Below are 72,089 nucleotides of genomic sequence, written 5' to 3'. Positions count from 1 at the left end.
CCAACACAACAGTGTGTGTGCCTCTTCCATAACAAGCTGAGGTAACTCTGAGAACAAAATGGCTGCTCTGCTGAAGAAAGGCAGAGTTCTTAGACATTTTAAGGTTCAATACCCAGGAAAAAATGGCATCACAGGTTCATGGCTAAATGTACCACAGTTTGGGCTAGTGAGAGCGCAGTGAGGGTGCTCTGATTGGCTGTTCACCAGTCCAAATGAAGTTGCTGTTGCTCATTCTGAGTACCTAAGTCCTTCTTGCAACTAATCAACATTTTCTGTGATTGCAACAAAATATTTGAAAATTACTATAAATGGCAATTACAATAAATGTGATATATTAGGCCAGGGCCAGGAATTAATCCAAGGGTTATCTTTGTGTTTAGGAATCAGGATACACCAGGAAATGATTTTCATGGTTTTTCATGCTTCCTCTGACAGTGCAGTGGGCTCTGGGTGACCAGCTTTCTTCTCACAAATACAGGGGTTTGGCTTGTCACAAGAATTGGACTTGGCTCCTCTACTGAGGAAAAGTACACAGTGCTGTAGAGTACCATGTTGGGTGACCGTAAACCTAGGAAGGAAATGCACAGTTTACTGCCTGCCAGTGACATGTACGAATCCCCGGCAGTGATACTCATTGTGCGGTTAGTAGTGCAGCAGGTGGGAGAGATGGGCACAGTTTCTGAAACGATTTGGGAATGAATCTAATGATCATGAAAGTCAGGAGGAAAAAGCACTGGAAAAAATTGCACTGGGCATAGACAGCTTCCTATCACAGCTCTGCCAATGCCCCTGACTCCGGAGCTGCAGCACGCCCTGCTATTCCAGCCCAAGGCTCCCCCGCCCCACAACTTTACCAATGCACCTCATCCCCCTCTCTTGCATAACAGAGATCTCATTTTCATCCGGTTGTCCCATAGGTATAATAAGATGAGGAAAAATGCTAAAGGCTTCACAGTGAAGAGGGGCAGGCATGCCGGGGGTGCGATGAATGAACCTAATGAATAAAACAAATTGTGCCTCCCCAAATCTCTCTCTGTGTGTGGAGGAGCCCTGGATAAAAACTGCTCACCTGAGGCACCATCTCTCCAATGCTTCTCAGTAGCCGTGCAGCTGCATTTGATGAGCAAGTTATTTCAAACTATGTGCATATATGATTCATGGCTATTAAAGCCTCTAATATTCAAGATATTTGCTTGAATATAGGCTAGTTTTTCTCACTTTCTCAATGCCTGTCTAGAGATTACCAGTCTTTTTTCTGGTAAATTCTCTCTTTCCCTTTTGCACATATAGCTTATTGTCACTCTGTGTGTCCGAGGTGATTACTAGAGATTACGTAGTGGTCCTGGGGGAGGCAGAGGATAGAAAAGCGAACGCGAAGAGAGATGTCTGCCTAGAAAAAAGAGTGGGATTTTCTGCTCGGCCGGTTTGGAGCGCACAAGGTTATATTTTATTCTAGGTAGTATGCTATGTAAAAATTCTTATATAGACTTATAAATCACTATCCTATGCACAATACATTGTATTTTTATAGTGTGGCAAAAGAAAAATCCCAACAATTCATTGTTTCATAAAGAAAATTAAATCAGAATAAACATTTGTAAATATATTTTTATATAGTCTGGATAAAATTTGTATTTCCCTAACAAAATTAATCAAACATTTTTTCCTTTATTCATATGAAAAGTATAATTGTCCTTATTCATGGTGTAAAAAAAAATTATATATCCTCTCTTGTTTTCTTGTGAGAACATAGACAAAATAGCACTAACTTTCACAGAAATATCCTAGTAAAATAACACAGGTTTTTGGCATATATATATTAATAAAAATAAGTTGTTGCATAGATATATAAATCTCCATATTTATAATATAAAATTAATTTTTAATGATTTGAATAAAAACTTTCTGCTACTAATTTTAGTGCCAATATTAGGTAATTCAACGTAACCTTCTATAAAAAGAAAACAAATCAATTTATTGGAAAAATACAACCCACATTCAATTTTCTGATGGTTTGCTTATTACCTGGGTGCAATTCATATCAATATAAGTAATAGTTGAGCTTTAAGCTCGTGGGTTATCCGCATCCTATATCCTTTATTGCCTCTTGTGTCCTCTATTGCCATCTTATATCCTCTAAGAGTCTCATTGCATAGTCAGACAAGGAATTCCACAATTTAGATGCCCCAACAGAGAAGAAAAATTTACTGAAAACTCTTCTAGTAAATTGTATTATTTACTTTAATTTTTTTTATTTTGTATTTTTTATATTGTGTTGTTTACTTCTACTTTACTTACGTACGCAATTAGTTCAAAGAGTTTGTCTAAAATTTATTTCTGTCATGATGTTATTGTTACAGAGAGGGCTGCTGAAAATGAACATTATTGTTTTATTTTTACAACTTCAGCTTTGTATATATGCAAAAGTAAAGCTTTCCTATTTAGATATTCAATGTCCTTTCTGTGAAAATAATAAATTCACTTATGTTTATGGTATGGGGCCTTTTACACTTGACATAGCTTAGGGCCTCAGAATGTCATCTGCCCTGCCCTACTGGGGGGTCAGGATCCAGCAAGCATGAACAGTGGGCATATTCTGGGAAAGTGCAGCAGGAGATTAATTTAGATCTTTTTCACAGACCCATGGAGCAAGAACTTCGTAGCTGGAAGCTTGGAGAGAACCATTCAATAGGACAGCTGCACAGCTGTTAAAAATGACCTTGCAAAATACATGCATAGGGGACACACACACCCATACACACACACACACACATTAATTAGTGAGATTCAGTGCCAAAATAGGACACACACACACACACACACACATTAATCAGTGAGATTCAGTGCCAAAATAGGAGGAAGAAAAACTCAAAACCTGAGGGTAAGATAGAAGCAGCTTCATGGCACATGGCAGGAGTGACTGAATCTGAAATGGACAGTCAGACAATAGATAAATGGTGTAAAACTCCACTTACTTCATTATCACAGTCACAGCTTGCCATAGACACAGCTAATCATGTTAAATTTGGTAACACCTGGTTGCCCCAGACAGGCAGTTTTGGGGATTGTGATAAAAGTGGCAGCACTGGGAGCCTCTTCCTCAGAGAGAAATGATCTCTTTACTCATTAGAGAAAATCAAGAGGGTAAAGTCAGAATAGACAGGGGTGGAATGACAGAGAGTGCATAGTCTAGTGGTCTGTGGAGTGTACGGGGAAGCCTAAGACCTGGATTGTATTCCTCCCTCTAGCCACTTCAAGGAAGTAATTTACCTTACGTGTCCATCAATTGCCACCTGTAAAATGGGATTCATAATAATACTAACTTATCAACAAGGTAATTTGCAGCTTTATTAACTAATGTTTTTAATGTGTTTTGAGGTCTTCGGATGGAAGGTGCTAGGGAGGCATTATATCATTATTGTCATAAAACCATTGGAAACAATTCTAGAGTCCTTCGGTCTCCTAAGCTGATCAGTCTTTAACCGTTTGTTTCAAAGGGAATGTTGTGTGTTTCATACACTAAGGCTATGTCTACACTACAAAATTAGGTCAAATTTATAGAAGTCGATTTTTTAGAAATCGATTTAAACAGTCGATTGTGTGTGTCCCCACTTAAGACCATTAAGACCATTAAGTCGGCGGAGTGCGTCCACAGTACCAAGGCTAGTGTCGACTTCCGGAGTGTTGCACTGTGGGTAGCTATCCCACAGTCTCCGCCGCCCATTGGAATTCTGGGTTGAGATCCCAATGCCTGATGAGGCAAAAACATTGTCGCAGGTGGTTCTGGGTACATGTCGTCAGGCCTCCCCTTCCTCCCTCCCTCCGTGAAAGCAACGGCAGACAATTGTTTTGTGCCTTTTTTCCTGGGTTACCTGTGCAGGCTCCATACCACGGCAAGCATGGAGCGCGCTCAGCTAACCGTCACTGTACATCTCCTGGGTGCTGGCAGACACGGGACTGCATTGCTACACAGCAGCAGCTCATTGACTTGTGGCAGCAGATGGTGAATTACAACTGGTACTTGTCCTCGTCGTCTCTTGGGTGCTCTTGGCCGGCCTTGGTGAGGTTGGTTCGGGCACCTAGGGAGACATGGGTGCTCCTGGCAGATCTCGGTGAGGTCTGTCAGGGGCGCCTGGACATGAATGGGAGTGACTCTGGTCATTCTCTTCTCAGGTCAGTCTAATGGAGATTCAGTCCTACCTGGAATAGCAGCAGAGGGATAGCTCAGTGGTTTGAGCATTGGCCTGCTAAACCCAGGGTTGTGAATTCAATCCTTGAGGGGGCCATTCTGCCTCAGGCTGCTCTCCCAGCCAGCAGCACCGTGAGCACTCAGGAGATGATGACAGCTAGCAGTTGTACTGCATAGTCTGTTGCCAAGCACCCAGGAGATGATGACAGCTAGCAGTCGTACTGCACCATATGCTGCCAGCTTGCTCCTCCCTCTGTGAAACCAATGGATGACAATCATTTTGCACCTTTTTCCGTGCGGGTGCCATATTGCTGTCAGCATCGTCATCCACCCGCCACTTCTGCTGCCACTCTGCTCACCTGCCGACTCCATACCACGGCAAGCATAGAGCCCGCTCGGATCACCGTGGCAGTTATGACCATTCTAAACACCATGCGCATTATCCAGCAGTATATGTAGAACCAAAACCAGAACCTGCAAAAGCAGGTTAGTAGGCGACGGCAGCACAGTGAGGAGAGTGATGAGGACATGGACACAGATTTCTCTCAAAGTACGGGTCCTGGCAATGTGGACATCATGGTGGCAATGGGGCAGGTTCATGCCATGGAACACTGATTCTGGGCCTGGGAAACAAGCACAGACTGGTGGGACCGCATAGTGTGGCAGGTCTGGGATGATTCCCAATGGCTGCGAAACATTCGCATGCGTAAGGGCACTTTCGTGGAACTTTGTGACTTGCTCTCCCCTGCCCTGAAGCACCAGAATACCAAGATGAGAGCAGCCCTCACAGTTCACAAGCGAGTGGTGATAGCCCTGTGGAAGCTTGCAACGCCAGACAGCTACTGGTCAGTCGGGAATCAATTAGGAGTGCGCAAATCTACTTTGGGGGCTGCTGTGATCCAAGTAGCCCATGCAATCACTGAACTGCTGCTACCAAGGGTAGTGACTCTGGGAAATGTGCAGGTCATAGTGATGGCTTTGCTGCAATGGGATTCCCTAACTGTGGTGGGGCTATAGACGGAACCCATATCCCTGTCGTGGCACCGGAGCACCAAGCCAGTGAGTACATAAACTGCAAGGGGTACTTTTCAATGGTGCTGCAAGCACTGGTGGATTACAAGGGATGTTTCACCAACATCAACGTGGGATGGCCGGGAAAGGTACATGATGCTCGCATCTTCAGGAACTCTGGTCTGTTTCAACAGCTGCAGCAAGGTACTTTCTTCCCAGACCAGAAAATAACTGTTGGGGATGTTGAAATGCCAATAGTTATCCTTGGGCCCCAGCCTACCCCTTAATGCCGTGGCTCATGAAGCCATACACAGGCAGCCTGGACAGTAGTCAGGAGCAATTCAACTATAGGCTGAACAAGTGCAGAATGGTGGTAGAATGTGCATTTGGACATTTAAAAGCACACTGGCGCAGTTTACTGACTCAGTTAGACCTCAGCAAAACCAATATTCCCATTGTTATTACTGCTTGCTGTGCGCTCCACAATATCTGTGAGAGTAAGAGGGAGACGTTTATGGCGGGGTGGGAGGTTGAGGCAAATCGCCTGGTGGCTTATTACACACAGCCAGACACCAGGGCGGTTAGAAGAGTACAGCAGGGAGCGCTGTGCATCAGAGAAGCTTTGAAAACCAGTTTCATGACTGGCCAGGCTACGGTGTGAAAGTTCTGTTTGCTTCTCCTTGATGAAAACGCCCGCCCCTTGGTTCACTCTACTTCCCTGTAAGCTAACCACCCTCCCCTCCCCCCTTCGATCACCGCTTGCAGAGGCAATAAAGTCATTGTTGTTTCAAATTCATGCATTCTTTATTAATTCGTCACACAAATAGGGGGATAACTGCGAAGGTAGCCTGGGATGGGTGGGGAAGGAGGAAAGGACAAGACCACACTGCACTTTAAAACTTATTGAATGCCATCTTTCTGTTGTTTGGGCAGTCCTCTGGGGTGGAGTGGTTGGGTGCCCGGAGGCCCCCCAAACACGTTCTTGGGTGTCTGGGTGAGGAGGCTATGGAACTTGGGGAGGAGGGTGGGCGGTTACACAGGGGCTGTAGTGGGGGTCTGTGCTCATGCTGCCTTTCCTGCACCTCAACCATACGCTGGAGCATATCAGTTTGATCCTCCAGTAGCCTCAGCATTGACTTCTGCCTTCTCTCAGCAAGCTGACGCCACCTATCATCTTCAACCCACCACTTATTATCTTCAACCCACCACCTGTCCTCATGTTCACATTGTGCTTTCCTGGACTCTAGCATTGTCTGCCTCCATGCATTCTGCTGGGCTCTTTGACTGTGGGAGGACTGCATGAGCTCAGAGAATGTTTCATCTCGAGTGCATTTTTTTCAACTTTTAATCTTCACTAGCCTCTGGGACAGTGACGACAGGGAGAGCATTGAAACATTTGCAGCTGCGGGAGGGGGAAAAAAAGGAGAGTAGTAGTTAAAAAGACACATTTTAGAGAACAATGTATAGACTGTTTCAGGGTGAACCTTGCTGTTAACATTACATAGCACATGTGCATTTGCTACAAGGTCGTATTTTGCCTCTTATATTGAGGGTCTGCCAGTTTGGTGTGAGAGATCACACACGCAGGGCCGGCGGGCAATAGAATTTGACTTGCAGGCAGCCATGGTAAGCCACAGTCTTCTTTGGCTTCTTTAACCTTAATAACATGTGGGAACGGTTTCAAACAGCAGCGCCCTCATTTCCCATACCAAACAGCCACTGGGTTGGCCATTTAAAAGGAGGGGCTAGGGTTTTTGGGCTAACGTGCAGCACAAACCCAACTAATCCTCCCAACGCACACCCAATTTTCTGGGATGATCATTTCACCCCTCCCCCCACCTCATGGCTAAGAGCGAGGAAGATTTCTGTTCAGCCACAGGCAAACAGCTCAGTAGGAACGGCCACCTCTGAATGTCCCCTTAATTAAATTCCCCTATTTCAACCAGGTGACCATGAACAATATCACTCTCCTGAGGATAACACAGAGAGATAAAGAACGGATGTTGCTTGAATGCCAGCAAACACCGGGACCATATGCTGCCATGCTTTGTTATGCAATGAATCCAGTCTACGTGCTACTGGCCTGCTGTGGTAAAGTGTCCTACCATGGAGGATGGAATAAAGCTGCCCTCCCCAGAAACCTTTTGCAAAGGCTTTGGGGGTACATCCAGGAGAGCTTTATGGAGATGTCCCTGGAGGATTTCTGCTCCATCCCCAGACACATTAACAGACTTTTCCAGTAGCTGTACTGGCCGCAAATTAATCATTAAACAAGTCTGCTTTTAAACCATGCATTATATTTACAAAGGTACACTCACCAGAGGTCCCTTCTCCACCTGGCAGGTCTGGGAGCCTGCCTTGGCTGGGTTCGGGGGGTACTGGCTCCAGGTCCAGGGTGAGAAACAGTTCCTTGCTCTCGGGGAAAACTGTTTCTCCGCTTGCTTGCTGTGTGCTATCTTCAACCTCCTCCTCCTCATCATCATCTTCCTCGTCCCCAAAATGTGCATCCCTGTTGCATGATAATCCATTGACGGAGTCAAAGCACAGGGGTGAGGTAGTGGTGGCTGCACCCCCTAGAATGGCATACAGCTCATCATAGAAGCGGCATGTCCGGGGATCTGACCCCAAGCGGCTGTTTGCCTCTCTGTTTTTTTGGTAGCCTTCCTTGAACTCCTTAAGTTTCACGTGGCACTGCTGTGGGTCCTTATTATAGACTCTGTCCTTCATGCCCTTGGAGATTTTTTCAAATGTTTGGGCATTTCGTCTTTTGGAACGGAGTTCTGATAGCACGGATTTGTCTCCCCATACAGCAATCAGATCCCGTACCTCCCGTTGGGTCCATGCTGGAGCTCTTTTGCAATTCTGGGACTCCATCATGGTCATCTCTGCTGATGAGATCTGCACTCACCTGCAGCTTGCCAAGCTGGCCAAACAGGAAATGAGATTCAAAAGTTTGTGGGCCTTTTCCTGTCTACCTGGCCAGTGCATCTGAGTTGAGAGCGCTGTCCAGAGCAGTCACAATGGAGCACTCCGGGATAGCTCCCGGAGGCCAATACTGTCAAATTGCGACCACAGTACCCCAAATTCGACCCGGCAAGGTCGATTTCAGCACTAATCCCCTCGTTGGGGGAGGAGTACAGAAATAGATTTTAAGAGCCCTTTAAGTTAAAGTAAATGGTTTCGTCGTGTGGATGGGTGCAGGGTTAAATCGATCTAACACTGCTAAATTTGACCTAAACTCGTCATGTAGACCAGGGCTGAGAATCTAAACACCTGACCCATTTTGTTTTGAAACCACAAATAATCCAAAATGAGCTAATGTCAAACTCACTTTATAGCATTGACTCCTGAGCCATCTTCCCAGGGCTTCCCTATTCTTTTGACCCTCTCTGATAATTTTAGCCTGTTTAATAGTTCAGTGAATGCTGAGGCTTGTGGGCTAGACCGGTGAGGACCCAGGAATTTGGAGACAGGTTGCAACCCCTGTTGTGATGAAAGGGAGAGAAGTCCTCACATATCCGGCTGGAATTCCAATTTTTTTTTGTTCTTGAGAAAATGAATACAGAGAATGCTCACTCATTCACTGTAACACAGCTACTCTTGGGAAGCCGAAGAGACTTGACTCTTGTGGCCTGTGTATATCCACATATCTCTCTACAGTCACATTCCATAAAGGACTTTTTAAAATGCCCCCATCCTCCACAATGGAAACAGATGACATCAAGGGCTGGTGGGCATCTCAGGGTACTGGATGAGGATTCTTGTCCATTTTCCCCTTCCCCTAGAATTCAGTGTACTTTCTTTCTTCTCTTCAGTGGTCCATCTTTAACCCATCTGTACGACTGCCTTCCAGTGTTAGGGGGTGGTCAAGATCACGATGTTTTATGGGTCTACTCTGCTTTCAGATAGTCTCCCATTTTTTGTACAACTTCAGTTAATGTGCAGGGCTGGTGCCAGTGCACCCAAGTCTGCACTTTCACTGGGAAACTATTCAAATCAGTACAAATCTGATTCCAGTACCATCTGGGTCTCAGCTTTGTACCAATCTAACACCTGCTGGACAAAGGCATGTGGCTGCGCTCCCAAGGAGAATGGCTCATTTCAGAACCCGTGTCAGCACTTTTCTGCAGACACCCCAATCTGTTCACAATAGCAGCCTGTACAGCCTTGTCATAACATCCTAATCCAAGGCCCAAGGCACAGTTAGCACTTCTAACAAAAAAAGATTCAATCATATAGCTAAGGATTCACAGGACTACAGTAATCACCTGCTCAAAAATAACGAGGTGGATAATCTTCCAATTACATTTTGGACAAGGAAGGGCGAGGATTTACTGGCAGACTCATCAATGCAACCTAGTTAACGACTCCTGTGACTTTGAAGTAGATTCTCTTGGAATTGTTGAGGCTGTTTCTGTTCTTCCTCCATAAATCACTATAAAACTCCACCCTGGGCTTGTTGCTGTTTCACTGGCCACTTCTGGATCTTTTCCCTAGTTTATCTTAGTTCAGTGTGCATTGAAATCCTGCTCCAGACATGACCTGTAATTGGGTGGGCACCCAACACAGCAAACACACCGTGTGTCAACATCCAGACTCACAGCAACACTTATCGGGGTTTTCACAGGCCACCAGGAGAAGCTGTTTGTACATTTCCCATTGATGTTCTCTTCCCCTCCCTTGCACACCCATGCTAGGGCCAGGGAAAATCAGGATGATATGTGCATATACGCATCTCAGTAAAAGAGAATTAAGTGCACTGTTAAGAAGAATATTTACTTGAAATTATTTCTAATTATTCAGAGCAGATTCCTAAGGCCAGATCCCACTCTCAGTCACAACTGTAAAAGTACAAAGAAAAGGAGGACTTGCAGCACCTTAGAGACTAACCAATTTATTTGAGCATAAGCTTTCGTGAGCTACAGCTCACTTCATCGGAGCTGTAGCTCACGAAAGCTTATGCTCAAATAAATTGGTTAGTCTCTAAGGTGCCGCAAGTACTCCTTTTCTTTTTGCGAATACAGACTAACACGGCTGCTACTCTGAAACCTGTAAAAGTACAGTAAGCCCCTTATTTTCAGTGGTGTCAGTCTGTATTTAGACCAGTGACATTAATATCAGAATTTGGCCCCTAATGTTTTTTCTGAAAATACTTACCCTTGGCAACCAAGACCCTTACTATTCCTAGTGACACCAGGCAGAGGATCTCCAGAATCACTGGACTGATCTGCCAGGGAGGAGCTGGAGCTGAAGAGGAAAGAAACAGGAAGAAAATGAACATAAAGATGGGCAGAGTGAGTCCCTGTCTGGAGCATCTGGGGTCAGACTATAGTTTACCTGGGCAGCACCCAGATCTCAAAACCAGAACCCACCTGACCATGTCTGAAAACCATCCCCAATATAACTGCAGTGGATTAGAACTCAGACCCCAGTCCTCAGTGTTATTTTGGCACCTAACTCCCAGGTGTTCAATGTTTCAGTGGGACCTGGGAACTCCCAGGTGTTCAATGTTTCAGTGGGAACTGGGCACCTAAATACCTGTGGGGATCTGGGCCTTATAACTCTGGCAGCCAATCAGAATTATTGGAGGAATTAGCTACTTGTCATGCCTACCAGTGCTGTGAGCTCCCATCTTGAAACCCCATGAACATCAACCCTATTTGTTCCTAGGTGCTGTCACCCACCTACCTGCCCCCATAACATGGTGCTGCATGACATACAGAGGGACATTTTTACTCTACTATTCCAAGTATCTAATGTCAGGGCAGTGAAAGGAAGAAGAGGCTTGACTATGGCCAGTAAAAGAAATGAAATATTATTCCCCCTGTGCAATAACTGCAGTTCTTCAAGATGTGTGTCCCTGTGGGTGTTCCACTTCAGGTGTGCATGTGCCTCTTGAGCCCTTGATCAGACATTTCAAGCTAGCAGTGCCCATTTGGACATGCACATGCATATGCCCAAGGCTATCTAGGGGTGCACGGGCAAACAACCCTCAGTTCCTTCTCTACCCAGTCATCTCCTAAGAAACAAACAAAGAAGAGGGGGAGGAGAGCAGGTAGTGGTGCACCCATAGGGACATACATCTTAAAGAACTGCAGTTACTGCACAGGATTGGTAACATTTCCTTCTTCTTTGAACAGTGGCCCTACAGGTGCTCCACTTCAGGTGACTTCTAAGCAGTATCCCTAAAAGGAGGAGGGAGCTTCAGAACAGGATCCAGAAATGGAGATAGTACTGCAAAGCCAAGAACTGTATCAGATCTAACAGCATGGAGCAAGATGTAATGCTTTAAAAATGTATGTATTGAAGACCAAATAGTGGCTCTACATATCTCAAGTACTGGGACTTACTTCAAAAATGCAGTAGATGTTGCTTGCAATCTAGTGTGCTCTCAACGCCAGTGGGAGGGCTGAGAACTTGCAGGCTCATAACAGGTATAGACACAACCCAATATCCATTTAAAAGGTCTTTGAATAGAAATGAGAGCCCCCTTAGATCTATCCACAAAGGATATGAATAGTCTAGGCCAATGCTACTCAAAGTGGTGGTCCGCGGACTGGTGCCGGTCCATGAGCCATCGGCTGCCGGTCTGCGCGCACATTGGAAAAAAAAATTGCCGATCCCCCACATCAGATAGCTTGAGAAGCACTGGTCTAGGCGATCTGCTAAACCACTTAGGCCTATCCAGGTAGAAGGTTTAGGCCCTTCTAACGTCCAGAGAATGGAAATGGATTCCCCCTGGGAACTGTGAGGTTTTGGAGAAAATTAATGGTAGATGGATAGACCAATTAAGATGAAAATCCAATGTAACCTTGGGTAGGAACCTAAGATGTGGATGTAAAGAGACCTTATCATGAAATAACATGGTAAAGTGGGGGATCTGCCATCAAGGCTCCAATCTCCTTAAGCCTACTAGCTGACATGATAGCCACTAGGAAGGCCCTATCCGTAGATAAATGAAGTAGGGAGCAGATCGCTATTGGTTCAAATGGAGGTCTAATGGTGTGGTTGAAAACCAGGTTGAGGTCCCAGTGGAGAAGTGGAGTGGGGTGTCTTATGTTTGGGAAGAGATTATCCAGAGCTTTAATAAATCTGGACAGTACTGGGTGAGTAAAAATGGAGAATCCCTCAACAGGGGTATGAAAGACTGATATGGTGGCCATGGGTACCTTGACTGAACTGATGAATAAACCAGATGTCTTCAGATCCAACAAGTAATCTAGGATGAGGGAAAGGGGAATCAATTCAGGTTGGAGGTAGTGACAACTGCACCAATGGATAAATCTCATCCATTTTTGCAAATAAGTAGTGCAGATTGATATTTTTCTACTGCTTAATAAAACCTGCTGCACCTCTATAGAGCAGGAAATCTCTCTTCCCGAGAACCATCCAGAAGCCATGCTCAGAGACATAGAACCAGCAGATCAGGGTGAAGCACGTGACCCGCATCCTGAGACAGGAGCTGAGGAATGGTCTGGAGTTCATTGGTGGTTGGACACAGCGGAAGCAGGTAAGGGTACCAAGTTTTTCTCAGCCAGGTAGTTACTATGAAAATAACTCTGAACTTGTCCTGCCTGATGTTGTTCACCACCAGCAGAATTAGGGTAATCAGAGGAAAGTCATAGAACAGACTCCTCCTCCACAGTGGCATCCTCCAGGGAGTGATGACCCAGACACCCCCTTGAACAGATGTGAGAACACATCATGTTCTCAGAGGTGCCAAAAAGATCGATCTTTTCCATTCCCATGTTGAGAATATGTCTTGAAGGACCTGCCTGTCCAGCTCCACTTTGTAGCCATGGAAGAAGTGTCTGCTGAGGGCATCGACAGTAGTGTTCTGGATGCCTGGAAGGTAGGCTGCTGAAATCTGAATATGATTGTTTATGCATCAGTTCCAGAGCTGTATGGTTTCAGCAGACAACGAGAGGGATGTTGCTCCTCCCTGCATGTTGATGTAAAATATGCCGGACTTTTTCCCCGAGGAAGGACAGGAAATGGAGGCAAGTGTTCCTGACTGCCCTGACCTCCAACAGGTTGATGTGGAGACGGTTTTGTGGGTTGTCCATCTGCCCTGAAGCAGGAGGGTGCTAAGGTGGGCTCCCCACCCAAACAGAGATATGTTGGTTGTTAGAGGCACTGATGTGGTTAGGCAGAACAAAGGGACACCCGCACAGATGTGGAGTTGCTCCTTCCATCAGTTTAGGGAGTTCTTTACATGCAAGACAACTGTCATCTGCCTGTCCAAGGCATCATTAGTCAGAGAATAGGCAGTTCTCAATGAATCTAGGAAACAACAGAGCCACAGCCTTGCATGACTGATCACAAAGGCACATGCTGCCATATGGACAAGGAGTTGAAGAAGTTCCTTACTGGTGTCTGAGGGCTTCCTGGAACGTCCCTATCAGGCCCAATAGTCGCAAATCTGTCTAAAGGGAGGTACTTTCTGACTGTCACTGAATCCAAGTATGCCCCTATAAACAGTATCCTTTGCACCAATAGTAACATGGATTTCTTTGCATTCAGCTGAAGTCCCAATGTCCAGAACAGAGCAAGGGCCTTCTGGGTGGGTGACAACACTGCCTCAAAAATGGCCTTTGAGGAGCCAGTCGTCAAGATATGGTTGGGTGGCCCTCTTCTTCTGAAACCTGTGTTTCTTTCGGGGGGTTCTGCTGGTTTTTGGTACCCTGAAAACTGAGCAGGGCATGATCTCTGGGAACTTTGTGTCCTCCTGGAACATTTTTTGCATGTAGGTGTGTAAATGCCACAGAACACAGGGTAGACCTGGTGTCCTTGAGCGTGTGCAGAGACTCAGTTGTGGTCTCCCAGAAGAGCCTGTGTCCATCAAAAGGGAGGTCTTCTACAGGACTTTGGATTTCTCTTAGAAACCCTGAAAGCTGGAGCCAGGATGCCCTGCGCATAACTGTCACTGTGGAAATGGATCTTACAGCAGTGTCCGGAGTGGCCTGGGGATGCCTGGAGAGGTGTTCTGGCTAACAGCTAGCCCTCTGCAGCAATTGACATGAACTGTTCCCTGAAGTCATGTGGCAAATGTTCAATAAAGGCCATGAGTTTCTTGTAATTGATAACACTATATTTGGCCATGGCCTCCTGGTAGTTCATGATCCGAAACAAATAAGATTTTCATCCAAAGAGATCCAATTGCTCTGGTCCTTTTCACAGGGGGTTGATCTCAAAAAGTGCTCCCTACCCCGTTCATTCACATCATCCACCTCAAGAGAGTTAGGTGGGCGATGGGAAAACAAAATATCAGAGTTCTGAGGAGGACGTAGTACTTCTTGTCCACCCCTTTGCACACTAGTGGAATAGTGGCTGGTGTGTGCCATGCTGTCTTCGCCGGATCCAGGAAAGCCTCCTTAATAGGTAGAGTCACTCTGGAGGGTTTTGACGACTGCAAAGTATTGGGCAGCTTGCGTTGCTTATCATTGACTTCCTCCAGAGGGATCTGCAGAATGTCAGCTACCCTTCTAATGAGGTCTTGGAATTATCTGAAGTCATTGGCAATGGAAGGAGTGGGAGGCATAACTGCCTCATCTGCGACGATGACAAAATGGGTGTGCCAGATGTGACTTCATCATCTGCCCTGGCCTTCATCTTCTCAAATGTCTCCTCCTGCTGTGAAAGGGTAGAAAGAGGATGTGTAACCCTGGACTGTCTAAGGGATGGTTCCTATGGTTGGTTGAATTGTTGCTTGTAGGATTCATACAAGGTTTATGCGGTTGGCAACATTCAGGGCACACCCAGAGTGTTGTGCTGGACTTGTGCACACACAGCTCCTTTCAAGGGCATCAACCTTGGAATCTCGCCAAGATGACATGAACCGTGGGAAGCCTCTCAGGACTGGGCTCAAGGCCCGAGAGCAAGGAATGCGGTAGATAGAAATTGGTAAATAAGACTGTTAAACAAAGCCAGTGTATTCCTTTTATCTGTTGGAGAATGTAACGCGCGGGGGGAGAGAGAGAATAAAGGGGAAGGTGGAAAGCTGACAGGCAGAAGCCTGTTAGCAGAGACAGCCTGCTTGCTTGCTAAAAGTTGTGTTCTGTCTTGTCATTGAACCGCCACAGTTGCTGATTGCCAGCCCAGGAGACCAACTATGGCCATTGTAGGGGTCCATAAGGACGTAGGGGAGGCATACAGGGTTGGTTCCACCATCCTTGACAAGCCACAAAGTTTTCCCTGCATTAGGACAGATTCCCAAAGTGGTATGTGGGTGAACCCATAACAGAAATTGGGGAGGCCAACTGGGAGCTGTACAGGCACCACAAGCTGAGCTACTTGCATCAGTTCTGACGGTTGGCACAATGGCACCAACGACTGAATGGGATGCTTTGGTGCTGATGACAGGGCCGAGCTCAATGATGACCTATGCTGACTGTCCTTGCTAGTGGAGAGTACGGGCACCCTGGTGGAGCCATGATTCCTCTTTTTGGAGTTCCAGGGCTTTGCAGGCCTGGTGGTACCAAAGGACACCTTGATCTCAATGGTACTCTCAGAGACCAAGGCCCTTGATGGGGACTTGGTCTTTTAGGCGCTGGCTCCTTAGGTATAGAATCAGTGCTCCTCTTTTTGGGAGTCCTCCCAGACTGCTCTAAAGGCTTCTCTTTCTTAGGTGAAGCATTCTCCGAGGTTGAAGGGGCACTGAGTCTGTTTGGGGACAGATGTACGGGGATGAGGGTGGTGGGGGCAGCATCTCCTGGCATGGCTCAGAGGGGGGTTGCAGGGAAAGTTCCATCACCAACAGTCTGAGCTTTATTTCCCTGTTCTTGCTAGGCTGGGCTTAAGGTCTAAACAATAGGAGCACTTCTGGGAGATGTGGGACTCCCCAAGGCAACAGACAAACATGGAGTGCCCGTCGCTCACCATTATAGCCTCCCAGCATGAGAGGAGTGTTTGAAGTCCTGAAAACATGGGCGGCGGGTGAAACCTCCCTTTGGGGAGGCTAGCCCCCTGGCCCCATCCCTTCTGCCCAAGTCCCCATGCCTACCACACCCCTTTCACCCCCTCAGTCTGCCAGAATCTTGAGTTCCCCCACTGCAGCTGGAGAAGCCCCAGCCAGACCACTCTGACTCTTAGGCTGCTGGCCGTCCAGAGACCCATCCAACCCCCATGCTCAGGTCACCCTGGGCCGCTGGCCCAAGTGCTGGCCTGAGCTGCCAGCCCAAGGCCTGGGCCAGGCCGCACCACTGAGCTGCCAACCCGAGCCGCCTCCTCAGGCCATCGGCCCAACCACTGGCCTGAGCTGCAGGCCAGCCTGAGCCCCTTGCTCCAGGCCACCGGCTGGAGCTGAGGCCCCGCCAGCCTCCAGGGGCAGAGGGGTGAGCAGGGATGCAGGGGGGGATCTCAAGGAAAGAGGGGTGGAGGAGAGGAGGGACACGGAGGGTGGGGGGGACCTCCGGAGAGAGGGGAATGGAGCGGAGGAGGAGAGGAGGGACTCATCAGGCAGTGGCTGTGGCAGGCGGTGGGGGCCTTGGGGAAGGGGCGGAGCAAGGAGGGGGAACAGGTGGAGCTTAGGCAGGGCCAACACATCCTAGGCATTTACCGCTGGATCAGTGGCAGCTGCACCAGGGGAGGCTTGGCCTGCCTGGGCCTATTATACCCACTGCTCATGTTGGTAAGCCAAGCATACACCACCAGGAGAAGACAAGTCTCCTGGGTGAAAGGAGCAGGAAAACAGTCCTCTCACCTATACTAGCTAACTATGCTAATACTAACAACAACTCTAAATAGCTTTGATAGGAAAAGTTATAAAGAGAAGGCCAAGTATGCTCTAGGTGGACATGCTAGTGTTCCGTCTTGGACCGAGTGGTAGAGAAGGAACTGAGAGCAGTTCTCCCATGCACCCCTCTATAGCCTCAGTGTCTGCCACAAGGAGGCGTAGGGCACATGAACAGGCCTAATGGGCACTGCTATCTAGAACTCTCCGATCCAAGGCTCGAGAGCCACATGCACATCAGAACTGGAACATCCAGAGGGACAGTTCTCAAAAAAGTATGAAGTCAGCTGCTTACAAACACAGTACCCTTGCTCTTAGAATATCAGGGTTGGAAGGGACCTCAAGAGATCATCTAGTCCAAGCCCCTGCTCAAAGCAGGACCAATCCCCAATTTTTGGCCCAGATCCCTAAATGGCCCCTTCAAGGATTGATCTCACAACCCTGTGTTTAACAGGCCAATGCTCAACCACTGAGCTATCCCTCCCCCCAAGGTGTCTGCAGGTCTTTGTTTCTTTTGTTTCTTGGAAGGCATGTGCTATGCTAGATTTGTGTTACTCAGCTCCTGATACCTCATTTCTGGTGGGTTATAATGATGGAAATTTTAGACTCTGCCCAAGTGGAGTTTAGAGTTGTGGTTAGCTACAAAGTCTGGATTGGAGCTGAACTCCCCAAAGTTCAATGGATTCTGCATCCAAGTTTTTTGGTTTGGCACCTTTTCTAAAGACAAAGTATAATTCACGAGAGCAAAATGACACACAAAGCTTCAAGGAGGGAACTGTGTGCTCCGTGAACTGCCTGAAATAACAAATCCTTTAATATGCCTTTCCTTATGCTTGGGCCAAACTTCACCCCAGAAGAATTTACACGTCTGTATAATCTCTTTTACTGTAAGTACTGTCATTTATTCCTGAATTATACAGCACAAGTAACTTTTATTTATACCAATGAACAACTGCTCTAAAAATAAAGATCCTATAACCATTTGATCATACAACCATTTATTTTACCTGTAGATCCTTGGAAAGAAGCTTAGCTCTTAGGCATATTAAGTGGCAATCTTTTCCCTGGTCCTGTAGGTGAATTCCCAGGGAAGAGCAAGTCTGATAGCACCATCAGGCTGTCCTGATAGAAATAAAACAGTCAAGAGAGGAAGAACTGTTTGCTGTGTGATGTTCCAGCTGAAACCGCACAGGAATTTTACCCTCCACTACCCCAACCCAAAGAGAACTCTGGTGAACCCATACTTTGTTCAGAGAGAGTTCACAGTCAGGGGGTCTTGTTGGGTCCATCATTGTTCCTATATTCCTACCTATCTAGTGATATTTCCCAAGTGTCTAACATCAGAGTGTCTAGGCTGTATACAGGAAATTAAAAAAAAAACAGTCAAATCTTTCCAGGACGGATAGTCAATTCTACATTCAGTTTTTTTATTTAGATTCTGGTTTCATCTATCTTTGAGTTCACTGACAGGTTTTTCTTCTGCCTTGGTTCTCGGGGGAACACTGGCAGTGAAAAGGTTCATCACAGCATGATCTGATGATGGGAAGAGTTTGACTTTTCCTGAATTTCTTTGGAAGTATATTAAAGAGCAATGACAGTTCATTATTATTAGAGCTGGGCAAAAAAATTCATGGAAACCATTTTTTTAACAGAAAATGCATTCAGGTTGACTGATACAATTAGTGAACTTAGAGTCAATTTCAACTAATTGTTTTGATTGAATAAAAAATAAATTTCGGAAACTTTAAATGGTTCGTTTTGACATTTCTGAAATGAAATGATACATACGAATATAAGAACAGCTATACTGGATCAGACCTATGGTCCACCTAGCACAGTATCCTGTCTGCTGATAGTGGACTGTGCCAGATACTTCATAGGGAACGAACAGAACAGGGCGATCACAAAATGATCCACACAGTGTCGTCCAGTCCCAGCTTCTGGCAGTTAGAAGTTTAAGGATGCACAGAACATGGAATTGCGTCTCTGACATCTTGACCAATAGTCATTGATGGACCTACCCTCCATGAACTTATTCAGTTCTTTTTGAACCCAGTCATACTTTTGGCCTTCACAACATCCCCTGGCAATGAATTCCACAGGTTGACTGTGTTGTTCTGTGTGTTTCCTTATGTTTGTTTCAAAACTCCAGCCAATTAACTTCATTGGGTGACTCCTGGTTCGACCACATGGTTTCACTTTTTCTTTTAGGAAGGCATTTTGTTTAAGAATTTCCTTCAATTTTATTAAAACAAACACAAACAAGAAAACAAAAAAAAATGAAAAGGTTAAAAACTCTCAAAAACAAAATGTTCAATTTTTTAGTTATTGCTAGAAAGATGTGTGTGTGTGTATGTGTGTGTGTGTTCATATTAAGTGAAAGTTGTTTTAAGTAATGGAAAACCTCCACACACTTGAGTGTGGATAGCATTCTGTCCTCTCACACTGAGTACTTTCCTCAGAATTAGAGCTAGGATCTCCCCACTGGCTTTTACCATGCAGGAGGGATGTGGCACTGCATAGGTACTGCTGTGAGTTTGAGAGCTAGAAATACTTCTGTGGGCTTTCTTATGAAACAACATTAAATTCAACCAAGAGAGTCGAGTGTTTACCCCACAACATAGCAATACTGTTGTGAAGGTCAGCACTACACTCTGCAAACTGATCTTTGATGAGACGATTAAACAGAGAAAAATGTCACAGCCTCCTGGTGCGCTGACTGAGCAGGTACCTTGTCATGGGCGTGCATGTGTTAGGGTACCTGTAGCTCCTATGGGGTGCTAGTACCAGGTTAAGAACATAAGAACGGCCACACTGGGTCAGACCAAAGGACCATCTAACCCAGTATCCTGTCTTCTGACAGTGGCCAATGCCAGATGCCCCAGAGGGAATGAACAGAACAGGTAATCATCATTTTTTGTTGACAATAAACCTGTCCACCGAACTGAGCCTGTGGTCTTTCTTATGAATAACATCAAAGTCTGATGAATTAACATGCTGCAGTGTCCGCTAGTGCAGCTGACATCAGAGCTCCAAAAAGAGCAACACTGGCAGTCGTAACAACATTTCACGGCACTAGCAACAACAGGCAGCACATGAAAGCTCCGTTTCAGGTTGCAAACAATTTGGTTACACTTTGGTACCCTTTCCTGTTATGTGAGTCTCTCTGGCTATCTTCATATTAAAGGGTCAATAGCAGGCAACACAGGAAATATGAATGTCTACTGAAGGCACCAGCTTATACCACACAGGAAGCATCAGGCTCACATTGTTAGTGAGAAACCCTGCACCTGACCAGAGAACTCAGAGCATGGAAACATTTAGAGTTAAAGACAAGTCAGCTAAGAAGAGTAAAATTCTAATATTTTTCTTCTAGATTAATTTATGTTTGCAAAGTTAATTTGTGTGAACGTATACAGATGCTAGAAAAGTAAAAAAAGGTCAAAATCCCTCAATTTCTAGGGCCTTTGTGCAGTTTTTTCTCTTCTTCCTTAGATTCTCAGCCTTCATAGAGAAACACACAGCAAACAAACTCATAAGGAACCCCACTAACGTAGTTCATATCTTTTTCCATAGTGCAGCACTTTCACAGAACAAATGACGCTGGTAACCTGTTTATCTCACCTTGCAGGAAACCAGCTGTGGTCAAACATCAACAACTGAGAGTAACAGCTCAGTTATGCATATACAACATCTCACAAACTCCAGGCTATTTTAACTTGCACCAGGCTGTTTCCAGACTAGAGAACTGAACTGTTTGTTACTGAATGACTAGGCTAGGCTGGTTGAAGTGCATCCTCTCTAGACATACTAATTCATGTTAAGAACCATTTCAGATTTGCCCTGCATCCACAATAGCTCTATTATAAACCTTTTCAATTACAATGGTTTCTTGGCACCTCACTCAACAAAACCCAGAAGAAGTGGATTTTGGAGACTTTTGAAATGCCACCGTTGAGGACTGGTTGAATCATTCCAGGTCACACTGACACTAACGCAATTCAAACTAAAATGGGTTAAGGTAACTACTCACTGCTGAAAGCAAGTCTCCTCCAAAAGGTATTTGTCATGCCTTTGCAGTGCTTTTGTGAGTGGACAAAGGGTAGTAAACATACTGGGGGACCACAGGGTTCCTACCATGGTACTTTTCCCCAGTATAGACAAGGTAAGGTGAATGGGTCATGAGCAGCAGGACCATCTTGTAGAGCAAGGAGACCTTTGTCCCAAGCACAGGGTGCTGGAATTAGAGTATCAGACAAATTCCTCACAGTGGATCCTGAGAGCTCAGCCTTAGACCTGGGGGCCTTCCCAGATACTTATGTCAGAGGAACTTTGTCTTCACCACTGGAAAGATGGAATTCTTGCTGGAAGGCAGGTTGTCCTTATTCTTTGTCGTCTTTATGCTTTTTGTCTCAGTGAGGCTGTAGACATGCATAATAAATCAGAGGTGATTATATATTTAAACACTGTAGGTAAAATTTTCAAAAGCACCTAAGAGATTTAGGAACTTAGGCCCAGAACCTCTAAGGTATTTAGATGCTTAACTCTCTGTGAGGATGTGGGCAAGGCTTTTTTAAGGTGTTTGATTTACTACCCCATAACACTGGGATAAAAAACTAGCACTTTATAGTGCCAATGAATTCAGCTTGAATTCTGGAAGAATAAAATAAAAATAGCTGACAAGAAATGTTTTCATCTCTTTTGCTGTCTCACAGGGCCTGAGCTATGAAACAGAAGCAGAGATCCCAAGGGTCAACCTGGGCTAGCCGTAAAAGACATTCAGACCTGACAGATTACTGTAACACTGTCATTGTCACTTTTTAAAACATAGCCTGTAACTTATTTGTGTATATATATTTGCCTGCTTTAACCTTGTAATAACTCTCTCATTTCTTTTCTCGTGTTAATACATTTTTAGTTAGTATATTACAGGATTGGCTACAAATGTTGTCTTTGGTGAGAGATCAAAGGTACAAATTGACCTGGGGTAAGTGACTGCTCTCTTGGAAGGAAGCAACCCGAATCTTTTGTGATCTTTCATATATAGCAACCACCACTAAATCCAGCTTGCCTGGGTGGCAAGATAGACTGGAAAGCCCAAGGGAACTGTCCATAGTAAGACTGTCATAGTACTTTAGGGGTTTGTGTTTGTTACTGGGTTTGTGAAATCTAATTATAGCACACGCATCCAGTTTGGGGTCTCTGCCCTGCTTCTCTTGACAGTCTTTCCTGAGGCTGGCACTCATGATCATGAACCACTCCAGACAGCATGACAGAAGGTCTTATTGCCTACCTCCACAAAAGGAAAGTTTAAGGCAAATTGGTATTTAGTCAAGTTGTTTGCATGAAGAGGTTATTTTAGGATGAACCTTCCCACACGTCATCAGGGTGGGTGTCCTTCCCTCTCAGATTGAGGCATTGAGAACTTTCCTCTGTATTAGAACTGGAAACTCCTACTAGCTTTCACCGTTCAGGAGGGATGCAGATCCACTTCACAGACAACATGCTTCAGACCAGCTTTCCTTTCCTGAATCTTAACAAGAGATACAGCCTGAAGTTCCAAACAGCGCCTGGACGTTCGCCTCATCATACTGCAACACTGTTACAAAGTGGGGACAATGTCGCTTGAGCTAATTTTTGGTGAGAAAATTGAAAAAGGAAAAATGTCAAACTGAACAAACGTCTCTCTCTTGAACAATTCTCTCTTGAATCAAACAATTCTGATTCTGCTCTGCTACTCTTTCCTAGTTTTTAAAGAGGAGAAAGACCAGGGGAGAAAGACCATCTGACTGTCCTCTTTTTGTTGGGTTAGCAGCAGCCAACAGAAGAAATGAGAATGTGATTTGAAGGCTCTGGTTTCTGCCACAGAGGAAGTGTTTGTCAGAAGCCCTGCACCCTAACTAGTACATTCAGATCAAGTTACAAATAAGAAGGTGAATAGGAGTAAAATTCTGCAGTTTTACTTCCACATTAACTCATATTTTTTACTAAATCAATTCGATGTTTTAATGTGTGTGTGTTTGTGTATGAGTGAGACATTAGAAAGCTGCAGGTACAAAAAATCGGTTTGGAGAGCCCTTCTGTAGTGTTTTCTGCATTCCTCAGATTCTGAGTTTTCTTATGCAAGAAAGAAAAAAACCCAACCAACCAAGACTTCTAACACAGTAGTTATAGCTATTTCCACTGTGCAGAGCTTCACAGTGTAACTGATGCTGCTAATCTGGTCACCTTACAGGAAACTGGCAGCAACCCAACAGCAATAACTGAGAGGATCAGCTCCGTTATGCGTACAAAACATTTCATAAACAGTTTAAATACACACTTTTGAACTGAGCCACTAGTTAGCAAATAAGTAATGTAGAAATGGTTTAAACACAAATGGTTCAGTGTCTCCACTCCAGCCAGGCTGCTGATGCTGGTTTGCAGGTTTGCCCTGCATCTTCACAACCACTCTTCTAAATTCTGTAAGTTGCAGTGCCCTGTGGGCACCTATCCCATCATTCACAGCACAAGTGTGAGAAATAGTGGGTTCTGGGAGATTCTGAAAGGCCACTATTGTACAGTTGTTATTACTGGGAGGGCTCCTTGATCCATTTCAGCCAGTCCTGTTCACAGTCGTTCTAAAATGATCCAGACTGAAATGGTTGGGACCCCACAGTATTTACCTCTGTTGGAAGGAAGCCTATTACCAACAGCATTTGACATAAATGTAAATCATTGGGATCACTTTAGTAGGTGGACATGAAGTGTGTATCTAGTGAGCTAGGAAGACCATAGTGTTCTTGGCATGGTACATTTCTCTAATGGGGACAAAAGGAAACTGACTGTGTCATGAGGCACAAGGACAGCTTGTCCCCAAGCACAGTGTACTGGAGTTGAGAAGGTGAAGTGATAGAGAATCACTTTTGACCATGCCCAGTCCAGGGAATACAAAGGTGGGATCACATCTTCCAATTGTGCACTCTGTGTAACATCATCTTTAATTATCCAGTGATGTCAATGAGAACTTCTACCCTGTGACTATAACAGCTCACAGCAGGGTTTCACTGTTGCTATCATCTTGTTCATGATGTACGTGTAGGTTTGCTTACTCCTTTGAGAAGCTGGGGGCGGGGGCAAGTGGGTGGGACAGTTGGTTTTGCCTTTGCTGTTTTGGCCCCAAGGACATGGATATTGATTCCACAGGATATCCATTTCAGTCCATTCCACATACAAAAATTTTAAAGAACACCTTCAAGCTATTTTCTCCAAACGGAATTTTTAGTCTGACCAATGTTATCTTCATATCTGAATGTATTCATCATGGCTTTTTTTTCTGTGATTGAATGAAATACAATAAAGTAAAAAGAAATCATACAAGGTGGCAACTAAATCAGATTTTTTTCAATGTTCAACAATTTATTGAAAAAAAAAACTATTTTAATCAGATAATGGACTAATTACCATATTACAATAAATTATCACTGAACTGGAAAAAGAAAAAAGAGAGCAGCTTTGCCTGTTGGGAGGGCTCTGACTGGCTGTGGGTATCCAAAAGACGAGCGGTTTATCAGACTTATTTTTGTTATGAGAGGCCAGTCCCAGCTCCCTTTGACACAGACTCATGAACAACATATGATCTCAGCAAAGCATATTATAACCTTACAATTTAAACACAGCCTTTGAAGAGGAAAAGATGACAGGGTTAGTATTTATTGAGGGATATTTTTCGCTGGGTTTGGGATGCCCAGATTTTATGATTTTCATGATCTATCTTGTCCGGATACATCAGACTCTGGCACATGAACTGGCAGCTCACAAATGTAGCGCTTTGTATCTTTGCAGTCATCAGAGAAGACTTCTCTGCCTCTGACGACTGCACAGTCACCATCAACGTATCCTTTCTTTACTGCAAACCTATGACAGAAAAAATGTTATTTCCAGCCATTCTAGTTATATCTATGTCACTACCTTATTTTTTCGAGGGCAAAAATGTCTAATCTGAACACTGTGGTAGATGGCATCAACAAATAATTTTAATAATAATGAAACAATTGTGGAGAAGCAGAGGGAACATTATTAAAATCAATTATTAAATTTGGCATTTATGAATGCAATGAATAACTGCATTGAATAGAGTCAGGAGTAGTGCATCACATGCTGTGCAAACTTTTCACTTAACTGCCAGTGCACCTTAGACATGACACATAACCTCTTCTCTACATCTTTTTTTTTTTTGGTCCTACTCCGCTCAGGAGTTCCAATGCACTTTATTCTTTATCTGCAGCACCCCCTTCCCTTCAACTGTTGGTGTTTCATCACCTATGGAGTTTGGGCAATACTTCTCAACTTCACTGGCAACATCTTCTGCTGACTTGGGCCTTCAAAGCATTCTAAAAATATATTTCAGTGATGACATGTTGCTCCTTACTATTTCATTCTGGGTTTTTCTCCCTTATAACACTGTGAATGCACTTCTTGGAAATGAGAAGTTTCTAGCTGTGTCTGGAACTTACTGGTCAGTGGAGAAAGCTGTGCCATTCCCCCACATCCAGGGTCTGTCGGTCTTGTCACGTAATAATCCTATCCAGTGAGAAGTTGCCAGGGGGTTTATGAAATTCTGTAGAAGGACGAAGCCAATTCATGCAATTACATTCCTTTCCCTGCCCATTTCATGGTTGTATGCATATCAGATATCTGCTCATTTCATTAGTGTATGGATATCAGGTAGAGTGATGCTGAGGCAGCCTCATGGTTGAGCAACTCTACTGGCCAGACTGATCACATTCCTCGTCATCTCCAAGAATGTTTGCTATAGATTTTCTAGAAATTGTAAAATAATTCTTTGTGGATTAATCTCTATTGACTCTCTTGTCTGGAGGACGATACCTCCCCTCGATCGCCCGGAGCGATTTATGGGTTTTTTTTTTTTACCACAGGAATAACTGTACCTTGCATATGAGAAGTACAGGGGACATTGGGGTTTTGCCTTCAACAGGGGCATTTTAATTGAATTTAGGGTTCAGATATGGCTCTAATGCTGGGGAGAGAAGAGGAGGAGCAAGGTAATTAGCCTTCAAGAAAAAAAATCTTAAAATGCCAAATGAAGCCTAATCTAATTTTCTGTAATCTTCTTTTCACAGGCAAATCTTTATTGGCAGTTCTGACTATGGCACTCTCCAAAAGAGGAAGATACTCTACCAGCTCTTGTTTGCTTTCTATCTGAAGAAGTCTGGAGCCTTGAGAAGAGCAGGCCTTTTGACTCTCCAGCCATGGTTTGTATTCAGTAGAAAAGTGGTAACATTTCTCTCCATGGGGAAACCAATTTGCTGGGCAAAGAGCAAACTTCCATCCTTAAAAAGAAAATACAGTTTATGTTCCCTCTATCGCTGTTACCCTTGTCTTCCCGCCCCAATTCCCTCTGCTTGACTGTTTCATCCACTTATTGCATTTTGTCTATATTAAGTTTGTCACCTCTCTCATGTAGGAACTGTCTCTTATGGTGTGCTTGTACACCATCTAATATAATGAAGGCCGATACCTGATTGGGGCCTCTAGATGTTCCTTTATTAGAAGTATTAAGTTAAAATTGTAATAATAGATTTTCTGTTGTAATCTGATTTTCAGTCAAGTGCTTCACAAACCATCTGGAGACTCACAAGCACTGACATGGTTGCTGGCATTTTGAAGCTGGCATGAGGATTCTTGTGCCATAGCAAATAGACTAATTGATATTGTACCTGTATCACTTTCCTTTTATACACAAATCATGTTTGTTTGTTTTTTCCCCAGGGGAATTTTTTGGATTCTATACATCAAGTGCATCTGCTATTGTAATTGATTGGCTGTTTCTTTGTCAGTAATGATTGAGCAAGATTCTTGCACAATGGATAAAATTCAGTGATGATATGCACGTGAGGCTTCTTCACACAGAGTTAGACTGCATTTATCACTCAGTTACTGATGTGCAGGTGTTAGGAAATCTAAGATGGTGAAACCTACATGCTGAGAAACACCAGAGATGGAACATGTTAAAGTGGGAAGTTGACTAGTTTATCTTACAGCTTCTTAACAGATGACTACAGTGGCAACAGATGAGGAAGAAAAAACAGCTGGTCTGCGAGGAGAAGACTTGCTGCTGGCCACCTCAGGCAGAAGACAGTGCTCAGTCCCCCAGCCAGGTCCCTCATCCATCATGGTCAAGAACCAATATGAGGTACTGGCAGCAGGAGGTGAAGAGCAGACCCCAATGGCTTAGGAAGAAAAAACACCTGCCCTCAAGGCTGAGAAACTCATGGCCACCACATGCAAAAGGAGGAGGCATTGGATGGTTGTGACCAGTGACTCTCTTCTCATGGGAACAGAGGCATCCATCTGCTGATCTGACATGATGTCCTGGGAAATGTTCTGCCTTCCTAGAGCTTGTGTCCAAGATGTTTCGGAAAGGTTGCCAAGGCTCATCCATCTTTCTGACAACTTCCCCATGCTGCTTCATCCACCTGGGCACTAATGATACTGACAGGTATGACCCTGAGCAGATCTGCAGTGACTACAGGGCTCTGGGAGAAAGGGTGAAGGAGTGAGAGGTCCAGGTTGTGTTCTTGTCCATCCTCCCTGTTGAGGGTAAGGGGACAAGCAGGGATGCATACATCCTGGAGATAAATGAATGGCTGTGAAACTCAATCGGAAGGCTTCGACTTCCTCAACTATGGGATGCTGTTCCACAAAGAATGTCTCCTGGGAAGAGATGGGGTCCACCTGACCAAGAAGGGGAAGAGCATCTTTGTACCGGGACTAGCCAACAAAATGAGGAGGGCTTCAAACTAGGTTCAAAGGGGGCAGGTGACAAAAGCCCACAGGTAGGTATAAAAAAGGGTGACCTTAACATAAGGCTAAATATTTGGAAGGGGAGGGATGGAATGTTACAATAGTATCATCATAGGAGCAATAAAAGGTATAACAATGGGGCAATTGGACCAACATTTTAGATATCTGTACACCAATGTACATGAATGGATGGGCGAGGTTCTGTGGCCTGCAACGTGCAGGAGGTCAGACTAGATGATCATGAAGGTCTCTTCTGACCTCAAAGTCTGTGAGTCTATAAATGTAAGGAGTATGGGAAATAACTAATGAGAACGGGAAATATTAGTATGTATTAGTATTATACCTAAATTGGCATCACAGAGACTTGGTGGGATAAATCTCATGACTGGAATATTGGCATAGAGGGTAACAGCTTGTTCAGGAAAGACAAGCAGGAAAAAAAAAGGAAAGAGGTGTCTCATTATACATCCAGAGTATATACACTGGTTCTGAGGTCCAGAAGAAGGTGAGAGGTAGATAAATTGAAAGTCTCTGAGTGAAGATAAAAGGGGAAAAAACACAAGAATCTCACAGTAGGGGTCTACTATAGACCACCAGGTAAGGAAGAGGAGTGGAGAAGGCATTTCTAGAACAAATAACAGAAATATCCAAAACAAATAATCTGGTGGTAATGAGGAACCTTAACTACTTGGCATCTACTGGAAAAGTAATTTGGCAAAACACAGACTGTCCTTGGAATGTATTAGGGGCAACTTTTTATTTCAGAAGGTGGAAGCAGCCATTTTAGATTTGATTCTGACTAACAAGGAGGAACTGGTTGCAAATGTTACTGGCCCAGTGGATAGGAAGGACGCTATAGAGTTGCTATATCTTGATTTTAGTAAGGCTTTTGACACAGTCTCACAAGACAGTCTCATAAGCAAACTAGAGTAATGTGGTCTATATGAAATTAATATAGGTGGGTGCAAAACTGGCTGCAAGACAGTACTCACACAGGAGTTATCAATGGTTCACTGGCCTGGGTTTAGCATTATTCAATATTTTCATTAGTGAATTAGATAATGGAGTGGAGAGTATGCTTCTAAATTTGTAGATGACTCCAAGCTGGGAAGGGTTGCAAAAATACTGGAGGACAGGATTAGAACTCAAATTGACCTTAACAAATTGGAGACCTAGACTGAAATCAGGAAGATGAAATTCAGTAACGACAAGTGCAAAGTACTACACTTAGGAAGAAAAAAAATCAAATAATCAAATGTGCAAATGCAAAATGGAGAATAACTGACCGGGAAGTAATACTGCTGAAAAGGATCTGGGGGGTTATAGTGGATCACAAATTGAATCAGAGTCAACAGTGTGACACAGTTGCGAAAAAGGGTAATATCATTCTTGGACGTATTAACAGGAGTGTTGTATGTAGGACACAGGAAGTAACTGTGCTGATTTACTTAGCACTGGTGAGCCTTCAGCGAGAGTCCTGAGTCCATTTCGGGGGGCCACACTTTAAAAAAGGATGTGGACATACTGAAGAGAGTCCAGAGAAGAGCAAGAAAAATTATCAAAGGTTTAGAAAAGATTGAAAAGACTGGGCATGTTTAACCTAGAGAAAGGAAAACTGAGTTGGGACCTGATAACAGTCTTGAGATATGCTAAGGGCTGTTATAAAAAGGTTTGTGATCAACCGATTTCCATGTTCACTGAAGATAGGGCAAGGACTCATCAATTTAGTCTGCACTAAGGGAGATTTAGGTTAGACATTAGGAAAAACTTTCCAACTCTAAGGATAGCTCTGGAATATGCTTCCAAGGGAGGTTGTGGAATCCCTGTCTTTGGAGGTTCTTAAGAGCAGGTTGGACAAATGCTTTTCAGGGGGGATGGTCTAAGTTTATTTTATCCAGCCTCAGTGCAGGTGGCTGGACTAAATGACCTCTCAAAGTCCCTTCCAGCTCTACATTTCTATGATTCTATTATTGTTATTGTTCCCTCATGTTAACTATTTTTCTTGCTATACTCCTTTCCGGTTGCCTTTCAACATGTGAGTTAAACCAACTTCGCCTCCTTTACATTTCCTCATGACTCACTTCTGACTTTTGCAGTGAGTGCAAATGTTTGGTAAATAAGAATAAAAAGAATTGGAATCTAGTTAACGCAAAATGTCATAAACTGCTATTCATCAGTCTAGCAACAATGTTAGGGATTTAATTTGAAATGATTTCAGTCTAAAGTTACAGCACATACAAGAAAAAATGTTGCCCTTTTGAAGGCAATCTTTCCTGTTCAAAACCTTTGGCAGGTTTCCGTTCTTACCTGGGATAATTTCCTGAAACTGGTTCAGGTTTTCCTGCTGTCTACATGGTATTTGGGAGATCTGAAAAACTTAAAGCCAAAATAATATAACAATATGATGTACCCCTTAAAAGTAAATTGCAGCACAGTTTAATCAATATTTTGTGCCTTATAGGGACACAAAGGGCCAAGTTCTACCTGCAGTTATGCCATCAGGCAGAATGTCTGTTATATTGTAATAACAACAAATTATAATGTTACATGTAACATGACAGGTATTTTGTCCTTGTTAAAAGTAATCTTAAAAATACAGATTTTGAACTTAGTAGCACCCTCAAAAACTGGGTGGCTAAAAATCTTGACTCTGTAAGGATTCGCTGAAAAGAGCAATTGGAAACATCCTGATTTCCAACATCTATGTTGAACACAGCTAGTGTTTGAAGTGACCACTAAGCAGAAAAATGCCCTTGTGCCCCTTCTGGCTCTTGAGTCAGGTGGCTAATTGGAGCTGTTATTCTAAGGGGTTGTCAGTTGCAGTTGTCCCTGGAAACCCTGCAAAGGGGGTGGTTCCAGAGCACAGAGGACAAGCAGGTGGAAGTGCAGCTATCACCATGTGTTTCGGAGTGTGGGAGAGAGAATATGAAAGAACCCAGCTGGTGCCCCGGCCCTGCCCCCTGAAGCCATAATTAGGCATCTGAATAAGTGGCCTGATTTTCAAAGGTGCTAATCATTTGCAGCTCTTCACTGACTTACACCCCAGGAGATTTACTCTCCAGCAGTTACACAAGGAGTATGCCAGCACAGAGCCTGTCTCTCAGAATCTACTTTGCTCATGCTTACCATTGGCAGCCAAGACACCCACTGCTATCACCAAAGCCAAGCAGACGATCCCCAAAATCCCTGCTACGAGTCCCCATGCAGGAGCTGAACCAGAAGAATCTGGGAGAGAGGAAAGGGAGAAGTACAGAATTATGGGGGGAAATGTTTTTAAACCCTAAACCAGGCATAAGTCCTGGAAGTATTTTTTCTTACTTTTGCAACAATGCTCCTTTTTTGTCTCTGCTCGTATTGTAAAGTCCTATGGAATTTAAGAATGAAGATAACAATAGAGTTGTATAGAATTTGAGTAGGGTTTATTAAAACAATACTTTATAAGTCTATAGAATTTAATAGAGAATGAGATCTTCACTAAAAAATTTTAGCCATCTTATAGCAACAATACAATTCTTTACCAATTACATTCTGTAGAATGGTTTTTAAAAAAATGAACAGCACAAATGTTCTAATTTTCTCTTAAATTGTATCAGGTTTATCCACAAGAGTGGCCTGTTCTGCTTTTCACTCCTATTCTCCTTGTTAATGAAATGCAGCTTGACTACACACCTATCCATTCACCTCCCCCTACCCGCACCCCTATTCAGCTGTGTCAGAACAGGGTCATCAGAACTCTCAAACTATGGAATGAAAACTCTTTCCATGCTCAAGCTTTTACAGGTCAGGATGCCTGAATAGCAGGATCTAGTTTTAAAGAGGCCACAGGAAGGAGGCAGACTGTATTACATAGGACCTGATGGCAACAGAACAGTGTCCTGGAGTCCTAGCAGAACACCACTAAGGTATATTTCTTCCACCTTAGCACTTATATGGAGCTTTTCAACTGTAGCACTTAAAAAAGGTGGGAAAGTTTTATCCTCATTCTACAGATGGAGGAATTGAAACAGAGAGAGGTGAAGTGCTTTGCCCAGGCTTATCAAGGGAGTGAATAAAACCCAATGATCCTGGCTTGCCCAGGCTTATCAAGGGAGTGAATAAAACCCAATGATCCTGGCTGTCAGTTTGAAGCCCTGTGCAGTGGCCCAAGCTGCATCTATGTAGCAATTTGTGAAAGAGAGGAAGCATTATATTCATTCACTGCTAGTACCATGTACACTCATGAAGGTGGGGTAAGGAAAAGGAGGCTCAGAACAAAGAGTTCTAGGAAGAATTTAAAGGGCTCCACCTTTCCTCTTGGAAGTCCCACCATCCAGGGCACCTTAAAACAGCATTAAGGGCTCAGCTGTGCCTTTTAGAAACTGTCCTATGTTCGGCCAGTGTGGAACCTCCCCCTGGATGGGGATTGTCTCTCCTGGGGAACAGTCCCTCCCCAAACTCTCAAGTGTGCAAAGGGAGAGCACACACTACACCATCTTACAGGGTAGTGTAGCTTGTCTCCTGAATTACATAGTACAGGAGGAGGCTAGATAAGGCCACAGCTGTGTCTCCCTCACCATGGGGTGGCCAATGCTTCTGTGTGTTCTATGGGGGAGCAGTCCCTGTACCTAGGAAGAAAATGCCTGGCCACTGCGGTTGGGGGTAGAAGGCAGGGCAGTCCTGGCACGCACCGCTCTCCTCCCCTCAAACATTCATATAGTGGCTGAGAACCATCTGGCCCCAATTCTCCCATACTATATACATTCCGAATTATCTTTATATCTTAATATGAAGAATGTGCAAGAAGGCCAGGTGGATAATGCTTGTGGGCATCTCAGCCATTGAATGTCTTGATGTTGGATATTTAAGACTTGAATCTTTTTGCAGAGTTTTGCTTTTAATGTTCTCATACAGTTCAAGGTAGACTTTAGACAGTTAAACAGCAGTAAATATGGAGTCAGCAGAATGTAGCATACATTGCTCTGGGAGTTCATAGTCCTTTCTCTCCTCTCCTGCTCAGAAGCATTGTTGCATTTCAGTCCTGTATAGGTCACCACCTCCTCGTTTCCTTCTAGTGAGTTATGGCATAGAAATAGTGAATTCCATTCAATGCACTGACAAGGTAGATGGATCTTATTAAAATCCAATGAAGATATGAGACTACCACTGCAGTATGTAGGGCATGACAGGACTTTTGTATAAAAAGGTTTAGTCCTACAGTACAGTGGTCTACAGGAGCCTGTCAGTGTACTGGGATCAACATCTGTGAATCCAGCACATGCATCTTGTCATAAAAATAAAGGGAAGGGTAACCACCTTTCTGTATACAGTGTTATAAAATCCCTCCTGGCCAGAGGCAAAACCCTTTCACCTGTAAAGGGTTAAGAAGCTAAGATAACCTCTCTGGCACCAGACCAAAATGACCAATGAGGAGACAAGATACTTTCAAAGCTGGAGTGGGGGAAACAAAGGGTCTGTCTGTCTGTGTGATGCTTTTTGCTGGGAACAGATCAGGAATGCAGTCTCAGAAACTCTGTTAAGTAAGTTAGTAAGTAATCTAGATAGAAATGCGTTAGATTTCCTTTTGTTTAATGGCTGGTAAAATACACTGTGCTGAATGGAATGTATATTCCTGTTTTTGTGTCTTTTTGTAACTTAAGGTTTTGCCTCTAGGGATTCGCTATTATTTTGAATCTGATTACCCTGTAAGGTACTTACTATCCTGATTTTTACAGAGGTGATTCTTTTACCTTTTCTTTCATTAAAATTCTTCTTTTAAGAACCTGATTGCTTTTTCATTGTTCTTAAGATCCAAGGGTTTGGGTCTGTGTTCACCTATACAAATTGGTGAGGATTTTTATCAAGCTTTCTCCAGGAAAGGTGGTGTAGGGCTTGGGGGGATATTTTGGGGGAAGACGTCTCCAAGTGGGCTCTTTCTCTGTTCTTTGTTTAAATCGCTTGGTGGTGGCAGCATAGGGTTCAAGGCCAAGGCAAAGTTTGTACCTTGGGGAAGTTTTTAAACTAAGTTGGTAAGAATAAGCTTAGGGGGTCTTTCATGCAGGTCCCCACATCTGTACCCTAGAGTTCACAGTAGGGAAGGAAACTTGACACCTTATCACCTTTTTTCCAGTATCAGACTCCTCTTTATAGTCCTACCCAAATTGTTAACTTACACTGAAAGTTGTTCAAGTGACTAATATAATGCTTTGCACATACAATATAAATCACAAAAATTAGAGTTAAAAAGATAAGCATTAAAAGTTATAGAAATCTCCAGCTAAAATAACGTATCTACTCGATTACCCATGTGACTCATGCATTCTGCTAATGAAAAACTTGAAATGTAAAATTTCACTTTACATACTTCAAAACAAATTGAACTGTGATCTACAAAACATATTTATAAACTCATTCAACATAGCCAGGGCTATTTCCTTGATTTAAAGCCTGCACCTGCTCCCATTGAAGTCAATAGCTGTACTCCAACTAACTTCAGTGGAAATAGGCCACTAGGTATTATGCTCTTTTAGATGGAGACCATATTTTATTTCTGTGTTTTTTAAAGAGCATTTTAAAATGACATCTTCTCTGAACTAATTGCTCAACTTCTTGGAAGCTCAGGAAATCCTCTGCTGGACAAAAATTATTTTAAGGCTCTGGGACAGTACATAAATGTGGGCAACTAAGGATCAGCAATGACTTCATGATGTTGACTATTACGATCAGGCAAAGCAGAAAGAAAATGGTATTTTATTTGGGTATAAGTAGGTTTCAGAAGGGAGAGTAGAATTCAGCTGTCACCTCCTTTAATCCTCCCACAACAAGGCATGACAAAGAGACAATGTCTCCTTGAATACGGGGCAAATCAACAACATCCATTGACGAGGAATAGTTTGCGATAACACAACTGTTAGGCACCAGATCTGCAGAAAAGTACCTGGGGTTACAGTGGACAAGAAGCTGGATATGACTCAACAGTGTGCCCTTGTTGCCAAGAAGGCTAACGTCATTTTGGGTTGTATAAGTAGGAGCACTGTCAGCAGATCGAGGGAGATGATCATTCCCCTCTATTCGGCATTGGTGAGGCCTCATCTGGAGTACTGTGTCCAGTTTTGGGCCCCACACTACAAGAAGGATGTGGAAAAATTGGAAAGAGTCCAGCAGAGGGCAACAAAAATTATAAGGGGACTGGAGCACATGACTTATGAGGAGAGGCTGAGAAACGGGAATTATTTAGTCTACAGAAGAGAAGAATGAGGGGGGATTTGATAGCGGCTTTCAACTACCTGAAAGAGGGTTCCAAAGAGGATGGATCTAGGCTGTTCTCAGTGGTAGCAGATGACAGAACAAGGAGTAATGGTCTCAAGTTGCAGTGGGGGAGGTTTAGGTTGGATATCAGGAAAAACTTTTTCACTAGGAGGGTGGTGAAGCACTGGAATGGGTTACCTAGGGAGGTGGTGGAATCTCCTTCTTTTGAGTTTTTTAAGGTCAGGCTTGACAAAGCTCTGGCTGGGATGATTTAGTTGGGGATTAGGTCCTGCTTTGAGCAGGGGGTTGGACTAGATGACCTCCTGAGGTCCCTTCCAACACTGATATTCTATGATTCTATGAATAACAGAAAGCGTTCTAGGGCTCCAGAGATACAATAACTTTTGCTTCCCATGCCTAGAATACTGTGTACCATTGTAGGGGCATTTCAATGCTTGATAGATATTAACAAATTACTAAAATAACTGTGCCTGGCACTGAAGAAAAAGGTAAAAATATAAGTAGATAAAGTCAGATACAATGTGTACAGCTCAAGGAAGAGATTTAACATGGAATATAGAATATCAGTAATAGCAGATATGTTCTCATATGCTTACAAACATACCGCACCTTTGTTCCTGGTGTTCTTAGGTGTCTTTTTCCTCTGCTGCTTGGAAGGAGTTTGAAATTTCAGGTCTGCATAGGTCACTGCCTGCTCACTCATTTCTGGTGCATTCTGGGATAGAAAGGTTGGATTGAGTAGACTGAGATGTACAATGGGATCTGTTGGAAACTGATACTTATGTTAAGGAACTACAGCAACTGTAATGATCTCACAGCAGAATAAACTGTGGGGTATGGGTTGGAAGAACCAAGTCTCCCTCTCACTCCACCTTGAATGTGGCACATAGTTCTAGGTGCGGGACATCCACTTCTACTTCCCCTACCAATTCTTCCCTGTTTGTAAGCAGCAGGTCAAGAGGAGAAAAACCCCTGGTTGGTTCCTCCAGTAGTTCCACCAGGAATTTGTCCCCAACACTTTCCAAAAACTTCTTGGATTGTCTGTGCATTGCTGTATTGCTCTCCCAGCAGATGTCAGGGTGATTGAAGTCCCCCCTTAGTACCAGGGCCTGTGATCTGGAAACTTCAGTTAGTTGTCCCAATAAAGCCTCGTCTACCTCATCCTCCTGGTCTGGTGGTCTATAGCAGACGCCCACCACAACATCACCCTTGTTGCTCTCGCCTCTAAACTTAATCCAAAAACTCTCAACAGGCTTTTCTCCAGTTTCAAACTGGAGCTTTGAGCAATCATACTGCTCTCTTACATACAATACAACTCCTCCACCTTTCCTCCCGTACCTGTCCTTCCTGAACAGTTTATACCCATCCATGACAGTGCTCCAGTCATGTGAACTGCCCCACCAAGTTTCTGTTATTCCAATCATGTCATAGTTCCTTGATTGTGCCAGGACTTCCAATTCTTCCTGCTTGTTTCCCAGGCTTCTTGCGTTCATGTACACGCACCTAAGATAACTAGCCGATTGCCCTACTTTCTCAGTATGAATCAGGAGGCTTCCCATCTTGTACCCTCCTCCTTGTGTTTCCTCCCATCCCACTCCCCCACTTACCTCATGCTTTATCCAGTCTAATTTTAAATGTTTCTTGCAGAGGGATTTCCACCCCTGACCTTGGGAAAATTTTGTTTGTCTTAACTCCCTCCCTGTACACCTAAATCTACAACCTCACACCACCCCAATCACCTATTTCCCTCCTTGATGTTGATACACTTTCACTATTTCTAGACAGTTATCGTGTGTTCCCTTTTAGTCATGGTTTGAACAAAGTTTCTTCCACACTTTTGGATCTTAAATCTTTCTTTATAAATCAATCCCTTCAGTCCCATTAATAAAGTGCATGTCTTTTCTCTGAATTGGTTCCAAACTGCCCACCACTTTCTGCTTTTTTACTTTTTTATAAGTCATGTTTATATAAATCCTTGGGACCGGGTCCATGGTCAAAATATTCAAAAACGGGTGCTAAAAATTAGCTTCTCATTCTAAGCAGCCTGATTTTTAAAAGCACAGAACAGCCAGTAGGTCTTATAGATTTCGGACGGGGCTGAGGGGTGCTCAATATTTTTTAACATAAATCAGTTTTTCAGGTGACTAGATATGGATATAAGAGGCTACGTTTAGGCACCCATTTTTTAAAATCTTGGCCCATCTTCCCTGTGTTCGATACAGCAAGGTACATAGTAGGTGTTCAACAAATAAGTAATAAAATACTAATAATAGTGTATCAAAATGGAAGTGAACAGAACAGAGTGTGCAATTCTAGGTATGCTCTCATCAGTGCCATAGAGAAAGAGACTGTCCTATAACTCAATGCATCTACCTATCCACAAAATGTTATTACCTTTTTTGCTAACTACTGCATTGCAAGCATATATTTAATCTGTTTTCCATTTCTCGCTATCACTGAGTAGCAAAGTTTTGGATTATTACACCAGACGTAATAGTTTTAATTTTATTTTCTGCTCATTTTGCTAAACTTTCCAAATTGCTTCAGGTTATCTATCTGATCTTGTTTGTGTTTGCAACACTCCTCCATTTAGTACCATCTGAGAATTACATTACATTAATTTACATTACATTATCAGGCTATTTAGTCCAGCTTCCAGAATATTTATGAAGATAACAAAGATCCTGCCACTAAACTCAGTCCATTTCTAATTATCATTACCCTTGGTTCACAGTACTTCAACTTCCTGTCTTCTCCAGCTTATGTTGATCTTGCAGATTTGGTGAATACAGTTATAAAGTCTACCTACTAGACCAGAGTTGAATAAAATACAGATATATCAAATTCTAACACTGGGTTTGCCTGAGATAATAAATCCTTTCAGAGTCTCTTACTAAAAATAATGATAAAATAGTATTATATTCCATACTGTCTCTGTTAAATTTTAGTCAGAAGAAAAATATAGTAAAGTTTGCAGATATATGTCCATTTCAGGAGAACTAATCACTCATTTCTTGAATTATACAAAAGCAATAAACTATATACCTCTTACAACAGCTATATACTTTACCAATGACAGCCCCTGAAGAATGTGGAGATTATACCTTTGTAGCTCTTTCACAGGAGGCTGGAGTGCAGGAACTAGACTTTGAAGTGCCACTAATGTCCTTCATGAAAATCCCTTGAGGATGGAAAGAGACAGTCCGGGGTCACCCTGTCACTGCCGTCTAAGGAGATGGACAACAGGAGCTGAGAGGGGAAGAATTATTCACTCTGCAATGCTCCATCTGAAACCGCACAGGAAGTTCTCACTCTGCTAGTTTGAAGTGCGCTGTGCCCGCACAAAGCGCTCACATGATCTTCTCTCTTTGTAGTTTTACGCAAGGCCTAAGGTGTTAAATTTAACCTGCTTGAGGTCAGTTAAATATTGAATTTATTAAACAAGGTTGCCTAAACAACAATTGATGAGCTAGTGTCTAAGCACTTCGTAAACCACAGGTGAGATTTGTCTGTCAGTTACACTGGTGTAAACTCAGAGTAACTCCACTGAAGTGAATACATTCACTCCCTATTTATACTGATGTAACTAAGATCAGAGTCTAGCCCATGGCCTCTGTTCACGTTCCCTACTTGCCTTACGAGGGAGGCAAATTTATTCCAGTGGAGACCTGAGTGCTCTTCCTGGTTCTCCCACAGATTTGCTGACTACAGTCAAGCCACTTCCCCTTTCTGGAACCTGGGGTGGGATGAAGAGGTTTAGGTACAAGAAGAACAATCCCCAGTCTTTGCCTGAATCATAATCAAACATTTGTCCATTATCTCTTTTCTGTATCCTGTTCCCAATTTTTCTCTCTCATTTTTCCATGAGCTCCTCTCAAACTTTTCCCTTGGATGTTTCCAGGCAAAAGAGGTTCGGAAATTGCCATCCTTATATATTCATATACTAGAGCATTCATAACAAAGTTACTGCACTGGCTGAGTGCTGGTGTTTGGTCCAGGAAGCAGTTCTGAGAGGAGAATGCAAATGAGTCAGCCGCAATGTAAAATTGGATGCTCTCTTTGTGTTGTTCCCCATTGTGGTAATCAAATCTGGCTTGGGATGGTCCTACAGCTATCATATTCTATTGGGAAAAGGGAAACTTAATCATGAAATGAATGAACGTCTGAGGCTTAAATTTTCCAGTGGAGTTTGATGGGAGAAGACTAATAGAATACTGTGTGCATTTATACTTTATCTGTGGCAAGATGTGAATGAAATTAGACGTGAGGGGGAGGTAAGGGAGTGGCCTCTTCATTAGGAATCCAAGGAGAGGAGGCTGGTCAGAGCTCTTGGTTATGTCACTTACCTTCAGATTAGGGGCTGGAGAGGAGGAACAGGAGGCTTTTCAAGAAGAGGGAATTTTGTCTCCAGGCACAGACAATTGTTAAGGAAAGAGACTGGCCAGGTGACCTGGCTGAAGAGCAATAAACCCACCCATAAAATTTGTGTTGTGTTAGAAAGCACATCATCTGAGCAGCTTAGATCATTGGTCTCTCCAGAGAACTAGAGCTGTACTAATTTGACTGAATATCTTGCTGTTAAGGGGAGACACATTGCTGCTCCATAGTTAAAGCTAACTTCCCATCATTGGCCTGATTTTTATCCTTCCACTAATGACTGGTGTTAAATTGAGCTAAATGAAATGATACATGGCAAGGTCTGAAAGGGATCATTCACCTCTGGCACCACACACTGATCAGACAGGGTAGGGCAGGTCCTCTTTATTCCTAGAAATCCTGTTGACAGCTGCTCTGGCCTTGTGATGATACAGCCCTTCCATGATTAGGCCCCGAGGCCAGGTCATGTGTTCTACTCCACACCTTGTGGGATATACGAAAGAAAATGCAAAAAATGAGGAAGTCTTCAGAAGCCTGTAAAGGCTTTGGGGCTTTCTCCTTAGGTTAGGCAATTGGGGTCTGGACCCTTCTGTGTTCAGGGCCTTCTCCCAACTTGGTTTCCCCTTGGGGGTAGGCTTGGTTAGGTCAGTGTTGCCAGAACTCAGGCAACAGGCCCTCCTGCAGCTCTCCTTCCCAAGAGCTCAGAGCATAGACCTATTCCCTTCCACTCTCCACCCCAACTGAGCTGGCCTGCTCTCTCTTTGAGCTCCTCCTCCAAATCATACATGCTTTGCAGGTATGATGCAGGGGGTGGGGGTGGGGGGATGTCTGGGCCCAGAGCAGCCGTTTAACTCCTTCTTTACTGGTGCAGGGTTTGTATACCACATCACACAAGCATATATTGCTTTGGAAAAATGTGCAGTTTCCTGGATCCCCTTTGTGACGGGCTTTATTCTTTCCTTCCTTTTATTTTCCCTTTTCAGGCTCTTGTGGTTTTGGGGAGGGGTTGTGTTACAAGTCAATCTGAAAGGAGCACAGAGGGATGCGGAGGAGGAGGATATAGTAATGGATGCATTCCTCTGTGGGCCAATGGGTTCTCCTGGTGGCCCAAGGGATATTGTATTGAAAGCAGAGGCTTGCAGAGAAGAGGCTTGCTTCACATTGCACTGGATTCAGAGAGTGATGCTCCCCAGGGCTCTTCCTTCTCCTGGAGTGGTAAAGTGAGGAGTCATCAAACATGGCAATGTGAACTGTGTCAGGAGGAGCTGTTACCCCAATGGGGGAGCTGCTGGAGTTCCCAGTTTCCCCTTCCATAGGAGGAGTGTAGAAGGGTTGGCCTCCTCCCACACACTATCTGATGGTCAATGGCACCTCTGCAGCACCCTGCCTCAGTTTCCTCTCTGGTTCCTCAGTAATTCAAGAAAGAGGCTTTCAAAAGCTCAGTAACAGCCCTTTTGATGCTCTGATTTTATGATCATAAAATTCCAAATAAACCCCCAAAGTCTTCCACCCAGCCTTAAGCTGGGGACAACCCCTTCACCCTAAGGGACTGTTCCTTCCTCTGTTCTCTGAGCCATTGGAGAAGATGCACGGCCTGGCCTGCCTTCTTGGCCTTCTCCCAAAAAGGAAAACAAAACTTCTAGCTGGGTGTGATGTAAGGTGACCAGACAGCAAATGTGAAAAATCGGGACAGAGGGTGGGGGGTAATAGAAGCCTATATAAGAAAAAGACCCCAAAACTGGGACTGTCCCTATAAAAGTGGGACATCTGGTCACCCTAGTGTGATGTGCCCCTCTTGTGTTATCTGGACGGGTGATCTGCTAGGCCTCTCCAATCCTTGACTCTGGGAGCCAGCCTTACTGTGCTCTACTGTGAGAACCCCCACTCCTGGGCTGTTGACTGACAGCCTCTGGCATGTAAGCTGCTCCCAGCTACTTGCAAGCAAATGACACCAGCCAATATCTCCAGTCCCAGAAACAACCCTAGGAACCTCCATCTTGCAGTGTCCAGTTATGCCTGCTGGACGCTGCAAGCTTATACAAGTTTGTCAATTTAACAAAGAAATTGATATGTACCAGGCTTGTTCTCCCTAGGGGAGTTTCTGACACACTGCAAACCAAATGTAATGCTTCAGGTAGAATAAACAAACAGATTTATTAACTATACAGATAGATTTAAGTGATTATAAATCAAAGCATAACAAGTCAGATTTGGTCAAATTAAATAAAAGCAAAATGCATTCTAAGCTGATGTTAACACTTTCAATGTCCTTAAAAACTTAGATGCTTCTTGCCACAGGCCGGCTAGTTGCTCTTCAGCCAGGCTCTCCACTTTGATCAGTGGTTCAGTCTCTTGGTGGTGGTGGTGGTGTCTGTAGATGTAGGTGGAAGAGAGAGATCACGGCAAAATGTTTCTCCCTTTTATCATGTCCTTTCTTTCCTCTTGCCTTTGGCCCCCTTCAGAGTCAGGTGAGCATTACCTCATTGCAGTCCCAAAGGGGGTGATTCCCTTGGGGGTCTAATAGATTCCTTTGTTGCTGCCTAAGCCAGTGTCCATTGTTCCTGTGAGGCTGGGCTGGGTTTGTCCCATCCATGCCCTGACAGGGTGTGAACTGCCTCTCTGTTCTTGGAGATCTTTTGCATGGGCTTGCTTTAAGTCATGAGGATACATTTTCAGCCTCATAACTATATACATAAAATTATAACCTACAACCTTACTATAACATTACTGTAACAAGCAGCAAAGAGTCCTGTGGCACCTTATAGACTAACAGACGTATTGGAGCATAAGCTTTTGTGGGTGAATACCCACTTCTTCAGATGCATTCACCCACAAAAGCTTATGCTCCAATACGTCTGTTAGTCTATAAGGTACCACAGGACTCTTTGCCACTTTCACAGATCCAGACTAACACAGCTATCCCTCTGATACATTACTGTAACACTTACTATAACATCACTATAACAACCATGGTCAGTGAATCATGAGCCTTCTGAAGACACTCAACATGACAAACTTTGCATTGGATACCACACAATCATTTTATAAAGATGAACATGGGGGTGTAGGGTGTCCCCCTGAGGTAAAGAGCGTCACACTGGGACTCTCTATCCAGCCCCCATATCCCTTCCTCAGGTACAACTACACGGGAGTTCTTGCCTGCAGCTTCACTCTGTGGCTGTCCCACTTTGACGGTCCACAGGCTAGTTTTTCTACCCTCCCAGAGGCCTGGCTTTTTCACATGACTTAATTCAGTCTCTCCACCTGGGGCAGCAAACCAGCTGAGACCGACCTGCCTTTAGAATGTCCACACACCCTGTGCCAAGGAGCAACAGCAGGAAAGAATTGTTCCAGCTAGGAGCCACCTATCTGCATCCTCCTCTCTAACAGGAGAGCTGTTCCAGCGCTGGCCCCACTCCTCTCCAGAGGGACAGTTTAAAGAAGAGGTGACCCCACATTACCTGTTCCCTTTTTCCCAGGAAGGGAAAAGCCAGTGTTAGCCAGATCCTAGGGGTAACCAAATGAACTTTACTCCTGTTGTGCCATTAGGGCCCATCCCTTTTGTATATTTATACAGTGCTTAGCACAATGGGGCTCTGCCTGCTGGTAGCCTTTCAGTGCTATCACAATACAGATGTTAAATAACCATCCTCATCAGCATCATTTGTGAAGTTTGCATAGCTTTTACTATGTAATATTAACAAAAACACACATACACAGTGTTTTTATCCCAGAGCCTCAAAGTTCTTTACAAATATGAATTTATTAATCTTCATCACACCACCATAAAATAGGAATACATTTTTATCCCCATTTTAAAGATAAGGCACAAAATTAAGTAATTTTCCAAAAGATCACACAGAGAGAAAGAGGCAGAGCAGGAAATGGAGCCTGTTCCACTGCTCTAACAACTAGACACACTGTCATTAATCTAAAAGTTTCCTTAGTCATTTGAAGAGGAACCCTGCTGACTGATGAATGTTCCAGATGTTTGGGGTTTATCCGCATAAACTACTCCCCACTCTGAATGGCCAAGTCCCATGCCCTTCTATAACAAACTCATCAGCAGTTTTCTGTGACCAAAGTAAAGAAAAAAGAACTAAAGGTAAATTACACAAATAGTAAATATAGGGCAAGATCCTCAGTTGGTGTAAATTAGTTTCATTTCCTTGAAGTCTAGGGACATAGAGAAATCTTGGAATAATCATTCTGCAAAGGACTTGCTAGAATATGATTCTCATGATTTCTAGGTTCTAGGCTCTGCCATCTTCCAAAACCACACAGTCTCCTTCGTGGTAATTTTCACTGACTTGAAACCCGAAAGACACAATTTACGTTTAGTTGTGCAAATCACTTGCTGATAAGTTAAAATCAGAGAGTGTTACCATTGGGATCATTTGGAGCCGGGAGCTGTTTAACAATGTGAGAGTGAGGTTGACATTTATGAAAGTGAGGAAATAATAGCACAGATGAGTCAGCTACAGAATACACAGTGTTGTGAAGGCTGCTCCCCTCCCAGCCCCCTGAGCTCTGCATCTGAAAATCAGCTCTGAACTGCAGACCTTTCTTATACTCCTACCCCATGGTACCTCTTGTGCACAAATTGCCAAGCCATGTTAAATGGTGCAGTTATTTTCTGATATGGATAAATTGGGACTAGGATGAATGATCACAAAACTCACTGTTCCTTGTGAAAGGTTAGAAATTTCTGATTTTTGGCAGCAGAATTTCCTCTTTACTCTTCCCTCCCTCCCCCCACTCCCCCATCTATGTACCAAATTGGATAAGCAACACAAAGAGAAATAACTTTGCAGATGTTCTAGAGATTTACAAGTCAGTGGGAGGTGCTGCACCATCCTCTCACATCCAGATCCTATTTGCTGCATTATGAGATAATCCAATCCACAAGCAACATGACAATGATTCTATGAAACCCAGTATGGGAACAAATATTAATTATTTCATTTCAATTCCATCCCATGCCATTTCCTGGGTTAAAATGTCTAAACAACCAAACACACTTGTTTTCCTCAAGAAATTTTCCAATAGATTTACTAAAAAACATGTTTCTTCCCCTCATTTTAAGACAAACCTCCTTCCTAAGAGCTCACATTACAGCTACACCCCTTCTACTCATGGATACTTGAAGATTGGATGGGTTTCCCCCCGTTAATGATAGCAACCAGCCATAGGGCTGGACAGGCAGGATATAGCACCTCCATAGCATTCTTGGCCTTTGCTGGTCATATGAAAGTGAGGTACCCATGTCTGTATGTGGCAGTGCACATTGCATTCAAATTGCATTGCCATTGATTCCTTCTATTAGTTTTTAAATGTCTGTTCATTTCCTTCTTTAATTTAATGCATTGTCTGCCAAGTTTCCTTTGATGCTGACCAAGAATACAATGCATATGTGGGGTAGAGGGTCATCTTATCAATGCCAGTATAAAAATGCAATATAAAATCTAGACCCATTGTTGCGTTCATTCCTGGTTTGGTATCTACGGAAGTGAAGAAGGAAAAGATATTACCAGTTCTTCCTTATTTTCTATCTTAAGAAGTCTGGAGCCATGAGAAGAACGATAATCTTTACTTCCTTGTCATATTTGCCATTCAGTAGAGAAGTGGTAACAGATTTTTCCATGCCAGAACCAATTATCTGGGCAAAGGCTGCATTTGCAGCCTTGAAAAGAGAATGCATATGCTGATGCTGATTGATACTGAATATGGTGTAATGTACTACCTGCTGAGTGAGCCACTATTGCTCTGTCATGAGGCATTCATACCCCATCATCCTAATTCTTGGTTAGAATTAGATTTACATGTTCCTATTCCCATCCAGTGTCTAGACTCTACAGAATGTACGTGTGTTATACAGGAGAGGAGCACCTGACTGACTTTGCTGTATCATTAATTATTGTCTGTATATCACAGTTCTTCCTGCTTTTTCCTTTTCCAACCCGAAAAAACCCTCCTCTCTTTAAACTCTCATCACAACTGCAGCCAAGAATTAATGTTGCCCCTTTGTACCCAATCATTTTTCTTTGCTAGTTAACAGATGGCATAGGGCCAGCAGAATCTGCTTCTAGTGTTGGATGGCTAGTTCCATATAATCGTCTGCCTATCTCAGATTTAAAGGCACAAGGTCTTTTGCATTTGCAAGCTGAGTAGTGTTTGATTCTAATTACCCAATTTGCTCACATTAATGCCATTTATGTGCACACATCAGAAATCCTAAATTACAAGTTGGGTTGCAATTATTTATCATACAATGTAATGTATGTATAATGTTGTTAAATTGAAAAAACAGCCCAGAGGATACAGCTATTTCCACAAAGGTACCTTCAGCTTCAGTGTTGTATGGTATAGCTCCTGACAGAATATTTTAGTTTGTGGATGGTGAATCCCAGAGCAATTTTTACTCTGGGTTTTCAGACTCTTCCACTCCTAAGTGAGCAATTCCAGCCATCCGCTCACTAGCGAGGACACCTAAAAAACTTATGTTCATCACAAGGTTATGCCAAAATATGCTTTGGCAAACTAAACAATACTATGGCTTTTCTTCCACTCATTATAGGAACACAAAGAGACACATGTCTGTTGTTTTGGATTCTCTTTGATGATGCAAGAAATAAAAGAAAAACTAAATACTTCTTTAAAATATAATTTGCTATTTGGGTAATGAACTTGTGGCCACTTAGTTACTGACACAAGAGAAGATCCGTAGGGATAAAATAAGACCTTAAACACCAAAAGTACAAGTTGAGCTGATGAAGTAATTCCAGTGACTTTGAAAGTAGATGGTTCCTAATTTCTAAATAGGGCAGACACTAGAAGGGGACTTGACTATACACAGTGATCACACACTTATTTATATTAAAAAAATTCAAAATATACAATGTTTTTTACATGAGAATAACTTAATATGAGACAAAAGATGTAGCTGTAAATGACTTATTTCTAGCATTCTGGTGGAACAGCATAAACATTGGAAGCAGAAGAAGAACTTCATCTTCCATTAGCAGAGACAGGGAACAGTGGAAGAGTTCGTCACAGTCTTCCTCCCTCTCTTCATTTGGGAGGAAGGTGAAAAGCAACACAACAGCTTCCTTCATGTGGGAAATAGGTTGGAAGTGATAGGAATTGGGGGATAGAGGATAGAGTGTCTGTCCTTAAAAACTCAGTAGGTATTAGCAGATCACTAGACCTTTCTCAGCAATACAGCAGCAGGTGGAATAGCTGGACGCTGTCGGGGGAAGGGAGAGGGGTGGGAGAAAGGGAAGAAAAGTCAGCTGCATCTCCATGGGTTCGTGCACTAGAATTTGGATAAGCAACCAACGTTTTAAACACTAACCCTAATTCACTTTGAATTCACTAAAAAGTTGGGGCTGATTCATGTTTTACAGGCTCGATAAAACTTAAATCACAGATGATTAGGACCCACTCATGGCAGGCTGACAGCAGTTCCTCTCTTCAATGTGAATGTCAACTCATTTACATGCATTTACACTCATGACATTATTAAATGTCTGTTTAAATAATTGCTACTTGGAAAAATTGTAATGCTTCCAATCAGATCTCAGACACTAAATTCACGTCTGATCAGGGACATCAGTGGAGTTTACACCGAGACTTAATTTGGGCTACAGTTTCTTACATTTCAGTATTTACACCTGTGTTACCGTTGCCTGAGTGGGTCACAGCTGAAGATGCCAAATTCAGGACAAATTGCTGAGAAATAGAAATAGGGCAGACGCACCCCAAACTGGTGATTATTCTACAACCTGATAGTCATGCCTGACCAACCTGATTGCCTTCTATGATGAGATAACTGGCTCTGTGGATATGGGGAAACTGGTGGATGTGATATATCTTGACTTTAGCAAAGCTTTTGATACGATCTCTTACAGTATTCTTGCCAACAAGTTAAAGAAGTATGAATTGGATGAATGGACTATATGGTGGATAGAAAGCTGGCTAGATTGTCAGGCTCAATGGGTAGTGATCAACAGCTCAATGTCTAGCTGGCAGCCAGTATCAAGCGGAGTACCCCAGGTGTTGGTCCTGGGGCCAGTTTTGTTCAACGTCTTCATTAATGATCTGGATGATGGGATGAATTGCACCCTCAACAAGTTCGCAGATGACACTAAGCTGGGGGGAGAGCTAGATACACTGGAAGGCAGGGATTGGGTCCAGAATGACCTGGACAAATTGGAGGATTGGGCCAAAAGAAGTCTGATGAGGTTCAACCAGGACAAGAGCAGAGCCCTGCACTTAGGACGGAAGAATCCCATGCACTACTACAGGCTGGGGACTGACTGGCTAAGGAGCTGTTCTGCAGAAAAGGACCTGGGGAATTACAGTGCATGAGAAGCTGGATATGAGTCAGCAGTGTGCCCTTGTTGCCAAGAAGGCCAACAGCATATTGGACTGTATTAGCAGGAGCATTGTCAGCAGATTGAGGGAAGTGATTATTCCCCTCTATTCGGGATTGATAAGGCCACACCTGGAATATTGCATTCAGTTTTGGTCCCCCCACTACAGAAAAGACATGGACAAATTGGAGAGAGTCCAATGGAGGGCAACAAAAATGATCAGGGGTCTGGGGCACATGATTTACGAGGAGAGGCTGAGGGAACTGGGCTTGATTAGTCCGCAGAAGAGAAGAGTGAGGGGGGATTTGATAGCAGCCTTCAACTTCCTGAAGGGGGGTTCCTAAGAGGATGGAGCTCGGCTGGTGGTGGCAGATGACAGAACAAGGAGCAATGTTCTCAAGTTGCCGTGGGGGAGGTCTAGGTTGGATATTAGGAAATATTATTTCACTAGGAAGTTGATGCAGCACTGGAATGGGTTACCTACGGAGGTGGTGGAATCTCCGTCATTAGACAAAGCCCTGGCTGGGATGATTTAGTTGGTGTTGGTTGTGCTTTGAGCAGGGGGTTGGACTAGATGACCTCCTGAGGTCTCATCGAGCCCTAATCTTCTATGATTCTATTATACCAAGATGGTAACAAAAGTAAACTTCTGTCTCACCACAGTGGTTAACCAGAAGTCAAAAATGCAATCTTCTTAGGCATCCCAGCCTTGCTTCATCACCCAGACACTGGACTTTATGATGAGTAGTTATAGAAAACCAATTTCACCATATACCATGTTCTTTCGTTCCCAAGAGATCAGTCACTTAGCCAGACCAATATATAACTCAGATCTTAACCAATAATCATGCTGATGCCAATCCTTTAAAAACTAAAAACTAAAGGTATAATAATAAAAAGAAGAAGAGAATTACAAATGGTTAATAGATCATATAAATACAAATGATATTTTTAGTGTTCATAGATCAGGATCACTACAGTGATGGAATAAACTGCTATCTTGCAAAAGTCTCTCTGGAATTACCCAAACAGATTAGGGGTCATCAGTCCTTTTTCAAAGCTTCCTTGTCAGAAATCCAGTCCAGAGAAATGAAGCACAAAATGAAGACGAAATTACATCTAAGTAGGTTTTCCATGTGTCTGTTTAATAATTAAGGTTAGGATTTTCAAAGGAGAGTAAGGGAGTTAGGTGCCTAAACTGAAATTCAGTGGGATTTGGACATGTAACTCCCATAAACTCCTTTGAAAAAAAAAAACAGCCTAAGAAATCTGTTTTTTTAAATTTCAGGTTATAGCACAACAGACTCATCCTCACGCCATCCCACAGCCTAGACCCCTTTGCTGCCTCTGACACTGACTGGGAGGCAAGGAGATGATTAAATGAAGGTCCTGACCCACATTGTCACACACATTACTGAGTTCAGGCCATTGGAATCGCCTCCCACTATTGGTTTCATGCCAGCTTTATATAAATGTACAGGGAACTGAACAGGTTCACGCTGTGGCTTACACATCAGTGGAGAGAGCTGCCCTGTCCTCCCATAGCCAGGGCCCATCTGCTCCATTATGGGATAATCCAATCCAGTAAAAGGAATAATCCAGTGTTTTAGAGGCAGTCCTGTAAGAAACAAACACAAAATAAATAAAAGGAAAAGATTAAAAAAAATATTTTTCATCCTCCTTCTCTGTCCTTTCCATGACTGTATGGCTGTGAGGGAAGGGAATGTGAATCTTGTGCTGAGGCATCTACGGAGACTAGTTGTTTCATTATTATTTATTTGCATTATAGGTACACCTAGAGGACCCATTCAGGACTGGGGCTCTGTTGTGCACTGGACAAGAACAAAATCAGGATGAAAACAAATACTGAAATATCAGAATTTCGCAAAAGATGGAAATCCTGTTTTCCAACCAGCGCGGTTAAGCACACTCTATTGAGTTAATAGTGAAGCTGTAAAGCCAGGAGAGGTAAGGTGTTGATAATTCCCTTGTTTTACTGTCACACATCATTAAAGGGCTAATAATTGTGGATTAGGATCAACATTCAATATAAAGGACCATCATAACACATTAATGAAAAAGCCAAAACAAAATGAGTGAAAACATTTGAAACTTAGAAGATATGTAAAATTTATTTTAATTTTTTCACTGAAAGATTTTTCCAAGGTTAAAATGCCTTGCTTGCTTGTTCTTTATATGTTATTAAAAACCCCAGTTGGGAAAGAAAGGGGTAGTTACGGGTGACAGCATTTATTTTGCTGTCGTTGAAGTCTGATTCTACTTCTTCCCAAGAAGAAATAAGAAACTCACAGACAGGGACAAAGGAAAGAACAGTGAAAATAAGGGGATGCAGCATCTGTCTCTGTCATCTTTGCTTGCAGTTTAGTTCCTGGAAAAAAATATCAGGAATGTCACACAATTCGCACAACTGTATTAGCCACATTAAGACATGGCAAAATATTTCAAGGATCAGGCTAACTGGTTGTTTATTGCCTATCATCTTTTGTTTGTTTGTTACAGCAGTGATGCAAGGGTAAGTTTGTCCTGGCAAGCCAAGCCAGACTCTTATTAGACAGAAGGCAAAAAGAGAAAGGTAGACAAGAGGTAGAAGAAAATACAGATGGAGGAAGAAATTAACACACTAGGGAGGGGGTAACAGAGGAAATATTAGGTTCACATTCCAGGCCTTCCTGAGGATTTAGCCAAACCCGATGAAGGTGGTGGTGTAATGCGTTTGCCTTTTCTCCCCAGTCTGGCTAGGGCATATTGTAGGTTTATGATTGTCATAAATATAAAGGAAAGGGTAAACCCCTTTAAAATCCCTCGTGGCCAGAGGAAAAATCCTCTCACCTGTAAAGGGTTAAGAAGCTAAAGGTAACCTTGCTGGCACCTGACCAAAATGACCAATGAGGAGACAAGATACTTTCAAAAGCTGGGAGGAGAGAGAAAAACAAAAGGTCTGTGTCTGTCTGTGTGATGCTTTTGCCAGAGACAGAACAGGAATGGAGTCTTAGAACTTAGTAAGCAATCTAGCTAGGTATGTGTTAGATTATGGTTTCTTTAAATGGCTGAGAAAATAGCTGAATAGAATGACTATTCCTGTCTGTGTGTCTTTTTTGTAACTTAAGGTTTTGCCTAAAGGGATTCTCTGTGTTTTGAATCTAATTACCCTGTAAGGTATCTACCATCCTGATTTTACAGAGGTGATTTCTTTTTACTTCTATTAAAAGTCTTCTTGTAAGAAAACTGAATGCTTTTTTCATTGCTCTAAGATCCAAGGGTTTGGGTCTGTGGTCACCTATGCAAATTGATGAGGATTTTTACCAAACCTTCCCCAGGAAGTGGGGTGCAAGGGCTGGGAGGATTTGGGGGGGAAAGACGTGTCCAAACTACGTTTTCTCAGGAACCCAGATAAAGTTGGTGGTGGCAGTGGAAATCCAAGGGCAAAGAGTAAAATAATTTGTACCTGGGGGAAGTTTTAACCTAAGCTGGTAAAAGTAAGCTTAGGAGGTTTTCATGCAGGTCCCCACATCTGTACCCTAGAGTTCAGAGTGGGGAAGGAATCTTGACAATGATATTAATGCAATGTTAAAATTAGGAGGGTACATTAATACTCCTGAAGACCTGGGAGAATAAGAATAATAGTTAATAACTCTTTCTCTTCACTTTCTCTATTTGGGGTCATTTATTTTTATAGCCTTCTTCCAAAACTCATGATTGTACACTTTACTGTTGTGCAAATTGGTTTCCCTGAGGTCCACTGATATCTGGTCCATGTCCTGAGACTTTGTTTGCCCTCTTGGTTGTGTTCCATCCACTATCATTACAAAAGTCATCCTTACAATATGACTCTCAGGTCTCTGTTGGATATGTCCATATCAACAAAGCGTAACCTCTCTCAATTTGTCTTCAGCTGTGGCAACCCACATAAGCCCCTCACAAGCTCATTTTGTTTCCTATCATGAAAAGTCCAACCATTTGACCATCTCAACTTATTTATTTCTGGAGAACGTACTGATTTCCTTTCTTGTGGCTGGCCAAGTCTGTGTTCTGTACATTAGAATGGGTCTAATTACATTTTTATACACTCTACCTTTTAACTTTATTGGAATCCTTTTATCCCAGAGAACTGGGGTCAGAGCTCACCATTTGCATCATGCAGCTTTGGTAAGATGCTGGGCATCACTCAGGAGGGCACCATTGTCAGCAAGCATTGATCTCGGGTCTTTAAATTCTTTCACTCTAAGCTTTTTGCCTGTGTTATCCTTTATGATGCTTCTCTCCCTCAGTGATCAAATCCCTAGTCTTACCAATGTTCACTCCAAGTTCTGCCTGCTCAAAACCGTGCTGCCACCTGTCACCAGGTGAGCTGCCTCTGCTGGCCAGTCTCAGTCAAGGGTTTTTTTTTGTTTATATATAACAAAGATTAATCAAACAGAACACAATCTTAAGTAAATACTTCACCACCCTCACCCCCCAGACTTCAGCCCTCCCCAGGTGTCTATGGCACTCCAGCTCCTGGCAGCTTCCTAGCCTCAAACAGCTCTGCTCCCCGACTTGCAGCAGCTTCAAGGTTGCTTCCCTGAGCCCCTACAACTCCGCCTTGCTCCAGAGACTCACCACAGGAGTTAGCTCCATTCCAGTGTAGCCTTTGCTACCCAGGATTCAGAATGCCGCAATCCTTCCTCTTCAGCTGCCTGCTTGCAACACTTTATAGGCCCAGGTGTGGCCCAGCCCTCTTTAATTAGCTGCATTATGCTCACCTGCTCCAGGCCAGGGGAGCTGGGCTCAGTCTGCCTTGTGACATCACTGTTCAAAGTTGGTTTGAGGAGTCTCACAATTTTCTGCATGTATCACCAAGCCGTAAGTGAACAACACATTCCAACACAGCTCCTTAGGATATTCTCATTATTCTCAGTATAAAAACAATGGCAAACCAAAAAGGTATCAGCACTGACCCCTGGTACAGTCCAACACTTACTGGAAATTCTCTGCTGTAGCCCCATTTTGTTTTGATTATGGTAGTCACACCATCATACATATCCTAGATAAGACAAACATAGTCTTTTGGCACACCTCTCTATCACAAACTCCACAAACTAGTTCTCTTGGCACATGACTGTATGCCTTCCCCAAGTCCACAAAGACCATGCCCAGTTGCTGTCTCTTTTCTCTGAACTACTCCATGAGGTTTCATAGAGGAAACAGGCATCAATTATACTCCTTTCTGGCATAAATCCATAGTGACCCATCCAAATTTCAGCTGTTCCACACAGACCCTTTTCAATAATCTCCCATACTTTTATAACACATGAAATCAGCTTAAATGGGTGATAATTAGCACACAAAGTAATATCTTCTTTATGTTTAAGAATGGGCCCCACAAAGTTTTTACACCATTCATTTGGCATTTTCTCTTTCTTAAGAATATCACTGAACAGATTTGTAAAATACTTGACACCTCCTTTCCCAATGACTTCAACACATCTACCAGTATTTCAACTGCCCAGGTTCTTCCTCTCCTTTTTCACTTTCCTAAGTAACTCTACAACCTCTTCCTGAGGGCTGGCCTTACCATGAGGCGAACTGAGGCGGCCGCCTCAGGTGCCAGACTCGGGGGGGGGGGTGCCACTAGGACCCAGAGTGTAGGAAATTGTGTCTGCTGCTGGTGCATATGCATTCTCTCTGCTCTAGATGCACAGAGATGGTGGAGTGCTGTGCTGGAGGAAGGAGGGCACAAGAGACATAACAGGCAGGCAGGAGAAAAGGTGAGAGGGAATAATAGAAAGCAGCAGGAGCTGCAGGGAGAGAGAGGAGGAGGAGCATCTTATGTACCTCTCTAGCACCCCCAGGAGCCTGGACTGATTAACACCAGCTTATCAGGGAGCTTCCTGTTTCCTGCTGCTTCCCTGAACCCACTTGAGGAGAACAGGCAGTGAACTTAAGTAGTAGGAGCCAGTTAGGCCATTAAGATGCTGATATCTTCCCTCATTCAGGCCCTGCTACCAGCCTGCTTATTTGTCCCCTTCAACTCAGTGTTGAGAGCCACTATAGCTGGCACAGAACAGCAATCATGAGTGAAAGAAGAAAACATCCCTCTGGGGCAGCATGCAGAAAAAGAAAGAAAGCAAAGGAAGCTTTTCTAGCTAAGCAGGAAGGAGCTCTCCTGAGATACATAGACACAAATGTTCACGGTGAGCCTTCTGGCCCCAGTGAGGATGTGAGGAGATGCCTGATCTTCCAGTTAGTCAGAGTGTAGGTGACCTGGCAGCTACTGCAGCACCCATATCTCCATCTCAAAGGGATGTAACCATGCACATTCCTGAAGAAAAGTGTAGATCAGAGAAGAGTGTGGTGGAAGCAAAAGAAACAGCTGCTGCTGAGTTTAGTTCCTTAAGTCTAGATGATCCAGGACTGTAGACCCACTTCAGCAGTAGCCTGAGGGACTTCCTTGTACTGCATGGGCTGCAGCAAGTGAAAAACTTCATGTTCCCCAAAGACAATGAAAATAGAAGTTTCCATCCAACACATTACTGGCGTGAAATCCCCAATGGTGACAAAGTGGAGAGGCCATGGCTTATGTACTCAAAACCCCAGAATGCTGCATACTGATTTTTTTGCAAACTCTTCTAGTCTAATGTTCCAGCCACATTGGGTTCTACAGGAACAAAGGACTGGAAAAATCTGGCTAGAAATCTGGCATGCCATGAGAGAAGGCAGCAAATCACCAGAGAGCATTCTATCAGTGGAAAGAGCTTGAGACTAAGGTTAAAGGCCACCATAGATGATTAGCATCAAGAGAAGATTGCATCAGAGTCTCTTTACTGGCAAAATGTTCTGAAAAGACTCATTGCCATTGTGAGAATGCTTGCTACCCAAAACCTAGGACTGCGTGGCACTTCATATCAGCTGTATGTGCCAAACAATGGAAACTTCCTTAACATTGTGGAGCTGATGGCTGCGTTTGATGCTGTACTCCAGGAGCATCTAAGGGTATATCTACATTACAAAATTGCCTCCAGGACCACAAGCAGGGAGGAAGTGCTGGATGGATCCTCCTGGAGATCTCCTGACTGTGTGGCCTTCTCCAGGGTTTACCTCAGGAGGTGGGGATCTGACCCTGGCAAGAAAATAATTACAGTCAACGGTCAACATCCATAAGGAAATAGGAGATTCCTTCTATCGGTATCTATCCTCCACTTTCCCCTGTACAAATGAGATCTCCCTCTCTGTTGTCCTTCAGACTGTGTCCCTTACTCCTCACTTTTCATACACACTCTGCTTCCCATTAACCCCACTAAGTACTACAGGCCACTATCCTCTGACCCCACTGAGGAGTACCAAAAGAAACTACACCATCTGCTCAAGAAACTCCCTGCTACAGCTCAGGAACAAATCTACATGGACACAACCCCAGAGCCCTGACTAGGGGTATTCTATCTGCTAACCAAGATCCATAGACCTGGAAACCCTGGACACCACATCATCTCAGGCATCGTCACTCTTACAGCAGGATTATCTGGCTATTTGGACTCTCTCCTCAGACCCTATGCTACCAGCACTCCTAGCTATCTTCGAGACACCACCAACTTTGTAAGGAAATTACAAGACATTGGTGATCTTCCTGAAAACACCGTCCTGGTGACCATGGATGTAGAAGCTCTTTATACCAATATTCCACATAAGGATGGACTACAAGCTGTCAAGAAAAGTATCCCTGATGAGGCCACAGCACACCTCGTGGCTGAGTTTTGTGACTTTGTCCTCACCCACAACCATTTCAGATTTGGGGACAACTTATACCTTCAAGTCAGCGGCACTGCTATGGGTACCCGCATGGCCCCACAGTATGCCAACATTTTTATGGCTGACTTAGAACAACGCTTCCTCAGCTCTTGTCCCCTAGCACCCCTCCTCTACTTGCGCTACATTTATGACATCTTCATCATATGGACCCACGGGAGGCCCTTGAAGAATTACACCTGGATTTCAACAATTTCCACCCCACCATCAACCTCAGCCTGGACCAGTCCACACAAGAGATCCACTTCCTGGACACTACAATGCAAATAAGTGATGGTCACATAAACACCACCCTATACTGGAAATCTACTGACCGCTATACTTACCTACATGCCTCCAGCTTCCATCCAGGACATATCACATGATCCACTGTCTACAGGCAAGCCCTAAAATACAACCGAAATTGCTCCAATCCCTCAGACAGAGACAAACACCTACAAGATCTTTATCAAGCATTCTTAAAACTACAATACCTACCTGGGGAAGTGAGGAAACAGATTGACAGAGCGAGACAGGTACCCAGAAATCACCTACTACAGGACATGGAAAATAACAAGGAAAATAACAGAACTCCACTGGCTATCAAGTACATCCCCCAGCTAAAACCTCTCCAGCACATTATCAATGGTCTACAACCTAACCTGGAAAACGATCCCTTACTCTCCCAGACCTTGGGAGGCAGGCCAGTCCTCGCTTACAGACAGCCCCCCAAACTGAAGCAAATACTCACCAACAACTACACACCACACCACAGAAACACTAACCCAGGAACCAATCCCTGTAGCAAACCACGTTTCCTACTCTGTCCCCATATCTACTCTAGCGACACCATCAGAGGACCCAACCACATCAGCCACACCATCAGAGGCTCATTCACCAGCACGTCTACTAATGTTATATATGCCATCATGTGCCAGCAATGCCCGTCTGCCATGTATATTGGCCAAACTGGACAGTCCCTACATAAAAGAATAAATGGACACAAATTGGACATCAGGAATGGTAACATACAAAAACCAGCAGGAAAACACTTCAGTCTTCCTGGACATTCTATTACAGATTTGAAAGTAGCTGTACTTGAACAAAAAACTTCAGAAACAGACTTCAAAGAGAAACAGCAGCACTAAAATTCATTTCCAAATTTAACACCATCAATCTGGGCTTGAATAGGGCCTGGGAGTGGCTGGCTCATTACAAAAGCAGCTTTGCCGCTCCTGGAATTGACACCTCCTCATCTATTATTGGGAGTGGACTACATCCACCCTGATCTAATTGGTCCTGTCAACACTGGATCTCCACTTGTGAGGTAACTCCCTTCTCTTCATGTGTCAGTATATTTAGGTCTGCATCTGTAACTTTCACTCCATGCATCTGAAGAAGTGAGGTTTTTACCCATGAAAGCTTATGCTCAAATAAATCTGTTAGTCTCTAAGGTGCCACCAGAATCCTTGTTGTTTTTGTGGATACAGACTAACACGGCTACCCCCTGATAATACGAAATTAGGTCAATATTATAGAAGTCGATTTTTAGAAATCGATTTTATACAGTCAATTGCATTTGTCCACACTAAGTGCATTAAGTCGGCGGAGTGTGTCCTCACTACCGTGGCTAGCGTTGACTTTCAGAGCGTTGCACTGTGGGTAGCTATCCCACAGTTCCTGCAGTTGCCACTGCCCATTGGAATTCTGGGTTGAGCACCCAGTGCCTGATGGGGCAAAAACATTGTCGTGGGTGGTTTGGGGTACATGTCGTCAGTCGCCCCTCCCTCTGTGAAAGCAACTGCAGACTATCGTTTCGCTCCTTTTTTCTGTGCAGAGCCATACTGCTGTCAGCAGACGGTGCAGTAGAACTGCTAACCGTCATCATCCACCACTTCCGCTGCAACTCTGCTTTCCTGGTGCCATGAATCCACATCGCAGGTTCTCTCGTTGCTCTGTATAAATATCTATTCTCGTGACATCCGTCGTCATCCACCACTTCCGCTGCAACTCTGCTCTCCTTCTCTCCTGCAGACACCATACCACAGCAAGCATGTAGCCCACTCAGCTCACCAATGCTGTTGTGAGTATTGCAAACACCTCGCATTATCCTGCAGTATGTGCAGAACCTGCAAAAGCAGGCGAAGAGGCGACGACAGCACGATCACGATAGTAATGAGGACATGGACACAGACTTCTCTCAAAGTACGGGCTCTGGCAATTTGGACATCATGGTGGTAATGGGACAGGTTCATGCTCTGGAATGCCGATTCTGGGCCCAGGAAACAAGCACAGATTGATGGGACCGTATAGTGTTGCAGGTCTGGGATGATTCCCAGTGGCTGCGAAACTTTTGCGGGCATAAGGGCACTTTCATGGAACTTGTGACTTGCTTTCCCCTGCCCTGAAGTGCAAGAATACCAAGATGAGAGCAGCCCTCACAGTTGAGAAGAGAGTGGTGATAGCCCTCTGGAAGCTTGTAACGCCAGACAGCTACCGGTCTGTCGGGAACCAATTTGGAGTGTGAAGGGTTCATGCACTTGGAAACATTCAGGGCACACCCTGAGTGTTGTGTAGGAGCAGTGCACACACTGCTCCTTTCAAGGACATGAACCATGGGAAGTCGCTCAGAGGACATGAACTGTGGGAAGCCTCCCAGGACTGGGCTCAAGGCCCGAGAGCAAGGAATGTAGTAGATAGAAGCTGGTAAATAAGAATATTAATCAAAGTCATATTATTCCTTTTGCTGTTGGAGTATGTAATGCGCATGGGTAGAAGGAGAATAAAAGAGAGGATGGAAAGCCGACACGGCAGACCTTCCCGCTTGCTTGCTAAAAGCTTTGTTTGTCTTGCATTTGACCACAACAGGAGTGGATAAATCTACTGTGGGGGCTGCTGTGATCCAAGTAGCCTACGCAATCACTGAGCTGCTGCTATCAAGGGTAGTGACTCTGGGAAATGCACAGGTCATTGTGGATGGCTTTGCTGCAATGTGATTCCCCAACTGTGGTGGGGTGATAGACGGAATGCATATCCCTATCTTGGGACTGGACCACCTTGGCAGCCAGTACGTAAACCGCAAGGGTGCTGCAAGCACTGGTGGATCAAAAGGGACGTTTCACTGACATCAACGTGGGATGGCCAGGAAAGGTGCATGACCCTCGCATCTTCAGGAACTCTGGTCTGTTTGAACAGCTGCAGGAAGGAACTTACTTCCCAGACCAGAAAATTACCATAGGGGATGTTGAAATGCTTATAGTTATCCTTGGGGACCCAACCTACCCCTCAATGCCATGGCTCATGAAGCCATACACAGGCAGCCTGGACAGTAGTCAGGAGCAGTTCAACTATAGGCTGAGCAAGTGCAGAATGGTGCATTTGGACATTTAAAAGCTCGCTGGCACAGTTTACTGACTAGGTTAGACCTCAGCAAAACCAATATTCCCATTTCAGAGTAGTAGCCGTGTTAGTCTGTATTCGCAAAAAGAAAAGGAGTACTAGTGGCACCTTAGAGACTAACCAATTTAAATTGGTTAGTCTCTAAGGTGCCACTAGTACTCCTTTTCTTTTTGCGAATATTCCCATTGTTATTGCTGCTTGCTGTGTGCTCCACAATCTCTGTGAAAGTAATGGGGAGACATTTATGGTCCTAAGACTTTGTGTACCATTTTCAGTAATATTAACTTTAATTTGTACCACTTATCCTCCACTCATTCCTCTGTGTAATCACGAAAACTACATATTACTTCTTGTTTAAAGATTTTTTTCATTCCCATCTTTAAATTTCCACCACTTAGGCCTTACCAGCACCCAGGAGTTCAGATGTTTCCAAGATCTCTGCATTCTGAAGTCCATAAGAAGAAGTCTGTGCTGGTTCACAAATCTCTCACTGGATATTATCTTATTCTTGATTATTGGTTATCTATCACTTTTCTTTGTTGAAAAGAAATCAGTTTTGGACTTGTGTCCTCCACTGGCAGGAGTTATGAGGTGGCTTTCCCTCTTCTGAAAGTGCATGGTTACAATCACTACATCCAGTGCCAGACAAATCTGTAGGACCACTGCTCCCTTGGAGTTTCTGGTTCCAATGCCTTGCCCCCCGTGGAGTGTTTCATATACAGTCTTTGCAGTTCCAACATGTGCATTTAGATCTGCTCTGATAATTCTCATTGGGTGGTATGTTTCCAGTAAGGCATAACAAGTAATCAGAAAACTCCTCCTTTACCTTTTGATGCTCTCCCAACTGTGGTTCATATCCACTTACTATATGGACAGTTACCTCTTCCCAACACAGTTTAAAAATCATCAGTTGGTCCAACCTTCTGGTAACCTTTATCACATGCCTCTGCATGGTTTACTCCAGAATAACTTCAACACCATTTATATCAGTTCAATTTGTATTCTGGTATTTTTTCCCCATAAACATGTATGTACTATACCCAAATAAATAATAAATAGCATCCTGACAAACCTGCTATGTATAGTTTGGGATATTCAAGCGTTCATATAAAAAGAAAAATAAGTAGACTCTACCGGCTCTTCCTTGTTTTCTATCTTCACCAGTCTGGAGGCCAGGGAAGAACAATATACTCTGGGTTTTACACTCAGACCAACTCTTTATTTTAATAGAAAAGTATCAGAGAATCATCATAGAATCATAGAATATCAGGGTTGGAGAATGGCTCTAGAGTTGGTTAGAGCACTCAGAGATGTGGGAGGCCAGGCTCCCATCCCCCTACTCTAATGACTGTTTAGTTATTTATCCAGAGTACAACAGCTTCAACTCGAGAGACTGAGGGAGCCTCACTTCAGAATATCCCATGGCCCCAATGGTTAGAGTACTCCTGAGTGACAGATCCCTGTTGAAATCCTTTCTTCCCCTCAGGTGGACAGGGGACTTGTAATGGTTATGAGGGAAGTCCCAGTCCCCCATGTGTTCATGCTAAAGTGGCATAAGGAACCAACTCTGAGGGGGTGGGACATAGCACACAACCCTCTTGTCAGTATTTCCCATTTGCTAACTTAGGCAGTTCCCTGACTAGCATGGTGGCTTTTGTGCATCACAGTCTCAGGCACCCTCTCTCTCCCCATTCATTCTACGGAGAGACAAGGTACCTAACTCAGGCCTTGTGGATCACAGTGATTTTTTCAGGCACCTAAAAGTTAGTTGTTGTGACACTGAGCACTACAACATCTAATTCCTTTTCAACATTCAGCCCTAAGATATTTTGAAAACTTCAATGCCAACGGAGATACAGGGTGAAAATGAACAGAATGATATAGACAGTGGTGTATCAGCAGCAAGCAAAGATCTTTATAAGTTTCAGAATGATTTGTTAGTCAGAAGACTCCAATCTTAAATTTCATCACATGCAGGAACATAGAACTCTGACCAATTCATGTATGTATTTTCTTTTGATGGAAACAAGTGCATAATCCATTCAAAGGACAAATTGATGCAAAATGGTGAGGAGTGTTACTACTTTTCCAGTCCCTGGAAAAATCATGGAGCAGGTCCTCAAGGAATCAATTCTGAAGCACTTAGAGGAGAGGAAAGAGATCAGGAACAGTCAGCATGGATTCACCAAGGGCAAGTCATGCCTGACTAATCTAATTGCCTTCTATGACGAGATAACTGGCTCTGTGGATGAGGGGAAAGCAGTGGACGTGTTATTCCTTGACTTTAGCAAAGCTTTTGATATGGTCTCCCACAGTATTCCTGCCAGCAAGTTAAAGAAGTATGGGTAGATGAATGGACTATAAGGTGGATAGAAAGCTGGCTAGATCGTCGGGCTCAATGGGTAGTGACCAATGGCTCCATGTCTAGTTGGCAGCCGGTATCAAGCGGAGTGCCCCAAGAGTCAGTCCTGGGGCCTGTTTTGTTCAATATCTTCATTAATGATCTGGAGGATGGCGTGGATTGCACTCTCAGCAAGTTTGCAGATGACACTAAACTGGGAGGAGTGGTAGATATGCTGGAGGATAGGGATAGGACACAGAGGGACCTAGACAAATTAGAGGATTGGGCAAAAAGAAATCTGATGAGGTTCAACAAAGACAAGTGCAGAGTCCTGCACTTAGGACGGAAGAATCCCATGCACTGCTACAGACTAGGGACCAAGTGGCTGGGCAGCAGTTCTGCAGAAAAGGACGTAGGGATTACAGTGAGTGAGAAACTGGATATGAGTCAACAGTGTGCCCTTGTTGCCAAAAAGGCTAACAGCATTTTGGGCTGCATAAGTAGAAGCATTGCCAGCAGATCGAGGGACATGATCATTCCCCTCTATTCGACATTGGTGAGGCCTCATCTGGAGTACTGTGTCCAGTTTTGGGCCCCACACTACAATAAGGATTTGGAAAAATCCAGTGGAGGGCAACAAAAATGATTAGGGGACTGGAACACATGACTTATGAGGAGAGGCTGAGGGAACAGGGATTATTTAGTCTGCAGAGGAGAAGAATGAGGGGGGATTTGATAGCTGCTTTCAACTACCTGAAAGGGGGTTCCAAAGAGGATATATCTAGGCTGTTCTCAGTGGTAGCAGATGACAGAACAAGGAGTAATGGTCTCAAGTTGCAGTAGGGGAGGCTTAGGTTGGATATTAGGAAAAATTATTTCACTAGGAGGGGGTGAAGCACTGGAATGGGTTACCTACGGAAGTGGTGGAATCTCTTTCCTTTGAGGTTTTTTTAAGGCCTGGCTTGACAAAGCCCTGGCTGGGATGATTTAGCTGGAGGTTGGTCCTGCTTTGAGCAGGGGGTTGGACTAGATGACCTCCTGAGGTCCCTTCCAACCCTGATATTCTATGATTCTATGATGATTCTTTACTGCAAACCTATGACAGAATAAAATGTAGAATAAAACTAGAATGAAGTAAGTCATTCTAGTTATATCTCTACTACTACCTTATTTTTTTAGGCAAAAATGTCTGTAACTTAAACATATGACAAAAACAAATAATTTTAACAATAACAAAACAATTGTGATGAAGCAGAGTAGCCATTATTAAAAAAAATCATCAGTAAATTTGGTATTTATGAATGTGAGGAAATAATTACATTGGCTAGAGTCAGGAGTAGTACATCACATGCCGTGCAAACTTTTCACTTTATTGCCAGTGCACCTCAGCCATGACAAACCTCCTCTCTACTCTTCGTTTTTCTTTAATTTCTACTGCCCTCAGTTGTGCCAATGCACTCCATTCTTGACCTGCAGCACCCGCTTCCCCTCCACTTTTGGTATTTCATCAGCTATTGCTTTTGATCAATACATCTCAGCCTTGACTTGCACCATCAGCTCCTGATTTGGGCCCCGATAAAATTTTAAAAAATACATTTCAGTGATGACATATTGCACTCCTTTTTATGGAAGCTTGGTTTTCTTTCTGTCATAGAACTGTCAATTTACTTCATTGAAATGAGAAGATTCTAGTTGTGTCTGGAATTTACTAGTCAGTGGAGAAAGCTGTGGGATTCACCCACATCCATGGTCTGTCAGTCTTGTCACTTGATAATCCTGTCCTGTTAGAAGTTGCCAGGGGGCTTATGAAGTCCTGTACAAAGACAAAGCCAGTTCATTCCTTTCCCTGCTCATTTCATGGGTGTATGTACATCAGGTTTTTGCTCATTTCACAACTGTCTGGATATCAGGTACAGTGATGTGGTTAACAGGTCCCGATGTCCTGAGGTAGCCTCATGGTTAGGGCCCTACCAAATTCATGGCCAGGAAAACCACGTCAAAGGCCATGAAATCTGGTCTCCCCCCAACACATGAAATCTGGTCTTTTGTGTGCTTTTACCCTATACTACACAGATTTCATAGGGAATACCAGCATTTCTTAAACTGGGGATCCTGACCAAAAAGTGAGTTGCAGGGGGGTCGCAAGCTTATTTTAAGTGGGTTGCGGAATTGCCCCCTTACTTCTGCAATGCTACAGAGCTGGGTGGCCGGAGAGCAGTGGCTGTTACCCGGGTGCCCAGCTCTGAAGGCAGCGCCCCGCCAGCAACAGTGCACAAGTAATGGTGGCAATACCGTACCATGTCACCCTTACTTCTGCGCTGCTGCCTTCAGAGCTGGGTGGCTAGAGTGTGGCAGCTGCTGACTGAGGGTCCACCTCTGCAGGCAGCGGCGCAGAAGTAATACCATACTATGCCATCCTTACTTCTGCACTGGGGGTCACAAGGTTATTGTAGGGGGAGTTGCAGTACTGCTACCTTTACTTCTGCACTGCTGCTGGAAGTGCTACCTTCAGAGCTGGGCTCCCGGCCACCAGCCACCTCTCTCCAGCTGCCCAGATCTGAAGGCAGCACCACCGTCAGCAGCAGCGCAGAAGTAAAGGTAGCAAAGGTAGCAGTACTGCAACCCCTACAATAACCTTGTGACTCCCCCCCCACACACACACACAACTCCTTCTTTGGGTCAGGGCCCCTACAATTACACCATTGTGAAATTTCAGACTAAAATAGCTGAAATCATGAAATTTATGATTTTTAAAATCCTATGACTGTGAAATTGAACAAAATGGAGTGTGAATTTGGTAGGGCCTTACTCATGGTTGATCTACTCCTTTAGCCAGCCTGATCACATTCTTCATTTCCTTCACAAGTGTTTCCTGTAGAAATTGTGACAGCTTTCTTTGTTGGTTAATCTCTATTCACTCTCCTGTCTAGAGGACAATACCTCCCCTAGATCACTTCTGAGACAGAGAAAAATGCCCAGAGCGATGTACAGGGTTTTTTTTATACTACAGTAATCGATGTACCTTGAATATGTAAAGTGTGTGACATTGGGGATTTGCCTTGCATCAGGTGCCTTTTAATTGAATGTAGGGTTCAGTTATGGCTCTAATGCTGGGGAGAGATGAGGCAGTATGAGGTAATTAGCCTTCTAGAAAAAAAATCCTAAAGCAAGACACCAAATGAATCCAAATCTCATTTTCCACAATCCTCTTTTCACTGAAAAATCTTCTATTGGCTGTTTTGAATAGACAAAGCTACTCCACCAGCTCTTCTTTGTTTTCTACCAGGAGGAGCCAGGAGAAGAGCAGGCCTTTTGACTCTCCAGCCAAGGTTTGGATTCAGTAGAAAAGTGGTAACATTTCTTTCCTAGGGGGAACCAAAAACAATGAGGAGTCCGGTGGCACCTTAAAGACTAACAGATTTATTTGATCATAAGCTTTCATGGGTAAAACCCCCACTTCTTCAGATGCATGGAGTCATCCTCCCCCAGCGAGGTCCCCCCATCCATCATGGTTAAGATCAAGTATGAGATACTGGCAACAGGAGGTGAGCATCAGACCCCAATGGCTGAGGAACAGAAACCACCTGCTCCCAAGGCTGAGAAACACATGGCCACCACACCCGAGAGGAGGAGGCACTGGGTGGTGGTGACCGGGGACTCTTCTGATGGGAACAGAGGCATCCATCTGCCAATCTGACATGATGTCCTGGGACATGTTCTGCCTTCCTGGAGCTTCAGTCTCCAAGGCTTTATGGGCAGGTTGCCAAGGCTCATTCATCTTTCTGACCACTACCCCATTCTGTTCATCCACATGGGCACTAATGATACTGACAGTGACTAAAGGGTTCTGGGAGCAAGGATGAAGGTGTTGGGGCACAGGTGGTGTTTTCCTCCATCCTCCTGATAGAGGGTAAGGAGCTAGGCAGGGACATGCACATCCTGGAGATGAATCCATGGCTGTGACAGTAAATGGAAAAAAATTGGCCTCCTTGGCCATGGGATTCTGTTACACAATGAAGGTTGCTGAGATGGGGTCCACCAGATGAAAAAGGGGAAAAGTGTCTTTGCACACCAATTTACTCACCTAGTGAGGAGGTCTTTAAACTATATTTGGAACGGTCGGGTGACAAAAGTCCACAGGTATAAAAAAATGACCTTAAGAGAGGACTTATTGTTGCGGGGAGCGTGGGGGCGTGGGGGGTGGAGAGGGATTACAATAGGTTGATAGGAGCAAATACACATATGTAAGGAGTATGTTAATGTAGATTTCAGGATTCTAAAGAACAGAATAAGGACAATGGATTTAAAAAAAGTCAAATTTAACGAATTCAGAGAACTGGTAGGTAAGATCCCATGGGAAGAAAATCTAAGGGAAAAGGGAATTTAGGAAAGCTGGCAGTTTCTCAAAGAGACAATATTAAAAGTACAACAGCAAATTATCATGAACTTAAGGTGTCACCAGTCCTTGCTGTGGTCTTTCATGGGATCTCTATTGCCCCTTGACTGATCTTCTTTGGTTAGCCCCTACTCAGGAAAATTCTTGACCCCTGGCCTCTAATTAGGCAGAATGATCTGCTTCAGTCCCGTTGGGTTGCATTTCTGGAGGCAGCCTGCTGCAGCAGTGTTACTCCTTTGCTGTCCCAGGCCTTTCTGCCTCCCTTCCGTCTCTGAGCTCTCTCCTTTTATAGCAGGCCCTGTTTTCCCTATTGTTTGCAGCTGTGGGTCCCTGCCTCCATGACTGGCAATTGTGGCAGCTGCATGGGTGTATGATCAGGCTGTTTGCTCATAGGAAGGAGAGGCTCCCCTCCCCCTTCTGCCTGTTCTCAGTATGGGTTTTGTAGACCCCGTTACAGAAGGAAAGATAGGAAGAAGCAAATATAGCCCCACCAAGAGCTCTTTGACAAACTGAATATCAAAAATAAATCCTATGAAAAATGGAACATGGACAAACTGTGAAGGATGAGTACAAAAGAATGGCACAAGCATGTAGGAACAAAAACAGAAAGGTCAAGGCACAAAATGAGTTATACCTAGCAAAGAACATAAAAGGTAATAAAAAGGGTTTCTCTAAATACATTAGGTGCAAGAGAAAGATGAAGGAAAGTGTAGGTCCTCAACTTAGCACAAAGGACAGCTAATAGCAGATGATATCAAGAAGGCTGAGGTGTTTAATGCCTATCTTGCTTCTGTCTTCACTAAATAGGTAATTATACCAAATATTTAAGCAAAATTAATATTAACAGCATGGGGGAAGAAACAGAAGCCAAAACAGGGAAAGAACAGGATAAATAATAGTTAGATAAGTTACATGTGTTCAAGTGAGCAGGGCCTGAGGAAATTCACCCTAGAGTACTTAAAGAACTAACTGAAGCAATCTTGGCACCATTAGGAAATATCTTTGAGAACTCTGGGGAAGTTCAGAGGACTGGAGAAGGGCAAACATAGTACTGATCTTAAAAAGGGGGAACAAAGAGGACCTGGGGAATTATAGAACAGGCAGCCTAACTTTGATACCTGGAAAGATACTGGAACAAATTATGAAACAATCAATTTGTAAGCACCTAGAGTATAATAGGGTGATATTTAATAGATAACATAGAATGATCAAGAAAAAATCATTCCAAACCAACTTAATTTCCTTCTTTGACATGGCTACTGATCTAGTGGATAGAAGGGAAGGTGTAGATATTACATATCTTGATTTTAGTAAGTCTTTAGACACAGTCCCACATGACATTATCCTAAGTAAGCTAAGGTAATGTGGTGTATATGAAATTAATATAAGATGGGTATAAAACTGGTTGAAAGACCTTACTTAAAGAGTAGTAGTCCTGGGTCCAGTATATTCAATATTTGCATTAGAGACGTAGCTAATGGAGTAAAAAGCATGCTTATAAAATTTGTGGATAACACCAAGCTGGGAGGAGTTGTTAGCACGTTTGAGGGCAGGTTTAGTATGAAAAATGATCTTGATAAATTAGAGAATTGGTCTGAAATCAACAAGATGAAAATCACTAAAGAAAAGTGCAAAGTACTGCACTTAGGAAAGAAAAATTAAATCCACAACTACAGAATGGAGAACAGCTGGCTAGGCCGTGATACTGCTGAAAAGGATCTGGAGTTTATAGTGGATCACAAACTGGATATGAACCCCCAATGTAATGGAGTTACAAAAAAGTCTGATATCATTTTTGGGTGTATTAACATGAATTTCATATGTAAGACATCAGAGGAAACTGACCCGCTGTATTCAGTACTGGTGAGGCCTCAGCTTGAGTCCTGTGTCCATTTTTGGGTGCCACATTTAGGAAAGATGTGGACATATTGGAGGAAGTCCAGAGGAAAGCACCAAAAATGATCACCTGACCTATGAGGAATGGTTGAAAGCGCTAGGCATGCTTAGTAAAGAGAAAAGAAGACTGAGGGGTGACCTGATAACAGTCTTTAGATATGTTAAGGGCTGTTATAAAGAGGCTGGTGATCGACTGTTCTCAATGTTCACTGAAGGTAGGGCAAGAAGTAATCAATTTAATCTTCAGCAGGAGAAATTATGGTTAGATATTAGAGAGGTTGTGGAATCCTCATCTTTGGAGGTTTTTATGAACAGGGTAGACAAACACCTGTCAGGGATGGTCTAGGTATATTTGCAGGTGGGTGGACTAGAAGACCTCTTGAGGTCCTTCCCAGGTCTACATTTCTCTGATTGCTATATTCTTATTCCCTCCTGTTAACTGTTTTTTTTCTTGCTACACTCCTCTCTGGTGGTCTTTCAACATGTGACTTAAAACAGCTTATCCTCCTTTACATTTCCTTAAGACTCACTTCTGAGTTATACAGTGAGTGTACATTTTTGGTAAATAAGGATAAAAAGAATTGGAATCCAATGAACCCAAAATCTCATAATCTGCTATTCATCAGTGTAGCAACAGTGCTGAAGATTTAATATGAAATTATTTTAGTCTATTATTTCAGCACATAGACAAAAACTTTTTTGCCCCTTTCATAAAATCTTAGAATCATAGAAGATTAGGGATGGAAGAGACCTCAGGAGGTCATCCAGTCCAACCCGGGCCTTAAAATCCTCTAAGGATGGAGATTCCACCACCTCCCTAGTAATCCATTCCAGTGCTTCACCACCTTCCTAGTGAAATAGTGTTTCCTAATATCCAACCTAGACCTCCCCCACTGCAACTTGAGAACATTGCTCCTTGTTCTGTCATTTGTCACCACTGAGAACAGCCGAGCTCCATCCTCTTTGGAACGCCCCCTGCAGGTAGTTGAAGGATGCTATCAAATCCCCCCTCACTTTTCTCTTCTGCAGACTAAAGAAGTCCAGTTACATCAGCCTCTTCTTGTAAGCCACGTGCCCCAGCCCCCTGATCATTTTCGTTGCTCTCTGCTGGACTCTCTCCAATTAAAATATTTTGTCATCCAAAAATTAAGTTTGGAAGTGGAATGTCAATTACATATAAAATGTTATGTTTAGAACTGACATTTCATATTAAAATGATATGGAATTCAAAATGACAAATATAAAATATTGCTTCAGAAAACTGCAAAAATGTTGAAATCAACATTTTCCCATGGATAAAACTACATTTTTGACTCAACATATATGACCAGATCTAGTTACCAGATTGATAGATATAAATAAGATTATAATTTTCCCCTCAAAGAACCATCCTTTCCCGAAATGACATCCACATGTATCTTCAGAGTCCACCAAATAATCTCTCATTCTAACCCTCTCCCCATTTTTAGAGTTGTTTGGGGATATATCTGGGTTCCTGCTTTGATTTCAATGTCACACACAGTCAGCATTTCCCAGAATCTTCCCATTGGCCCAAATTTAGCTTGTCTTTTTCTTGGGACTGTTTCCACTCTTGTCTCGAGTATTGCAGTGTCTAGTCCAAAATAAATAAAGGAACTTCTAGCACTGTAGAAGCAGAAACTGATAGATTTAATGTTTCTCATGATGTTGATGATGTTTGCAGTTCCAGTCTCATGCATGCACACTCTGCTCATGCCAATACTACTTGCACCCAGTGGTTTTGTAGCCTCTTTCTGGTGATGATAATGGTTGCACTGATGGTGATGTTACTGAGTAAAAGAAAGTGCAAAGAAGTAGAGAGATTCCCCAGTATCCCTCTGGTCCAGGCCATGGGACAGGAGCTCCCTCTTTGGAAAACTGGTTGGCAAAGAGTTCATCCTGGAGGTAGAGGAAAGGTAAGAAAAGGCTTTTAAAAGTGCTTAGACACAGGCTGAGCATTTGTTTCTTAGTCACAGTTGCTTCATGCAGTAATTCAAGTATGTAAGTGTTCAAACCTAGCTCTATAGTTAATGCCTGAGGCCTAGTCACCTGGAAAGATGAAAAATCCTTTCATCTGAGCGCATTGTGTAGGTGCAACATCCATCGAAGTAGCAGAGCGAGAACTTCCTGTGCGGTTTCAGTCGGAACATCACAGAGCAAATAATTTTCCTCTCTCATTCCTGCTGACCCTCTTATAGCCGGACAGATTGTTTCTGCCTCTCTCTGACTCCTCAGAGGATTTTGAGACAGGACTAGACGGGTACACCTCCTCAAGTTCTATTCCCGGACTTCTGCTCACCGACCAGAGCACACCTCCACAGGTATCATCTCCAAGTGCTCCTGGGGTCTTTCATTGTTAGGGACTGTAACTGCTGTACGATTTTCCTTTTCTGTCTAAATCAGGAAGTGAGTATTAATGGGTGACATTTTCAAAAGTACCTAAGAACCAGATTGAAATCAATGGGATTAAGGAGCCTAAATACCTTTAAAAATATGGCCCTAAGTGACTTAGTAACATAATTATTGTTGAAAGTCAATGGGACTTTAGCAGGAGTGGTCTGTCCCCTTTAAGGGTAGTAGGGACTAGGGGTCAGTCAAGCCGTGTTCTTTGGTACGTCTCTTCAAGGTTTTGGGAGTTTGGTTATACACAAAGGCCTAGGAAGAGACAGAGGCAGATATTGGGAGGGTGGAAGCAGTCTCGGGGGAATAGTTAGTGTTTGGGGGAATCCATGCTACTGTTCTTTTAAGGGCTCAGGAGCAGGAGTCTTGTAGTGCAGAGTGGGACAAAGCTCCCCGCTCTTCCAGCCTACCAGGATGAGTCCTGGGAAGGAAGCCCACATATATGCTCCTTCCTCCCTCATAAAAGGGAGACTCTAGCAGGAGGAGGACTGCTGCCTGCTTACCTCTCCCCACTGACAGGTGAAAGGACAGAATAAAAAGGGGCCAGCTGGGGAGAAGCTGACTGAGGACTGCCGCTGGGCTATATTAGAACTTGTCTAGATGAAGGGCTGGGTTCAAGGGGCTAAAGAAGAGGTTTTGTACTCTGTGGGAAAGGTTAAATAAATGAGACCCCACAAAGGGGTACCTGTTTGAAGTACTCAGGTCTCAGAAAATGATTGCAGGCACTAAGGGAGATCACAGAACAGCATTCATGGAGATCCAGGCAGAGCCACAAGAGGACTTGCTCGAGGGTGGTGTCCCATTGCAGGCACTTACACTCCTGTGTCAGTTGGGCACTTTTGAAAATCCTACCCATTATCTTTATTTAAAAGGATTTTCAACATCTCTAACTTTTGTATTGTTCTTTCCTCCTCTGATAAAGTTTAGTCTAAGCAGCAAAACATGTGTGTTTGGGATATATGATGTTGGTCAATCCATGTAGCTTATAGTTCTGCATTTGTATCTGAATGCTCTTTTTACCAGATTCACCAAATTTACAAGATTGCCAAAAGGCAGAGTAGCAATTTTACAGTGGAGATCTCAGTATTAACAAAGTCCATCAATGACTATTAGCCAGGATGGGCAGGAAAGGTATCCCTAACCTCTGTTTGCCAGAAGCTGGGACTGAGTGACAGGGCATGGATCACTTGATGATAACCTGTCTGTTCATTCCCTCTGGGGCACCTGCCATTGGCCACTGTCAGAGGACAGGATACTGGGCTTGGACCTTTGGTCTGACCCAGTATGGCCATTCTTATGTTCTTATCTGGTCCTGTCTGAAGAAACAAGGTAGCAACTTAGCAAGGAACATAAACTTATTAACTGAGAATTTGCCAGGGGACCATAAAAATAAAGCTAACGGTAAACATCTGTATGCATCCGATGAAGTGAGCTGTAGCTCATGAAAGCTTATGCTCAAATAAATTTGTTAGTCTCTAAGATGCCACAAGTACTCCTTTTCTTTTTGCAAATACAGACTTACATGGCTGCTACTCTGAAATCTGTATAGTGAATCCAGGGCTAGTTGTCCAGGCAGGTGCTAACTGGGAATGAATGAGAGGTGCTCATTTATATAACATCCGATGAAATGTTTTGGAAGAGAGCACAAGAAAAATGTTTATAAAATTTCTAGATGATACTATATTGGAAGGCATTTGGAACCATAGAGAAGTCTGAGAAATAATACTTAAAGATTAGAGAATGAGAAATATGGGCAGGACACAAAAAAGTTAAATAGAGTCAAACAAACTGGTCTCTATGCAGCACACTCACAACTGAGATCACCTAAGATGCTTATGTTAATAAGCCTAGATATGGAAGCCTTGTATTTGCCTACCATAGGTCAGCTCCCAACTCCACCAGCCACAGGCAACACAAACACTCCCCTCTAGGCCTCCCAGGCACCACTCTTACACTTCAGGTTAGCAACAGGTACACACCAACCTTCAAACCGTCCAAATATCTCTCTGGAGTGTCCAGTCCCTGGTCCACTGGACACTGACAGTGTTCACAGATTTGCAGCTTCCAAAGAAGCAGTGCACCCCAGCTCACCAGTTCCTCCTCAGATCACTGCTCTGCTTAGC

The 72,089-nt window shown here is 43.6% G+C and overlaps 1 protein-coding gene and 1 long non-coding RNA gene across 3 annotated transcripts; both read right to left on the bottom strand.

Annotated features, from left to right (window-relative positions):
- Positions 1-24,400: 24,400 nt before the first annotated feature.
- Positions 24,401-31,957, bottom strand: LOC102931116 (natural killer cells antigen CD94). Its single transcript, XM_043546649.1, has 6 exons — positions 31,945-31,957; positions 30,864-30,962; positions 30,045-30,113; positions 26,112-26,263; positions 25,427-25,530; positions 24,401-24,827 (listed from the first exon to the last, which is right to left on the bottom strand). The coding sequence occupies exons 1-6, from the start codon at positions 31,955-31,957 to the stop codon at positions 24,674-24,676; spliced, it is 591 nt and encodes a 196-aa protein (XP_043402584.1). The 3' UTR covers positions 24,401-24,673.
- Positions 31,958-32,696: 739 nt separating this feature from the next.
- LOC122466469 lies at positions 32,697-52,409 on the bottom strand. Of its 2 annotated transcripts, XR_006291999.1 has the most exons (4): positions 52,355-52,409; positions 49,245-49,352; positions 35,592-35,697; positions 32,697-32,784 (listed from the first exon to the last, which is right to left on the bottom strand). It is a non-coding gene; the product is annotated as an uncharacterized LOC122466469 (long non-coding RNA). The 2 variants fall into 2 exon arrangements; XR_006291992.1 differs by lacking the exons at positions 49,245-49,352; positions 52,355-52,409 and adding an exon at positions 38,087-38,217.
- Between the last annotated feature and the right edge of the window lie 19,680 nt (positions 52,410-72,089).

This window comes from Chelonia mydas, chromosome 1 (assembly GCF_015237465.2).
Source record: "Chelonia mydas isolate rCheMyd1 chromosome 1, rCheMyd1.pri.v2, whole genome shotgun sequence".
NCBI classification, from domain to species: domain Eukaryota; kingdom Metazoa; phylum Chordata; order Testudines; family Cheloniidae; genus Chelonia; species Chelonia mydas.
This window is presented reverse-complemented; position numbering and strand designations above follow the sequence as displayed.

Bases quoted from the DNA above. Each gene is read 5' to 3' on its own strand.
- LOC102931116 (XM_043546649.1), bottom strand. The intron at 26,264-30,044 runs GTAAGAACGGAA...TTTCTTTTTAAG, and splicing joins GTTTCAGGAAATTATCCCAG to GATGGAAGTTTGCTCTTTGC. The intron at 24,828-25,426 runs GTAAGTTCCAGA...TTTCTGTCATAG, and splicing joins ACAGCTTTCTCCACTGACCA to GTTTGCAGTAAAGAAAGGAT.